This window comes from Pecten maximus, chromosome 7 (assembly GCF_902652985.1).
Source record: "Pecten maximus chromosome 7, xPecMax1.1, whole genome shotgun sequence".
Classification (NCBI taxonomy): Eukaryota; Metazoa; Mollusca; class Bivalvia; order Pectinida; family Pectinidae; genus Pecten; species Pecten maximus.
The window spans coordinates 5669326-5725443 of record NC_047021.1 but is presented as its reverse complement, the minus strand read 5'-3'; the positions used below and the strand labels follow the sequence as shown (position 1 = coordinate 5725443).

General features: G+C 35.2%; 3 protein-coding genes across 5 annotated transcripts; 1 reads left to right on the top strand and 2 right to left on the bottom strand.

Annotated features, from left to right (window-relative positions):
* Positions 1 to 5530: 5530 nt before the first annotated feature.
* LOC117331421 lies at positions 5531 to 12663 on the bottom strand. Of its 2 annotated transcripts, none has more exons than XM_033890125.1 (7): positions 12507 to 12663; positions 12066 to 12296; positions 11224 to 11270; positions 8382 to 8474; positions 8072 to 8252; positions 5848 to 5894; positions 5531 to 5671 (listed from the first exon to the last, which is right to left on the bottom strand). In XM_033890125.1, exons 2-7 carry the CDS (start codon positions 12289 to 12291, stop codon positions 5621 to 5623), a joined length of 645 nt encoding a protein of 214 aa, XP_033746016.1. In that variant the 5' UTR covers positions 12292 to 12296; positions 12507 to 12663; the 3' UTR covers positions 5531 to 5620. The 2 variants fall into 2 exon arrangements, with proteins under 2 accessions (XP_033746016.1, XP_033746018.1); XM_033890127.1 differs by having other exon boundaries at positions 8072 to 8249; positions 12507 to 12633.
* Positions 12664 to 14579: 1916 nt separating this feature from the next.
* Positions 14580 to 18101, top strand: LOC117331420 (meiosis expressed gene 1 protein homolog). 2 transcript variants are annotated; one of them, XR_004533547.1, is made up of 3 exons: positions 14580 to 14708; positions 16389 to 16531; positions 17145 to 18101. XR_004533547.1 is itself a non-coding variant. In XM_033890124.1 (3 exons), the coding sequence occupies exons 1-3, from the start codon at positions 15017 to 15019 to the stop codon at positions 17280 to 17282; spliced, it is 291 nt and encodes a 96-aa protein (XP_033746015.1). In that variant the 5' UTR covers positions 14844 to 15016; the 3' UTR covers positions 17283 to 18101. The 2 variants fall into 2 exon arrangements, 1 of the variants encoding a protein (XP_033746015.1); XM_033890124.1 differs by lacking the exon at positions 14580 to 14708 and adding an exon at positions 14844 to 15026.
* Positions 18102 to 26968: 8867 nt separating this feature from the next.
* On the bottom strand, positions 26969 to 42769 carry LOC117331419 (amidase-like). Its single transcript, XM_033890123.1, has 11 exons — positions 42490 to 42769; positions 40622 to 40729; positions 38612 to 38726; positions 38203 to 38375; positions 37231 to 37370; positions 35544 to 35744; positions 35340 to 35414; positions 34262 to 34418; positions 32853 to 32915; positions 31716 to 32003; positions 26969 to 31421 (listed from the first exon to the last, which is right to left on the bottom strand). The coding sequence occupies exons 1-11, from the start codon at positions 42512 to 42514 to the stop codon at positions 31165 to 31167; spliced, it is 1602 nt and encodes a 533-aa protein (XP_033746014.1). The 5' UTR covers positions 42515 to 42769; the 3' UTR covers positions 26969 to 31164.
* Between the last annotated feature and the right edge of the window lie 13349 nt (positions 42770 to 56118).

Below are 56118 nucleotides of genomic sequence, written 5' to 3'. Positions count from 1 at the left end.
GGAAATAGAACATGACTGACTTTATATTACTTAAGGAAATAGAACATGTCTGACTTTATATTACTTAAGGAAATAGAACATGACTGACTTTATATTACTTAAGGAAATAGAACATGTCTGACTTTATATTACTTAAGGAAATAGAACATGTCTGACTTTATATTACTTAAGGAAATAGAACATGTCTGACTTTATATTACTTAAGGAAATAGAACATGTCTGACTTTATATTACATAAGGAAATAGAACATATCTGACTTTATATTACTTAAGGAAATAGAACATGTCTGACTTTATATTACTTAAGGAAATAGAACATGTCTGACTTGATATTGATTAAGGAAATAGAACATGTCTGACTTGATATTGATTAAGGAAATAGAACATGTCTGACTTTATATTGACTTAAGGAAATAGAACATGTCTGACTTTATATTAAGGAAATAGAACATGTCTGACTTTATATTAAGGAAATAGAACATGTCTGACTTTATATTAAGGAAATAGAACATGTCTGACTTTATATTACTTAAGGAAATAGAACATGTCTGACTTGATATTGATTAAGGAAATAGAACATGTCTGACTTTATATTACTTAAGGAAATAGAACATGTCTGACTTTATATTACTTAAGGAAATAGAACATGTCTGACTTTATATTACTTAAGGAAATAGAACATGTCTGACTTTATATTACTTAAGGAAATAGAACATGTCTGACTTTATGTTAAGGAAATAGAACATGTCTGACTTTATATTACTTAAGGAAATAGAACATGTCTGACTTTATATTACTTAAGGAAATAGAACATGTCTGACTTTATATTACTTAAGGAAATAGAACATGTCTGACTTTATATTACTTAAGGAAATAGAACATGTCTGACTTTATGTTAAGGAAATAGAACATGTCTGACTTTATATTACTTAAGGAAATAGAACATGTCTGACTTTATATTACTTAAGGAAATAGAACATGTCTGACTTTATATTAAGGAAATAGAACATGTCTGACTTTATATTACTTAAGGAAATAGAACATGACTGACTTTATATTACTTAAGGAAATAGAATATGTCTGACTTTATATTACTTAAGGAAATAGAACATGTCTGACTTTATATTACTTAAGGAAATAGAACATGTCTGACTTTATATTACTTAAGGAAATAGAACATGTCTGACTTTATATTAAGGAAATAGAACATGTCTGACTTTATATTACTTAAGGAAATAGAACATGTCTGACTTTATATTACTTAAGGAAATAGAACATGTCTGACTTTATATTGATTAAGGAAATAGAACATGTCTGACTTTATATTGATTAAGGAAATAGAACATGTCTGACTTTATATTACTTAAGGAAATAGAACATGTCTGACTTTATATTACTTAAGGAAATAGAACATGTCTGACTTTATATTACTTAAGGAAATAGAACATGTCTGACTTTATATTACATAAGGAAATAGAACATGTCTGACTTTATATTACTTAAGGAAATAGAACATGTCTGACTTTATATTACTTAAGGAAATAGAACATGTCTGACTTTATATTACTTAAGGAAATAGAACATGTCTGACTTTATATTACTTAAGGAAATAGAACATGACTGACTTTATATTACTTAAGGAAATAGAACATGTCTGACTTTATATTACTTAAGGAAATAGAACATGTCTGACTTGATATTGATTAAGGAAATAGAACATGTCTGACTTGATATTGATTAAGGAAATAGAACATGTCTGACTTTATATTACTTAAGGAAATAGAACATGTCTGACTTTATATTACTTAAGGAAATAGAACATGTCTGACTTTATATTACTTAAGGAAATAGAACATGTCTGACTTTATATTACTTAAGGAAATAGAACATGTCTGACTTTATATTGATTAAGGAAATAGAACATGTCTGACTTTATATTACTTAAGGAAATAGAACATGTCTGACTTTATATTACTTAAGGAAATAGAACATGTCTGACTTTATATTACTTAAGGAAATAGAACATGTCTGACTTTATATTACTTAAGGAAATAGAACATGTCTGACTTTATGTTAAGGAAATAGAACATGTCTGACTTTATATTACTTAAGGAAATAGAACATGTCTGACTTTATATTACTTAAGGAAATAGAACATGTCTGACTTTATATTACTTAAGGAAATAGAACATGTCTGACTTTATATTACTTAAGGAAATAGAACATGTCTGACTTTATATTACTTAAGGAAATAGAACATGTCTGACTTTATATTACTTAAGGAAATAGAACATGTCTGACTTTATATTACTTAAGGAAATAGAACATGTCTGACTTTATATTAAGGAAATAGAACATGTCTGACTTTATATTACTTAAGGAAATAGAACATGTCTGACTTTATATTACTTAAGGAAATAGAACATGTCTGACTTTATATTACTTAAGGAAATAGAACATGTCTGACTTTATATTACTTAAGGAAATAGAACATGTCTGACTTTATATTACTTAAGGAAATAGAACATGTCTGACTTTATATTACTTAAGGAAATAGAACATGTCTGACTTTATATTACTTAAGGAAATAGAACATGTCTGACTTTATATTACTTAAGGAAATAGAACATGTCTGACTTTATATTACTTAAGGAAATAGAACATGTCTGACTTAATATTACTTAAGGAAATAGAACATGTCTGACTTTATATTACTTAAGGAAATAGAACATGTCTGACTTTATATTACTTAAGGAAATAGAACATGTCTGACTTTATATTAAGGAAATAGAACATGTCTGACTTTATATTACTTAAGGAAATAGAACATGTCTGACTTTATATTACTTAAGGAAATAGAACATGTCTGACTTTATATTACTTAAGGAAATAGAACATGTCTGACTTAATATTACTTAAGGAAATAGAACATGTCTGACTTTATATTACTTAAGGAAATAGAACATGTCTGACTTTATATTACTTAAGGACATAGAACATGTCTGACTTTATATTACTTAAGGAAATAGAACATGTCCCAATGAGACGGTGATGTTGACTAAAACAACGTCCTATTATTATTTGTTGGATGTTGTACACATTAGTGAGATTAGGGCACATCAGTGCAGACCATGCGTTCCTGGCATTTTTCACATTCAACACTTGATCATAGTTTGTTTTCAAATTACAACCACTCTCACAGTTATCAACATGTTATCAACTATGTTGATAAGAACAGTGGGGTCGGTATGCTACCATTCCAAAGTAAACGTTTTATCAAAAGCCGATATTGATTCGACTGGCGATAATGTCATGCTGAGGTGAGCAGATCGTTACCTCCTAATTGGAAGCGTTGGGATGTGTTGAATATCTGTGATGGTTCCAAATTCTTCATGTAGATTTATAGCATTTACTCGCCCTGTGTTGCTACATATCTATCAAAAAAACGTCTTTAACACATTCTGATAATGAAGGAATGCAGCGAAAGTAAGTATTTACAAATCGTCTTTCTAAAAGTTTAACGCGCTGACTTCACGAACATGGCACTTAAACACCAGCACTTTAGAAGTAAGCACGAATTTGGACCATATTTCAGTTTAAAGTTTCAATTCATATTTACTGGGGGACATGCTACCGGTAGTTAACGACTAACGATCTTTTACCGAAAAAGTATCAGAGTGCAAGGAGTTAAATGTAATAATGGCGAATCTTCAAATTACTTCACTTTTGTGAAACCTAAAAACAATACTTCTTTCGGTCACTATGTTAATATTTTCACTATCGTAGCCTCATCATCAATTGGACATGAATATTTACATTTGACAGTATTTGCATTTCAGAGTAGATCTACATTAGAAAACACCAGAATATAGATATATTTCTTCTGTTTTCATTGATATGACAAAATAGTCTAAAGTTCTTTATGTAGAGAGGAGCTACCTGCATTACTATCGATATTTTCGTTTGACGATGTCTTAAAATTGCAGAACAAATTATCAAGAATACAATTGAGTTTATCTTGTATAAGCATGATAATTACAATCTAAGGGACAATGTTTACTGTTGTGGAGTGCATTTCATTACCCAATACACTATCTTCTTGGTGGGACAACATGTCAACGTAGCAACAAAATAGACACATGTTACACATGCTGGATGTTTGATCATAAAATCAATTTACTTACTTTTTTTAATCATTAGTTTTTTTTCTTCTGTAAACCAATTGCATATCTAACTTGGCTTCTTTTTGTGTTGAAATTTTGACAAAATATTCGGTAATCTAGAGATCTGTCTCCACTTCAACATGGCGGTAGACGACGACGACGATGATGATGATGATGATGACGACGATGATGATGATGATGATGATGATGATGATGATGATGATGATGATGATGATGATCTAAATTCTAACTCCGTAAGACAACATATGGGGGATTGATTTTTGAGATCAAGAATCTAGATTTTAATGTTTACAGTTATACTCGAGGCAGTGTATGTTCCCCGTCAAATATCCTCTACACTGACGTGTGCTTTTTGTGGAGTAAATAGGAATTTTTATTTGTCAAAATGACTTGGCAGGAACGTTTGAGATAAAAAGATATTTCATCTTTGCTGTAATCATACTTTTAGCCTTGCATAACTTTTCAAGCTTCAGATACACTATTATCTATTACGAAATATTTCTGGGTTTATTGCAAAACAACAAAAAATGTCGATAAAACTCATCTTTCTGTGTGTAATGAACAACTTCTGACATGAGTGTTTTACAGTGCTCGGCGATCTAGTCAGCACGTGCTGTTACATGGACCAGTTGGTTTGTGGGATAGTTGCAGGCATTACAACTAAATTTACTACATAAACAGTAACCCTATAATAGTACTTTTTATATACTTATATAATTACCTGTTTATTTAACACTACAATAAATCATGGATTAATACTATGTCCCCGGGAATTAGCTGTAGACTACTTCCCTGTTACCAAGAACCAATCAAAACATTTACCTAGCTAATCTCCCTTTCCAAATTAGGTCATTATGCGATGTGAAAGAGCCAATCAGGTTGGCGGAGGTAACATCACTGCTGACAGATGATAAGAATCTCGATATAGGGTTTCGAGACATTATTTTAACCAATATCTATTCGGCTTATCATAGTATCAAAAGAATAAAATATCTGCGTAGTTTTTAATAGTGGGTAAAACTGAATTGAAAAAAAAGTATCAAATTGAATAAAATATATTTGTTTACATCTTATTAACGTCAACTGTTTGTATCGACATAAAAGGTACATTTGTACAGATGGGCGCTCATAAAATAGTCATTATGTTGCCCCTATGTTTTCCTTTTAACTTTCAATCTTGGAATATGACTATTAAATATAGTAGAAGACCTCTATCCCAAACTCAAATCATATACCTGTATACTGTGTAGCGTATCAAATGAATGGGATGGCAAGGGATGTGTTGTAGGCCATGACGTCACACCAGTGTAGGCTCCAAATGAAGTTTTACCTTCAACAATATTAAAACAAGCTATGACATTTTTACCAGTTTTGATACATTTTATTGATTTGTTTTATTTTTGATACTGTCCTAGTCAATGTGTGTTTACGATTATCTAATCCTCCTCGTCATCAGCTGCATGTTGTCGTCCCTCTCTCCGTAATTGCTGCAAAGAGAACAATCGTATCATAACGCCAAATGTGTTATGTAAATCTCATTTACTTTTCGATCGTTTGTATTGTGCTAGACGAATATCTAATCTATTCTGAGACTGTTACTTGGTTCTACGCATGTATATTTTGGTAAGTTCCACATGGTGAAGTTACCGCATAGATGATATACCTGTATAAAGTAAGCGTTGAGTCTGCGGGCCAGGCCTGGGTTCATATCTGTAACCAAAAGTAATTAAATATAAGTTACAATTATAAAGATAATGCAGATACTGTGTAAACAACACATCAAGACAGAAAACAACAAATAATATTACATGTTTATATTAACCAGACCTGGATATCCATTATTATTACGATTGGATGCTACAGTTTTTGTGGACGAGTATGTCGAGTATGCGAGCACGTGACTAGATATACGTGCAAACACAAACGGCGTATCTGTTTCAACAGTTAAATCGCATGAAATAGGGTTCCGTTTACTTGACGTGGTCTTTATTATCTCAATTTATTTCATTTAAGAAATTTGGTTTCTGATTACCGCTGATAATTATTTTACCCCTTTTCTTATAGTGCTTGTACATAGGAGAATGACAAAAGCCAGATACATATAATGAGCATGTCTGGTTCTGTGTCGAATTTGATGTATGCTGATTATTACCGTAATTATCCTACCCCCGTCACGACATCAATGGAATATCTTACACTATATATACCGTAAATATCCTACCCCATCACAGAATCCATAAAATATCTAACAAAATATATACCGTAAACATCCTATCGCTGTCAGGGCATCAATAAGATATGTAACAGTTTATGTACCGTAAATGTCCTACCATTATCACGGCATCAATGAAATATCTTACACTATATATACCGTACACATCCTACCCCTGTCACGGCATCTACCGTAAACATCCTACCCCTGTCGTGGGATCAATAAAATATCTTACCGTGAACACCTTACCCTTACCACGACACGTGACCCGTACAATATCTTATGGTTTACAGGATAAAATGATTGCAACGTAAATATTCTTCCCCTGGAACGTAACCCATGGACTATTTAGCAGTAATCTGTAAACGTGGAAATTTACGCGAGGGGGGAATTTACGCTAATTACACCTTTTGATCGCGAAAATTCCCCCATGCGTATTATTTTGATATCAATTTGCATACTCTCGAACTACAAACGAAGGTGGATCGATCGCGAAAATTGCCCCAACGCGTATAGTTTACACATCGAAATCGCGAAATTAACCCCCGCGAAAATAACCACGATTACAACTTTACAGTATGCTGATTGTAACCGAAAATATTCTACCCTGACACGTGACCCATAGACTATTTGACAGTATATGATGATTGTTACCGTAAACATTTTGCCCCTGACGTCATGTGACCAATTGACTATTTAACAGTATATGCTGAGTGTTACCGTAAATAATCTACCCCTGACACGTGACCCATAGACTTTTTAACAGTATCTGCCGATTGTTACCGTTGATATTCTAACCCTGACACCTGATGGACTATTTAACAGTTAATGCTGATTGTTACCGTAAATTTCTACCCCTGACACGTGACCCATAGACTATTTAACAGTATATGCTGATTGTTACCGTAAATATTCTACCCCTGACACCTGATAGACTATTTAACAGTATATGCTGATTGTTACCGTAAATATTCTACCCCTGACACCTGATAGACTATTTAACAGTTAATGCTGATTGTTACCGTTGATATTCTACCCCGACACGTTACCCATAGAATATCTTACAGTATATACTGATTGTTAGCGAGTATTACCCATAGACTACTTATTTTACAATATGTACTGATTAAACCGTAAATATTCTACCCCTGGCACGTGAGCCATATACTATTCAACCATTTACACTTATTATTACCATCTATATAACGTATATTACGATATAAATGCAGACGTTATATAAAAGATACCCTAGATAATGCTCAGTGTGTACCTGTATAAAGACAATAAGGTGTGTATGTGTAATTGTCGACAGTAGAAATTATGGCATAGTGACAAACACGACAATATTTCTTTTCTGAAGGGAAATTTTCCAATGTAGTTTTTAGACGTCTTTATCTCCATGTATTGATGGAACCTGTGGCATGTGTCATTACAAAGCACATCTCTTCTTAGGAATTCACCTTTAGTGATAGTAAATACAATAAAGATAGATTTTTTTTGCACTTAAATTCAAAAGCACGGTTTACCTTATCGAACTTAATGTGTTGACTAAGAATCTACACCTGGTTGAAGATTGAACAACCCAATCAGAAATGTCTGTAATCACATAAAAACCAATGGGAACTTTGATATACACCCAATATATGCATTTTATTAAGTATGAGTAGTTACGTACGGTGAAGTAGTTTGGGGAGGATGTTCACGTCGTTTCTGATGTACTGGGTGAGAGTGTTGGAGTGGGCGGCGGCCAAAAGAGACTTCAACACGCCCCTGTACTGCAGTGGCAGGCTCTGATAGGCGTTACTTGACTCCAGATTATGCAGGTATGAATCGGATGTCGACCTCTTTGACCTCTTCTTAACAAGGAAATAAATGACAATTTTATAATGAAATCTTTTAAAACGTATGTGTGATAATATTTGGTAATTATCATTAAATGAATAAGGCTGGCGTGAGTGAGAGAAGGAGGAATAATATATGCTTACTCGATCATTTGCTCTCTGTGTTTCTGTAGTAGCAGTGACTTCAGCATGTTGTGTTTGTTGTTGTAATGCAGCCAGACCCTCGTTTGTTAAGACCTGTACAATAGATATAAACATATAAGTGAATCTGATAACTGAAAAATGCTAAACATTTTGATAAAAGCGTGAAATTTGACACAGACGTACTTAAAGCCCTAACAAAACAAATTTAGATATGAAGGCAACTTTCAAAAAATCTTCTCCCGGTTACTTTCAAGATCGCTGCCATTTTTACTGGCAAAATTGAGCAGGGGTAACGAGAATGATGTATTCATTTTGCCTATAAAGAAATGGTTATATAAATACAATATTTGGAGTAATAATTGGAGTGTTAATGTTGTATGGGAGTGTTAATGTTGTATTGGAGTGTTAATGTTGTACTGGAGTGTTAATGTTGTACTGGAGTGTTAATGTTGTACTGGAGTGTTAATGTTGTATTGGAGTGTTAATGTTGTATTTGAGTGTTAATGTTGTATAGGAGTGTCAATGTTGTATTGGAGTGTCAATGTTGTATTGGAGTGTTAATGTTGTATAGGAGTGTTAATGTTGTATTGGAGTGTCAATGTTGTAATGGAGTGTTAATGTTGTATTGGAGTGTTAATGTTGTATTGGAGTGTCAATGTTGTGTTGGATTGTTAATGTTGTATTGGAGTGTCAAATGTTGAATTTGGAGGTTAATGTTGTATTGAAGTGTTAATGTTGTATTGGAGTGTCAATGTTGTATTGGAGTGTTTAATGTTGTATGAGTTTTAATTTTGTATTGGAGTGTTAATGTTGTATTGGAGGTTACTGTTGTATTGAGTGTTAATGTTGTATTGGAGTGTTAATGTTGTATTGGGAGTGTTAATGTTGTATTGGAGTGTGTCAATGTTGTATTGGAGTGTAATGTTGTATGAGTGTTAATGTTGTATTGGAGTGTTATGTTGTATGAGTTTATGTTGTATGATGTTGTATGGTGTTAATGTTGTATTGGAGTGTTAATGTTGTATTGGAGTGTCAATGTTGTAATGGAGTGTTAATGTTGTATTGGAGTGTTAATGTTGTATTGGAGTGTCAATGTTGTGTTGGATTGTTAATGTTGTATTGGAGTGTCAATGTTGTATTGGAGTGTTAATGTTGTATTGAAGTGTTAATGTTGTATTGGAGTGTTAATGTTGTATTGGAGTGTTAATGTTGTATTGAAGTGTTAATGTTGTATTGGAGTGTTAATGTTGTATGGGAGTGTTAATGTTGTATGGGAGTGTTAATGTTGTATTGGTGTTAATGTTTGTATTGGAGTGTCAATGTTTATTGGAGTGTTAATGTTGTATTGGAGTGTCAATGTTGTAATGGAGTGTTAATGTTGTATTGGAGTGTTAATGTTGTATTGGAGTGTTAATGTTGTAGTATTGGACTGTTAATGTTGTATTGGAGTGTCAATGTTGTATTGGAGTGTTAATGTTGTAGTATTGGACTGTTAATGTTGTATTGGAGTGTCAATGTTGTATTGGAGTGTTAATGTTGTATTGGAGTGTTAATGTTGTATTGAAGTGTTAATGTTGTATAGGAGTGTTAATGTTGTATAGGAGTGTCAATGTTGTATAGGAGTGTCAATGTTGTATTGGAGTGTTAATGTTGTATTGGAGTGTTAATGTTGTATTGGAATGTTTATGTTGTATGGGAGAGTTAATTTTGTATAATAGTGTTAATGTTGTATTGGAGTGTTAATGTTGTATTGGAGTGTTAATGTTGTATTGGAATGTTAATGTTGTATTGGAGTGTTAATGTTGTATTGAAGTGTTAATGTTGTATGGGAGTGTCAATGTTGTATTGAAGTGTTAATGTTGTATTGGAGTGTTAATGTTGTATTGAAGTGTTAATATTGTATAGGAGTGTCAATGTTGTATTGAAGTGTTAATAGTGTATTGGAGTGTTAATGTTGTATAGGAGTGTAAATGTTGTATTGGAGTGTTAATGTTGTATAGGAGTGTTAATGTTGTATTGGAGTATTAATGTTGTATGGGAGTGTTAATGTTGTATTGGAGTGTCAATGTTGTATTGGAGTGTTAATGTTGTATTGGATTGTTGATGTTGTATTGGAGTGTTAATGTTGCATTGAAGTGTTAATGTTGTATTGGAGTGTTAATGTTGTATTGGAGTGTCAATGTTGTATTGGAGTGTTAATGTTGTATAATAGTGTTAATGCTGTATTGGAGTGTTAATGATGTATTGGAGTGCACATTGAATTGCAAAACGTTGGATTTAAATTTTCTTGGTGAACATGACCATATTATCAAAAGCAAGGGAGGTAACTCGTTGATTATCGGATGAATTCCTAGCCAAGTTTTATAGAATTTCTCCAATAGAGTGGATAGTTAGTTTTATATTGTGTTATTTTTTTCATTATTTTTGTTGTATACTCTAACGAAGGCTCATATATGATAGCCTAAGCATTAAATATTTGTAAAATACATAAATGTATAAGTGATCAAAGGGGAACTTTACGGCTGAGTGGTATGAAAGAAAAGAAAAGAAAAAACTTTCAACAAAACCATTATCACATGAAAGGTCAATGTATCTTCAATACACTTATATAGATTATGCATTGAGATTTTAATAGATGCAATATTTACTGCATTTTCGTCACCCTCACGAATGTTTGCCGTCCAAATGGCCGCCAATTTGAAAAAAAAAATGAAAAAAAAAACACGTAGATTTTCTGACGATGCCTCCATATCTAAATCTAGATATGACCCAAAGTAGATAATTTCGTGCCCTTATTTGGGAATTTTCTAGTATCACCCAAGTAGCGGAGGTTAAATCTCACCTTTAGGAGGTAGTCTTCTAAATCATGCGCGTCAGCAACGGGCAAATCTGTTAAGAATATAGAATTATTCACGTCATTTTACAAAACTGCTATTTCAAAGGCGTTTATTTTACACTTTAACACCGATAAGTACGAAACAACAGCTTACTTTAAACGACAAAGGTTTCAGTCAGATAAGGTCCAATATGCAACAGATTTTCACATGTGTAAGAAAACCAAGCAAAACAACAACAACAACAACAACAACAACAACAACAACAAACAAACAAACAAAAACATTGCTATGACATTTGGACAAGACGCAGATCGCAGGCAAGTGTGGTGAAGCATGAATCGTTCAAAACAAGAATATTACAATTGAAAGAAAATGTGGAAAACAATGAGAAAGCAAAACATTGACCACAGATGACCGATTATAAAAAGGAAACAGAAATATTTCAACTAATTTTTTTTTCGATTTTTAATGTTGCTTTGACATATTTGAAATATACATGTAGTTAGCGGTCCCTTTCACGTTACCGCTACAGGAACAGTTCACCTAGTGCAACACTAGTATATGTTTATAGTGTTCGATTTCTAAGAAGCTATCACTAAATGATGAAAACTTGACACGTATGAAAAATTTAAATGGTGTGTCAAATAATCAAATGATTGAAGTATCACGATAATTTCATTTCATTTTATTGCGTAAATTGCTCTAAAGTTAGGATTTTGGTGACAAACATTACAGTTGTATAATAAAAGTAAAAGGATCTATGTCAGAATTATAAGGTAGTAAATTATGATAGGAGAAATCAGGCCGTAAATTAATGTTTCCTGGTAGGTATGATCTCTAGACTTACGTCTGATGAGGTTGAGGACAGAGGAGAAGCCGATCTTGTCGATGTAACTTGTTAGTTCACCAGTCTTGGCACACGCGGCTAACTCAACCGTCAACACCTGTAGCTCTGGGGGAAGGGCTTGGTAAGCTTCGCTGTCGTGAAGCACGTTCAAGGTCGACAGTAGATCATTGTGTACATCGGCGAAGGTCAAGGTAAAAATTGATATCAGGGCGACAGCATATCTCATGGTTGCTAAATGCAATCAACAAAGTTGTCTGTTATATGAATACATATGTAACAACAATATTTGTGAAATATAACCCAAATCTGTACGAAACATAGGATTTTAAAGTAAGACTTTCCAGCTATTTTTTGATTACTAGTAATTCAATAACATGTTTCTGTTATTTAATTATAGATGGAAACGCTTTGGAAACAAGTATTTCAATGAACAATGTGTACCTGTGTGTGTAGGAAGAAAACGACAATCAGCTTGGCCAATTTTGTAAGAATGTTTGGTCGCCTCTACTTCTCCGTCATATTTCGTCTATTTCGGGCTCGTTTTTCTGTGATGTCATCGACAACCGTGTACTCAACTTTAACTCGTCCTGTGTACGATAACTGATAAGACTTAGCCTTTATCTAGTTCAATAGTCAAAGTAAACAAAGTTGTTTTGGTGGCAGCGCAACATTCGGAGTCACAGTGTAGGAAGGGTCTTTGATATACATGTATCTGAATAGATTAGTTCTTATAAGTTAATAGCTCGAATATATTCTTGAATTCGGGATAAGAAAACAATGATATGGCAAGGATGAAACGACATAGACACTTATGCTACACGAATGTACACATGAGTGTATGTTGTGCCATCCACGTGTTCACGTCAAAGTATATATTGACCTCAAACGCGAAAAGGTATGGATATGAAAAATGTTGTTAAAATCCACTTCATTAAAATAAGAGCTTAGACACACAAAAGAGACAAATCTATGTATATATATATATATATATAAGGAAACTCAGAGATGGGAATCAGCACCTGTTTAATGTGTCGCTTCATTTCACAATTTAACCACTATAGCATTACCTAATCCAGATAGTAAAGTTGGCAAACTCAACTCATTATCATTTGACTATTTATGGAATGGGAAACCAGACAAAGTTAAAAGAGAAATTATTACTAAAAATTATGCAGATGGGGGATTGAAGATGGTAAATCTTACTGCATTTATTAACTTTACTTGGATCATAAGACTCTATCAGAGTAGTGAAAAATGGCAGGCTATACTAGACTTCTATCAAAACGGACCTTCTTTCAAATTGTGGTTCTGAATATATCAAAATATGTGAAAATAAGTGTACAAATAAATTCCGCTGTGATGTTCTTAAGGCATTCTACTTTCTAAGTTCAAAAAACCATGATAACATCCTTCAGGAAAGCATATTGAAATCCTCCATCTGGTATAACAGTAAAATCAAGATAGGTGGAAAAGTTGTGTTTAAAAAAAAAAAAAAAATACTACCAGAAAGGTATTTTATTATACAGGATATAATATAGGATGTTGACACAGATTTGTTTTATACATATGAACAATTTATTGAAAAATACCAGGTAAATACATTTTTTTTTTTAAATATCAAGGTATTGTATTGACAAATGTGTAAAAATGTGTTTTTAATTCAAAGAAAAGTTCTACACCAGGAATTGTCAAGATACATATATCAAGTGTAAATAGTATGTGTAAATAAGTGCATATTATTTCAAGTGTACAAAATGTGCATTACCATATACAAAATGTACATGTATATCTATTTAGTGAAGAAACAACCAATCCGAAGTCGCTGACCTCCTATTTGACAAACCTCATTCTGTAATGACATGGCGATAATACATTACACAAGCCTTTTAAGGCTTACATCGATGTCATACTGTGATTACTGTGATTGTATCTGCTACTTAAGAATTTATTACTTCATCTAATACACACAGAAAAGAACTTGCCTATCCTTACATTCCTTTCAACTTACTTTTTTTCTTAGAGACAGGAAAGGGTCAAAATATTTTTAAACTCTATAACCGAATCAGACACTATAACATCTGGCACTAGAAAATGGAATACCATTTTCAACAACATAGATAACCAAATGTGGGGTAAAATATGTAAAATGCCTTTCTGTGTTACAACAAATACAAAATTGTAGTGGTTTCAGTTCAGTGTAATTCACCATATCCTAACAACAAACTCTTTTTAAAATTGGACTAATTGTACTGAGTTGCATTGTTAAATATGTAAAAAAAAATGATAATGCTATTGGGTGCCTGCTTAGCTAATTGGAAAACTAATACTTGTATATTATTATGTATACGGGAGAATAGAAATAGAAATATATATTCAGCAAGCACTTAAGAAAAAAAAAAAAAAAAAATGATAAAAAATGATGTTGTGCTACCTAAACTAATCTTTATATTTTCAGGGTAAGTTACTTCCCTTTAAAATTTATTTTGACCAATGAGAACAGAATGATATCGTATGTGTTGTCCGTGTTGGCAACGCAACACAACAAAGAATATTCAAAACAAGTCTGCGGTTAGGACTATTGTATGTTAAGCTAAATACGATCTAACAGCCGCACACTCGTGTCATCGGACTGTTAAATATAAGGTAAGCTATCTGAATAATATCAAATAACGCACAGGTAGACAAACAATACACTTAAATGGGCTCATTGTCTTCAATGACTGGTCTGGCAATTTACACTTTGTGGAACACCGAATGTACTTTGTAATAATGCATATCGATACAGCTGACAGCCATTAATTGTTCTGTCGTCTGAAGTGAAGCATAGCACATTGAAAGATATCCGTGTTACTGTGGATACTTCGTTGTTATTTGACAATAACGATCCAAAACAGGACAGTGTGGAATTAGATCTGTTTATCGTTTGACAATATATTGAGGAATTTATAACAATGTCATCAGGTAAGAGTTAACACAAAATGTATCATCTATATATATAGAGGTGTTGTTTTTTTAAATGTTGAGACTATGAATGCGATATTATTTCAAATTCCATTCAAACTTTATTACTTTATGTACAGTGTATAATTTTATAGCTGAACAAAAACATAGAAGTTAATTTTGCTTGAGGGCAATGTGAGAATATAATTAGCTTTATATGCTGCCATTTACCAAATACATGTACATGTATGCTAGACCACAGGTACTTGGGGTAAGAAATTATATTTGTATATATATACTATATAGCCTCGTATTACTATAATCTATTTATATAGTAATACGAGGCTATATAGTATAATATACAAATGTAATTTCTTACCCCAAGTACCTGTGTGCTAGACTCTATAATCCAGAATGAAATATTGAGCCTCAAAGTGTGACCGATTCGTTCAATATGTCATTTTAAAATTTGGGTAACTGATCTGGGGCCACACCCCAGGATTTATTACAGTATATTCTGGTATGCATTTGTATTTTATAATGCACATGGTAACATAACTGTGATAACGAGAAGGCAGGGTATGAATATTCATTTTAATCATGGTAACATACATACATTTGTAGTTCCAACAAAAAACCGATAAGGTAACCCTTGCACATACATACATACATGTACCCCCACCAAACCTCCAGTATCCAGTGTCAACTACTGCAGCTCTGGAACAGGCTACATGCCACAACTATTTTTCAAACAGATTGCTACACGCTGATGTTACAGAAGCCGAAGTTTCCTGTGACCTGACACCATGTCATGGACCGACCATGTCATGGTGTCGGGGGCAGAGGAAACTCAGGCTAGCGTTATAGGAGTGGCATTGTATTAAGCTGAGGTCAGACGAGTTCCACAAGAATGTTGTAATTTATTCATGACACAAAAAATGAAAATTGACTGTATTTAGTAGCAGAGGTATGTCAAAAATATGTGTTGCCTGTCAGTGTATTATAACCAAGTGCAAGTTCCCTAGACTGTTGGCAGCAGTAAGGTATGGTGACATCTGCTGACATAACTGTTTACCATGGATGAAAACAAACATTTATCTTTTTAAGTGTACTACATTTCACCAAACATTTTCTTTTAGATTAGGAGGATTTGTAAATTTTTGCCTGACACAAGGATGCTCAAGTTTACACTCACTAAACACAGAGAGATTAAACTGCAGTATTTATAGTGTGAATTGTTGGAGAATTGAGTCTAATCCTCATTCGACTTCTAGTTATGTTTGGTATGGGAAGAGAATGACCTCATATAAAGTTATGCATTTATGATGTGAATATGATATGTATCTGATTAAAGCAATTAATATGTCTTTTTTTTGTGGACAGGACTGAAAGTCACAGCAATGGCAGCACAACCTACGAAGATGGTTCGACCCAAACATTGGGATGATGCAGTGGAAGAGGCCTATAGGTTCCAAAAGGCTGGCTGGAGGGATGCAATAGAGTATCAGACATTGACAGGCAACAATGTAAATTTGTTTTCAATACATTCAGTTTTTATTGGTTGCTGATACTTTGGTTAGGATAGAAACTGCTAATTATCAATCAGTAGGCATCCAAATCATATTAATTGACAGTGATTATGATAGGTTGTTCTAAAGTAAATGTAGATTATTCTAAAGGAAAATCTACTTTCTTCAAAGTATGGCTAATATAAATTAATACAAATGTAGCTAGTTTTATGTTTCGACAGGTAAAAGTGCCTCTGTAATTATTTCATATATGCATTTTGTTGTACTTTTCATACTTGAAGCTTTGTACCACAAAGACAAAATACTTTTACTTTAACATAACTGCCCTAAGATAACATACACATCAATATATATATACACAGAACCTTTAGTACTAATGTGTCAAATGTGATACATGTAAGATTACAATAGCTTTTAAACACAGTAGAATAATGAAATTTGTTATAAGCCATCCTCACTCTAGTGGGTTCTCAATGATAAAAATTCCAGCCGACTTTAGCACTAATGACTACGTTACGTTTTGAATGTCGATCAGTGCCTTTATAAAGACAGATTTATTTTTGACAGAGTATTTTGGTTTTTGGTTTATAATCAGTCATTTGTGTTACAGGCATCTATAGACAGATGGCCCCACAACGGATACATTAAGAAGCTGTGCAGAAAAGCTGATGGATTTTTCTATTACTACAACAAGGAACGTGAATGCCCGGACAACGACATCCACAGAACAAAACTGTATGAATACTAAACAATATACCAAGGGATCTTGGAAGGTGTTTTATGAAGAGGTTGATCCTCCTGTGTTTGTATGTAGGGAACCTGTGTTAGTGTGTCTGTCCTGATGGTGGTGTCTGGCCTCAAACACAAACATATTCTTTATGCTTGAGTCATGGAGGAACATTCGTCAGTATATGTGAAAAAAATCGCTATTAAATTGTGGTTATTTTAAAGAATTGGGATAATTTTGTGTCCCTATAAGCAGTCCAGTTGTAACTATGGTGCATTGCTTTCATCAGTCAAGATTGGCGAGAATACATTAAACAGTCATTATAATACACATGTGAAGGAATGTTGTTTGCAAACATTATACATTTAAAATATGGAAGTATGGTGATTACGTCTAATAAATCTGTTTTCATTGACTGTTTGTCGCTTGTTACACCGTGATGTTGTTAGCCCAGCTCAAATAGCAAACAGACGCAAGGACCCAACTTTTCTAAATGTATGTAATTTGTTTTACTTGCTTGGGACCCTGCAGTGGCTAACATTATCACATTACACAAGTACCATTGCTTGCCCATCTTGTGTTGTACTGAGGCCAAACGTGGGAGTACTATGACAGTTGTTTGTTATGATTGACCACATTACCAAGGCATTATGATGTCATTTATCATTGTACATAGTATTTATAGTATCACATCATACAACTATTGAATGTGTTCAATTCTAAGTATAGCATATTCATCTTCCTTTACACATAAGTTTGCACTTAAATATATAGGCTACAAAAATGTTGTGATGATTTTAAAACATGTGTTATTTGAGAATAAAATTTGACGAAAGGAAACAAATGTTGTTTGTAACAGCTGGTTAATGTCCACATTAAGAACAAGTCACTAGTTGAGAAATATTCCTTCTGTTTAAGGGCCATTGAGATGTTGTTGTCCTATGATCACCAAGCTTTCACTCCCTCTATCCATTTAATTGATTTTTTTTACATCTATATGATTTTTGTTCATATATATTTAAACCTTGTCCTTGGATCATAGACAAAACTAGACAGAATACAGTTATACAGTTTTATGCATTTGTCCTGTTATGTAAGCAAACGGCTAAAAGCAGCAACTTCATTTCTTTAGCATTTCTCAAAAAAAAAAAAAAAAAAAGAAAAAGAAAAAGGAAAACAAACAGAAAGATAACAGTTTAGATTTTATGAGATATATAATTTTAAACATGAAAGTTGTTTTGTAAAGCATTAAAAATATCTTCAGAAAATTTAGATACCTTTTATAATGTAGATGAAGATATTCAATTCAGAAGATATGAAGATATAACATCGTATTTTCGTTAATTCCATCACATATTGGATCAACATTAGCTATGATTCATTAGAGATGTTGGCTTAAGGTGTTTATACTTTGGAGGCAAGGAGGAACAATATGTAGATAGAAATGTCAAAATCTGAATGGATATGTGCAACGGCGTCATAATTCAACATATTTCATAATTTCCATTATTTAATTTCAAAAGTAAGTCCAGCATGTATATGCGAATATTCTGAATTGTGCCACTGTTCAAATATATTGGAATATGGCATGCATTGCAAGTTAATTACAGCCATGAAATCTCATTTATTTATTCCAAAAAGAGGTAGGCAAGTATAAGAATTGCTGTTAAAATATTCAAATGAACCTGACTTGCGTTCAAATTTAATAGCAGATGCATTACACAAATCTATCCAACCATATCTACCCAAATCATTCTAATAACTGAAATCTTGGAGAGTGAATTTGAAAAGACAAAAAAATAAATGTAGCCCTACTTGTCGTAAACTTCCAGCAGCGGTTATCTCCCCTTAATCATATAATAACTAAGACGTAATCAAATTAAAAGATTTATTAGTATAATATTGAATATTTGACAAATAATGCATGAAGGCGACGCATAAACGATAGGATTACAATAATTAGTTCATAACGAGCTTTCTCTCGTTCTTACATATATGTATATCATGTTAAAATCCAGTTACTACATAAATAAATATTTAAAAAAGAAAAATTGATAAATAAATGATATAAGGTCATATAAACAGAGACCTATATACTAGGGATTCGCAACAAGCTCATTGGCTTACCAAACGTCACCGCCGAGCGGAAGTTCGGGTGATTTATCCCAGAGTGCATTGCTGCTCCTAATGTTTAGACGCCATATTGAAAGTACGCCTGAAACACGGTCAGCTTTATCACAGCTCATAGAGGACTATTGTCCGATAACAAATCACGGGAATCAAACTTAAGTGCAATTTTTTTTATGTAAACTGGCGTTTCAAACGTATTCCGCCGTACTTTATGTTCGGAAGACTGCACATGTGACCGTTCAACTTCTTTTCACGGCGATTACCGCGCTGGTTAGCTTATGTCGGGCCGCTTATGTCTGGTGTTAAGGACAGTGCTACATGGTTTCAGTTTAACTCCTTTTTTATTTATTGACCAATTTCAAAATGGTTTTCAAATAATTCTTGCTCGATAGTTACTCTATCGCGTTTAGTCAAATTTGTTGTGTAATTCATTGTAAATATTTAGTTATTGCCCAGTGAAAATTAGTAAACAAAACAAATTATGGTTATACTGTGAATGGCTGGTGTTAAGGACAGTGCTACATGGTTTCAGTTTAACTCCTTTTTTATTTATTGACCAATTTCAAAATGGTTTTCAAATAATTCTTGCTCGATAGTTACTGTATCGCGTTTAGTCAAATTTGTTGTGTAATTCATTGTGAATATTTAGTTATTGCCCAGTGAAAACTAGTAAAAAAAACAAGAGAAAAAGATGGCTGGTATACTATCGTCTATTTTATTTTTAACTGGAAGGTGTATATAATTTAAACTATCCATTAACTATATTCAATTCAACTTTAATATCATATTTATGATTAGATTAGTGATTTGATAGCTATAATCTGTAGAATTTTATATAGTATAACCATGACTTCTGTTAACATTGATCTCATGAATAATAAAGCCATTATTGAAAGAAATGCATTAATTGAAACTAATTGAAAAAAACATAAATCAGTCTAATGTAAATTAAATTAAATATTATACTTTTTGTAAATTATTTAGTGTTTCAAAACAGATATTTGATACAGAATTGCAGGGATTGATCGAGGAATGAGTGTGTTGGAATATAATAGCTATGATATCTTTTGCACGAGTGTAGGACAAAAGCCCCCCCGGATATTAGCCCCTAGGACAAAAGCCCCTCCGGACGAAAGCCCCCCCCCCCCCCCCCCGGACATTAGCCCCCCCGGACAAAAGCCCCTTCATTATAAATTTAGCTGGTATACTTTATATAAATCTGTACTTTTGAAAAACAAAAACTGTATATATACTGCTGATTTTATCTCTGAAATTTGGAGAATAATTGTGTGGAAAATGAAGGTCCTTGGTTCAATGCCAGAGCTGCATTATATGTCTGTGGTTAAACATCATTTATTTGTTCAAACTTTATATTATTAAGTAAGCTGAAAATTTCAGGAAAGCTTATCATTTAAAACAAAATGTCTTGAAGTTTGTACAATAAATAATGATGTTTTCCCACAAACTTACTCACATTTTCTGTCATATATGTTGCATCCTTCAATTAATGAATACAAAAACATGGTGTAGATTTCATAGTTTTTAATTTGTTATTATTCATTAATATCACACACAGCCATATATCGAAGAAATATGATAAGTACCTAACCAAACATGTTCCTCTGTGTTGTAATCTTAATTTTAGGAATGATTAAAATCAAAGAAACAATATAAAAACAATTTATACCTGTGCAAACATAGACATTTCACTGTTGATACACATGAAGCCATTAATGATATATTTCCTTCGAGGAGAATACAACATCAATGAAAAACCTACCAAACACCTGTGTAACAGCTTATTGTTTATGTAACAGTAAAATCAATGAAAAACCTACCAAACACCTGTGTAACAGCTTATTGTTTATGTAACAGTTCAAGTAGTTGTTTTTCGAACTGGTTGTTTACATTGCAGAAGCCACTGGTGACTGAAGTCACTTACATATATATGTAGCACTTAATATAACCACTGCTAAAACATATATTGTAATTTAAAAAAAAATGAATAAATAAAAACGTAAAAAAAATAAAAAAAATAAATATAATTTGTTTTTTATGAAGGGGCTTTTGTCCACTTTTTGATTAGTGTGAAGGGGCTAATGTCCGGGGGGGCTTTTGTCCTAGGGGCTAATGTCCGGGGGGGCTTTTGTCCGTACCTCCTTTTGCACATAGCAAAACATTAAATACTGTGGTATATATTTTATTGTATTGTGTGGGAAATTAATAAAATCAAAATGTTATATTTTTTTCCCCATTTTTTCCCCCATTATGACCGATATATATACCCCCCCCCCCCCCCCAACCTTTGGGGCATTGATCACACCTTACCTTTGATAAAAACATTTATACCTAGTCATGGGGCATCTCCTAATAAACTCAAAGGGGGTCCATTCAGAATATATGTAGAGTATATACTGTATGTACCTGTACTTCTGGGTCTACAGAAAAAAATATTGTCATGGTGATCACCTGGGCTCCCCCACTCCATCCAAACCATAAGGATATTGGCCACACCTTTATTACCTTTGAGATATACATCAATCAACAGGTGTGTCTCATTGTCAACACCTGTCCTGAGGCTGGCCATGTCCATCTCCCCAAAATACTAGAGTTCACTAAAGGCATGCTGTGCAGTATACAATCTAAATATTTACCTGTACTCTGGAAGACAAAAATCCCTCAGGTGTGTCCTCATTCCCTATAATTAAACTTAAATGAGTCCATTCATATTTAGATATATATGTTTTTAGGTTAATTTTGAATTTACGAATCTGTTTAATCAACATTTGGGGTATATGAATTTACTGCAGGGTATTTGAAATTTGAATGTTTCAAATTTAAATCTTATAGAAGCTTCTCTGCCTATTCTATACCATAATGTATCAATACTTATTAAACTTGACTTTTTTTTTCAGAAAGCCAAAGAAGAAAAGATCTACCATTGGTACATGACCTAAGTACTATCAAAGTTTTCAATACTAAATAATAAAATATTATCAATCATCAAACATAACCGTGTTTTTTTTGTTTTTTTTTTCCATTTTACTTAAGACTTTTGCTATAGCATTTGTCTAATAAACAAGAAATATCTCTAAAAAAAGATAAAAGGCATTGTTTTTAATGCTGGTTTTTATACTGTAAAACTGCTGGTGAAATAAATCAACGAATCACTGGTCTAGTGGTGGGTGCAGATGAGCTCTATAAGGCCTATAGGTATACAAGATATATAACATTAAACAACTACAGATGTGTACAGGAGAGTGTTACATACATGTACATGAAAACTGTTCAATATAAAATTATCTACACTAATAAATTTTGTCTTTTGCAAGCCAAATATAGATATTACATGTAACCTAAATTTGACAACTCTCTAACATTATTAACAGATAATAGTTGGATTAATTTAAAAACAGAATGTCTTTTGTAGTAATATTGTTTTATACATTTTACCCTCAGACCTGTATACAATGGACATATAAAAAAAAATGAAACTCGCCCTCGATGTCGCCCAAATCACAATTGTTACAGGTTCTATTTCTTTGAGTAATATTATTATGTCTACCTATTTCTATATTTAATTTGTGTGAGGATGCTCCACATACATTTATATTTAGTTTCTATAGGTTTAAAGCTGTACACAGTGGCTATCTATCAGATATCGATATATAATATACCTTTCGAAGAACTAGATATCTGTTAACATGTTTTGTTTTGTAACATCGGTCAATCTCTGCTCAATGCTTTTAAAAACATAGTCTACTGGTGAATTAGAATAAAAAATGTACTCAATACCTAAAGCGGCTAATTCATTCTTAATGTCACATATCCACACGTCATTCTCATTTACCATTTCATCAAGACATGTTTTCAATACCAGGTTACCGACTGTTTCACCAATATTTGAACACTCTTAATTTTCTCATAATAGTTAATGGTAATCTACCCAATTCACAGTAAACAGTCATTGCAAGTTGATTTAGGCACTTTATTAAGTTAAGTATTTTTTTTTTACAGAATTTCTAATGTAGGCTTTCGACATCTGGTGCTTTATGAAATCCCCATATTTCCGATGCATAACGTAAAATACTATTTACATACGAATCAAAAATAGAACAATAAGTTTCTACATTCAAGCAATGATTTCTAAGAGAAGTTGTCAGAGAAAATAAAGCTTTTCTGCCTTGTTCTGCAAAATCTTCTGGGCAGTTAACAAATATATCCAAACATAATTTGTAAATCTTCTGGGCAGTTAACAAATAAAGCCATGTCGTCGGTATGTATACATTAGCAAGAAAAGATTAAGCATCTGCAATTCAATACTTGGACAGTTGTCATTAATAAAGTGTATTTAGATACAAAGAAAATAACACAGGTGATTATATGTCCCCTTGTAAGAGTCCGGTATAATTAGGGAAGCACTGACTGAGGTCAGTATCACTATCGAAAATATAAGAATCGTCGTCAGTATATTTCTCTATAACATCTAAATTTAGATCATCGTCTAATGGCAGAAAATCGGACGACATTTTCCATGTGTTTCTATATGAATCTTTAACGGAAAAATGGTGCTTTTTTCGGTTAGACACTTCTTAAATATCGTTGTTTACATCTTCCGATATACATTACAGTGCATAGGTATAACTATCGCCAGTGTGAAGTTATCTCGGCCAAACGCGGTGACACATGTGCACAGACAGTCGTCGCCATCTCTTGGCACGGCACATGTCACTAATATAAACAACTCCGATATCCACCTATTGCGCAGCCGCAGCGCTTGGTCTCGCTAGATCTCGTGCTAAATATACCTCCGGTTATGAGAACAATAGGTGAGGTCGTGACTATGCGAGAAAAGCGGTTGTTGCGAGTCCCTAGTATATAGGTCTCTGATATAAAGAAGTGTTATGAAGAATCACTTTACATACACTATTAACATTAATATCTAAAAACACATAAATAATTCTTCACATGATCACATGGGCTCGGGTTCGGGATTTTGAGCCAACACTATAAATTAAGTTTTTATATAATTATATTCTAAAACCTTATAAAAATCGGGGTTATCGACATAACCGATGTCATAGCACAGGTGCCTGACTCGTTTTTATAAAATAATAACATATAGAGTACATATAAATGAGAAAGGTTCTGAACTCCCCCAGGCTTGAAATCTGATGTATTTATTTCTAAGTACCGTAGCTTCGGTTGTATTGGGTGGATTTTTTCGAAGTAGGACTTAAATTGAAGAGAAATGGTCAATCTTTAAAATAAGCCATAACATGTTGTCGATTTCTCGATATTAATTTACCAAATCGGGCGTGAAACTTCAAAATCCCCTCGATTTTGTTTAGTCGGACAAGTTGACGTAACGGGGTCACCACACTTTGACTCTATTGGACATAGCTTTAAATACGAAGTCCACGGGTTAATCACGAGGTACGCTTCATCAGATCACCGAATACAACTATTACATACACTTACTTTATGTATACGAGCACCCTATCGACGGCCCCGGGACTTTTTATGCATACTGATAGCAGATTTTCCACTTGAGTAGCCATGTTGTGTCAGCCGCGGTAAATTTGAACAAGCATTCTGATTGGTTCAACACATTTTCTATAACCAATCAGAATGCTTGTTCAAATTTACCGCGGCTGACACAACATGGCTACTCAAGTGGAAAATCTGCTATCAGTATGCATAAAAAGTCCCGGGGCCGTCGATAGGGTGCTCGTATACATAAAGTAAGTGTATGTAATAGTTGTATTCGGTGATCTGATGAAGCGTACCTCGTGATTAACCCGTGGACTTCGTATTTAAAGCTATGTCCAATAGAGTCAAAGTGTGGTGACCCCGTTACGTCAACTTGTCCGACTAAACAAAATCGAGGGGATTTTGAAGTTTCACGCCCGATTTGGTAAACTAATATCGAGAAATCGACAACATGTTATGGCTTATTTTAAAGATTGACCATTTCTCTTTAATTTAAGTCCTACTTCGAAAAAATCCACCCAATACAACCGAAGCTACGGTACTTAGAAATAAATACATCAGATTTCAAGCCTGGGGGAGTTCAGAACCTTTCTCATTTATATGTACTCTATATGTTATTATTTTATAAAAACGAGTCAGGCACCTGTGGTCATAGGTTACTCAAAATCCCGAAACCGTGGCGAGACATTGTACTCATGATAATGTTAAATTCTTATGTAACATAAAGAGTGAGAGCTATCTTCCCTATATATTTCATATGACAGCCCCACACAGCGCGCGCAGGGGGATTACTAGAACGAATATTCATACTCTGCCTACACTGCTCTCCGGCAGGGTATGAAGTCCCTCCCATTGCCGATAGTGTAGCAAGCCCCGATGTGATTCACATCGGGCAGTATTAGCAGTGGTAAAATTTTTCTCGGATAAAAATACACATGTAAATTGATGATTCTGGTATCTATTATGAATATTCAAGCAACAAACCTGCACATTACTTCAAATGTTTGACAATAAATAGTAAAATCCAAAACGAGCAAGACACACGGAGATATCAGTTCAAACATACCGCCATCTTTGATACAAGTGTAAAGGTCAATTTCCTTATAAGGAAATCAAAATAAATTGATGCTAATGAGGTTTCCCGCGAGATTTCAACAGAAAAACAGATTCGGAGTAATATATCTCGGTAAGGAAGGTCAATTCATTCTGAAATTATTTAATTACGCAAAGTAAGATTCGCTTTCTTCACAAGAGTTACAAAAGAGTGGTTAAATATCTCTGATTATGTATTTATTTATCGTAGTAGCTTCATCCATATATGGATCACGGGTTCCATATTTGGGTTAGAATCCTCGCGAGAGTTCTTCGAGAAGTATCATGGCGGATCACGGAGACAAGTCCGAGCAGTATGATATCAGAATATGCGAATTAAAGATTTCTAGATTAGACGGTAGGCTAATACATTGCAAAATTGTATTAGAAATGTTTAATTATACGAACTATTACTCCAAAGTTAAACGATATCCGCTATTTGTAGCATTTTCGAGGTTCACTGTTTTGCTACATTACGAGCAATGGGAGGGAATCGTAGCTCTGACGACGACCATCTGTCAGAAATTGTCCGTCCGTCGTCCAGAGCTACGTTATCGCAGCTAGGGGATTACGAAAGCCTATTAGTGTCAATAAGATAAAATATAGTTAATTGAAACACGCTATAACGGAAATTTAGCCGCTAATTTGCGTTATAACGCAGAAAAAAGGCGTAATAACGCGATAAAACACGAAATAACGCACATCAGACCACGTAATAACGCGAAAAAACCCCATTGTAACATGAAAAAAAAACGTGATAACGTAAATCGAAACACGTAATAACGTGAAAAAAATCCAAATTGTTACGTATTTCAAGCCTAAATTAACTCATGGAAAAGACGCATTTACACATTTTGTCGATGGATGAGATTGACCGAAACATAAAAGTGTACTTACGATTGGGATTTAGCAAACCTTTGATCTTGGACTCTGTCCAGATTAGCTTCCGTATAAATAACCATGTCTACAAATGATAATGCATGTGAGTGGACTCATCTGTTTATCATTTTATTTTCTGTTCATCAGCATGTGACTATTTTTTTCAATAACAAACACACAAGTTTGTTTTAATTAATTCATAGTCGAAAAAGTTGATAACATTTGATATATCAAAACCTCAACAACTAAAGCACTTTTAAGTTAGTTTTCTGAGTGTAACTTACCCGGCAGCTTCTAAATTAATTCTAAAAAAAAAAAAAAAACCAACCAACCAACTCGTTGATCATCATAGATCAAACAGATCATCTTGAAATATTCTGGGTGTCCTTGGACATTGTATCAAACAAATGACAAGAGGATTTACATTAAGTGATTTTATTTTTTGAAAATGTGAGTTTAAGAAGAGTAGAAATGGGGTGATAATTAGAGGAAAGCGTAGGGAGAGAATGTAGAAGTCTCCTTCATTTACAATTTATTTTACAGTTTTTGAAGAATAATTAGAAAATTTTTGACAAGAAAGATTTAAAGTATTGTTTTTAGACAGTGAGTGATCTTACTCGACTCAGCTGACATTTCTTAAGATTGTGCTATTCCATACTTTCAGCTGTTCTATGTTCATCATATCTCATGCCATGTTTTGCTTTTACCGTTGTCTTTCCATTCCTTCCGATATATCCGTTTCCAGGACTTCTGTGTAATATTAGTTGCAGGTCTAGTGGGATGAACTCATTTAACTCGCGATACTCTCTGATCTACACACTTGTTACAATTAAAGAAAAATGGTAAGCATTTTCTATATGCTCAATAGTGTCCACATTGACAAAGTTGGAAATCAATAAAATTAGCATGAAATAAGTCGTCATTTAGAGTACACTATCTACATCTTAATCTGGCATGCAAACTATTAGTTTTCCTGTCACCAGTCAAATAATAAATAGGATTATTTATGTCTTTAAGCTTACGGAGAGTGTCTTTAAATACTGAGACTGACATGCTCTGTCTTATGTGAGGTTCTAAGTTGTTCCAAAGCCGAATAGTAGAGGGGAAACAGAAGTGTTGATAAGATGAAGTCTAAATTAGGTTAACAGTAGTTGTTAGCATTACGGAGGTTATATTGTATATTTTGCGAAACTAAAGCTGTAAGATAGTCCGGCATTAGATTAGCGTAAATTTTGTAGAAAAGTTGTAATTTTCTTCTTTTCCTTCTATTTGTTAATGGTTCTAGTGCACTCTCAGAATATAATGATTCCCTACATGTTTAAGAAGGTAATCCAGTAATTAAACGAATATACTCTAACTGGAGTTTTTCTAAATTGTCCGCATCATCGAGAGTACATCCGTCCCATACTCTAATGGTGTCATCCTGTTTCTCCCAAAACTGAAAAATATGTATCCTTGTTCTCCCAAAAACTTACATTTGTATGTAGGAGGAGTTTTAACAATGAAGTTAACTGCTACCTGTACAGGTAAATCAACGTTCTTGTTACCTTTACAGGTAAATCAAGGTGTCTATTACTGAATGTATCAGTCGACAAATAAATAAAGATAATATATTTATCCATATATCCACAGATGGATTGAATTTAAAAATAAAACGTGCATTTTAATAAGATGATAAATTATTTTAAGTTATTTATATTTTAATATTTTTGATTTAATTGACTTTTTTTTTATATGCATTCCTCATATTACAAATTATCATCTTCAGGAGAGGTGTCACTAATTAGGCTATGTTCATCTTCAGGAGAGATGTTGTCTGTACCAATTAAGCTATTCGTTCAACCTCAGAAGAGATGTAACTAATTAAAGCTAATGAAGAAAATTGAACACCCAAGCTACATGCCATGCACTGAACACCCAAGCTTAAAAATAAGTATATAAAACAGTCTATCACCAGAAAATTCATCATTCTCAGTATGGCTAACTACCAAGTACGTCCAGTTTACTGCAAACAAACATGGTGTTAGGACTCTACTCCAGGCTGGATACCGGTACATGGTGAAGAACAACTACAGAGACACTACCTACTGGAGATGCTGTGATAAAGACTGTCCTGCAACCATCAATACTACCAATGATATTCCTGTAAAATTCAGTCAACACAACCACCCACCCAACCATTTCCAGGGGGAAGTTAAGAAGATAATGAACAGCATCAAGGACAGGTGTAGGAAGGAACTCAAACCCATACCCGCCATCTACGACGAAGAAGTATCCAAATTACAGACACAGGCCTGGGCAGCTGACAGACCACTACTTGAGCAGATTCCCACCTACGCAGCCTGTAAGACATCCCTTGACCACTCCAGAAGCAAACTACTACCAAAGCTACCGACATCCTTGGCAGACATCATTTTGGAAGATGAATGGACTCGAACCAATAACGGTGACCAATTCCTCCTTTTTGATGACAACACAGTCAACCAACGCATGCTAGTCTTTGCCACTACCAGCAACCAAGAGGATCCCACACGCACATCCAAACATTTACATCTTCATCCGTGTACTCAAAGAAATCCAGGCTACAAACGACATCACCCGACTTCAGCTTTGCTGCCAGAGGACTGCAAATGCCCAAGAGACGCAGATACCGACAACTAAACAACCGTTTGACCCAACTGAAAACCCTTCTACGCAACGACTACATCAACTATTGCGACCGAGCAACATATTTATTACAAATGGAGTGAAAAAAAACATACTACATATATGTAGTTACATACAGTTCTGTTAACAATGTGTCATCCTTAGTATAAATTCATATTTTGTTATACAGTACAAATATTATACAACTGTACAAAGAAAGTAAACTATTGGTTTATTTATGATATAAATATCGTTCATTTGTAATGTATGTATGGATGTATATGTGGTGCTTATTAAATTCTATTTTGAAGATAATAGTGCATATTAGTTATCCATTGTACAAGTATCATATCATCAGTAAAAAGTACATATATATGCATTATTTTTAACTTTTTAAAGTGTAGAATATGTTTGAAACATATATTCACATATATATGATTATGTATGAAATTTAATATCATAATTTCACATATCAAAGTATAACATTAAATTGACATTTTTGTAGTTCTTTCACCTATCTACCTGTATTTACCTCGATTTTGCAATAAATGAATGAGAGAGATAATGACCTTCTATGTTTACTTAATAATTAGACCTCTGTGTAAACAAATCCCGATTCTCCCAAAACAATTTTGCCTTGATTTTCAGTTTTGGGAGAAACAGGATTAGACCACTCTAGTAAAGGAAGAATGTATGATCTGTATATTTTATCTAAAGTTCGTCCGTTCAACACATACATTATTGAATTTCAGTTTTCGTAAAACACTTACTAGTACCTGTTTTGACACATTTTTACAAATATTTTCAATATGGCAGCTCAATTTACAATTTTCATCTAATATTACTCCTAGGTGCTTATGCATCTCTACAAAGTCAAGATTTACATGATCAAACTTTATTTTTAATTACATGGTCAAGCTCAAAGTTGGAAACAAGTAATGCCTCTGTCTTAGCAGGATTAAAATTTACTAACCACTTATCTGCCCAGTGTTGATCAATGGTTTGAGGAGAGTTTTAGATATCATTAATGAAGAAATCTCTGTTCTTTCATAGTCTTTCGATTTGCGTTTTTACGTGTTTTATTTGCGATAGAACGTGTTTTTTCCGCGTTATAATGTGTTCTGATTTGCCTTATTTCGTGTTTTAATTGACGTTTTGACGTGTTTCTATTTCCGTTATTACGTGTTTTATTCGCGATATTATGTGTATTAATTTACGTTATTTTGTGTTTTTGTTTCGTTATCACGTGTATTAATTTACGTCATTGCGTGTTCTTCTTGCGTTATTTCGTGATTTTTTCGCGTTATTACTTTTTTTTGCGTTGTTACTGCGTTTTTGTTCGCGTTGTTACGCCTTTTTCTGCATTATAACGCAAATAAGCGGCTTTATTTCCGTAATTACGTGTTTATCGCGTTATCACGTGTATCAATTAACTATATTTTATCTTATTGACACTAAAAGGCTTTCGTAGATATCCGGGTGCATGTGCTCCCGGTGGCAAGCTTGAGAGGGAAAGGATTTAATACCGTTTTTTCGTCCCATTTCTGACTAATTTCTCTTTTGGACATTTTCAAGAGTGACGGTATTATCTAACTTGAGTAAGAATCACGGTATCATTATTATGTTGGTTTCTCTGTTGTTTCTTTAAATGATACAGTCCAAGTCATAAGTTGAATTTTATCGTGCATATATACATATATATACAGAGGAAATCTAGATACAATGATAGGCTTTTATCTCTGATTTTTTCAAAAGCGTGTGCCATTTGCAGGACTGTTAAGTCATCAAAGTGTCGACCCACAAGCATCATCCCGACCGGAAGTCCCTCCAATAGTCCCGCATTTATTGTCAGGGCCGGATGTCCAGTTGAGTCAAAAGGTGCAGTGTTCTTTATCATTGCAAATGTGAGGTGGAGAATTTCTGAAAATACAAATTTTGAAACGTTGTATGCAGCAGATAACGTGCTTCAACACGCAAACCTTACATCTATATAGGTTTATAATGTACAGAAGAAGGAATAAATGTTTATACAGGTCCGTGTTTTTATTGTACACGACCTATTTACGGTTTATTACTAAATTTGAAATCAGTATCTGACCGTCAGAACAAGTAGTGACCTTGTTACCAAGACATGCATATATACAGGTTGAAGGCAGATATAATTACTTACCCGAGATACACAGTTAAATACTGTACACCTTTCCTCTTACTTACCCGATATAGATGTTTCAGTTGTAGGCAGAGCCATTGCTGTAGAAGGGAGCGTGGGCATTATCAGGACATCATAAGTCCTCAGCGCATGGTCATACGCCTGGGTGAGTAGACGGGTAAGATTCTGTGCTTTGGCGTAGAATTTGTTCTGATAGTTCCTGGCCATGTACTCTGAGAAAACCGCCAGCAATTTACACGGCATACTGAAGTCATGTGGACGCAGGTTGTAACCACGTGCTAGAGCCTCTTGCATTGACAAACAGTAATGTCCCTTCCAATTCTGACCATTCCCTATTTAAAGGAACCAAACTTTAAAGAATAAAAGTAACTTTAAAATTCCGGGTTATATATTTCTAGCAACCATCACAAATCTGGAGTTGATTCTTTAAATTATCTATATTAAAAAAACTGGGTGGGGGATTTAACAGTCTGATATGATCTGTTTATTTTGAATAATTGCGGTTATATTTTTGAAACTTACATATTGTAGCTTGTCATGTAAGTCGAGCTAAGAAAGGATGACCGCAAAAATTATAAGAGACCTTCAATTAGTTTAAGATTTTCAATCTACTACACAGACGAGGACAGCTGTTAACAAGTGATCAAATGAAACGTTGACGGTCTCTTAACACGACCATTACTGACATTCAAATGTATTACACATACTGCAAGATCTCGATTTGTATATTTAGACAACTGTACAAAATCATAATTTCCATTCTTATATAAGCTGATAACTACAATAATATAAAGTTCCGCTCGAAAATAGAATTTGATCACAAGACACTGTAATCCTGTTCCTGTTACACGGGTTATAAATGGAAGATTATGTTATCATATCTGTGGTTAATGATGTTATCATATCTGTGGTTAATGATGTTATCATATCTGTGGTTAATGATGTTATCATATCTGTGGTTAATCATGTTATCATATCTGTGGTTAATCATGTTATCATATCTGTGGTTAATCATGTTATCATATCTGTGGTTAATCATGTTATCATATCTGTGGTTAATCATGTTATCATATCTGTGGTTAATCATGTTATCATATCTGTGGTTAATCATGGTTCCTGATAGACACACCTGGAAGTATACTACTCCTATGTAGGGTTTGCTGTATAATAACAAGACTTACCATTTCCTTTTATCATCATGTTATAGGCTCCTTCGAAACAAACTGGAGTCCATATGTCAAGACCTAAAGCAGTTATTAAACATCATATTAACCAGTAAAATGGGAAAAAATGTGGTACATCAAGCTAAAATATCAATAGGACCCTGCTTCCACAACATAAAACAAAGCACGAATATCACAGAGACAAACGACACCCCAAGCTGTAGAAGAAGCCAAAACATATGAACAAACGGTAAATCCGCGGTGTCATTTTGATATCATAAAAGCTGATTTCTCTCTATATGTAGTATAGAATTGAAATCCGAACAGTAGTGAACTTTTGTGTACAGACCTACCAACATTTTATTTCCCTTTCTATTCATAACTTCCCGTATCTGAGAGTATGGTAGTGTCCTAGTACATGTACAACAAAATCAAAGGGACATGTAAGTCATGATCTCTAATCAAAGTATATTAGACTCCCCCGAAAAACAGTTCCATAATCAAGATTCTATTGATACCTGTGTAAGAGTTTAATTTTACTGAGCTTTAACTTGGAACTATGGAACTTTTTTTTCTAAGAAACTCGTCCAATAGTAATATTGATAAGCCCCATGTTAAAGTTGACACTCATACCTTTCCTAGTTCAGAAAATAAGTTCTGGTTTAATGACCGAATTACAGCTCTACGTAAGCGATATCTCAGAAAATCAATATCAACAAATGCTACTTGACGCATACGGTCCTTATCCGTAAAACGAAGAGTACAAAATCCCGGAAAGTAAGTAAAAGTACAGAGTAAAATACATAAAACCATATTACTGGTGAAGTCCTTCCATCTAAAAACTAATCCAGTTACCAAGTATGATAATATGTATTAGTGATCTTCGTAAACATGTTAGATATATATTTGAGGCTAATAAGGCACGAGTGACGTAAAACATATACATTTGTTTATCGATATACTTTATGTAAATATTCATCATGTATTATTGGCATTAAGACCATGTTGGTTGAAAATATAAAGGATGATGTAACCTATAGTAGATGATGGTGGTGGTGGTGATGGTGATGATGATGATGATGATGATGGGTCTGTGTGTGCATCCGAGGCTTGTGTGTGTATGTATGGTCGGTGTGTTTATGCGAGGTCTGTGTGTGTATGTGAGGTGTGTGTGTGTGTGTGTGTGTGTGTGTGTGTGAGAGAGAGAGGTCGGTGTGTGTGTGTGTGTGTGTGAGGTCTGTGTGTGTGTGTGTGTGTGTGTGTGTGTGTGTGAGGTCTGTGTGTGTATGTGAGGTCTGTGTGTGTTTGTACTGATAACCCGTAAGGTTTTAGGTAATAAACCATCGAACACAACATGAGCACTATTGTATTGTATGATCTCTTTTGTTTTGTACGAATCCCTTAACTCCTCCACACACCAGACCTACCGTCGGCATGAAGTGGGATGGACACCTCCTCCACCACGACCCCCGCCTCCTGTAGTAAATGTGCTGCCTCCCTGACACAAGTACAAACACCTTTGTCTATTCCTTCAAATCCCTCTGTCACGAGTCCAACTCGTTTACCAGCCACACCTTGAGTAAGCTGTCCGAGACGGGAGACATTGATCAGACATATTCAGGTTTCAAGGTTTTATTGGTATCACTGACACAATAACGTGCGTAACAGGTCACATATACATATATAACAACAATGATACATGGCGTACAGTTATACATTTGTACAATAATTTATGCAATACATATTTGTGATTATTGCTAAGAAGATTAAAGAAAGGAGCATGATACAAAAATTGATTTCGGATCAATTTACTTAGTTTCTCAAAAAATCTATAGATTTTTGTGTAGACTTTGACATTAAATATATTGAACATCTCTTGCATTTTGTCTGATAAGTAATAATTTGAAATATATTTTTTTCTCAAACATGTAAGAGATTCATGTTCACATTTAAAAAATGTAATGAAATTCAATACCAAATACATGATTTACACAAATTACAAATTCTCTCCTGACGAGGTATACCAAATAATCTTCGTGGTTCTATTGGTAGTTTGATATTAGAGGATCGAAATTTTCACACAATTTTTCCATTTAAAAAAAAAAAAAAATTCATAAATCCCTAAGAAATACTTTTCTATGCCAAATTGTGTCTTGAATATGGACTATGTTTATCCTCTTGAAGAATTATCAATATAATGAAACCATTTATGTATAAATTGATCCTTCAATCTAGACTCAGAACACAACTCATTTCTTATACGTCCGAGCATAGTTAAGTGACTACTAACTTACAGTTGTAAAAATTATGAAAACGGTGCGGTATTGACATGTATCGAAATGCACAAGAAACAACTTATCGGTGGTAAACCGATTGTACAAAGACATGCTTGTATAGGTCCAACTGAAATTGAGATACAGTCATAAGCCAGTTACCGAATCACTTTAAAACCTTAATTACCCTTTACAGAAGGTAAATCACCAGTAAGGGTACGTGTGAACTTACCAGGCTGGAGTAGGGAGGTACTTCGATGCACGGATGTTGTCGAGGGTCCGTTCCATTATCATACCCAGCCAACACCTGTATAAATAAAACATTTACAATTCTAATAGAAGAGATATGAAAGATGACATGCCTGAACTGAGATTAAATGATTTTAAAAGATGTGATCCACTTGCATTGGAATCCACGAGCTGATACCTTACCCACCTCCAGTAAGAGAGCACAATCCGCCACTGTGCGCGTGATGGGCCCCAGGTGGTCAACGGTCATCTCTATAGGGACTGCCCCTGTATACGGAACTAGTCCAAACGTTGGCTTGTGTCCGACAGTTCCAGACCAGCTCGACGGAATTCGGATAGACCCGCCCTGGTCACCACCGATCGCCATGTCTATTTCTCCTCGGGCAACCTTGAATCGAAATGAAATCAAGCCTCTGAGCATCTATCGAGTTAATGTGTTATTTGATAACTACAGAGCAACTGTGAGGTGAATTTTAATGGTGAGACAGGTCTATGGTGCAATGCTGTCCATCTTATATGTGACGTTAATAACGCGAACTGTAGATATATCTACACGGTATACCTAGTAACCTGTTTACATGGACCATATACTGACGACGACGGATTACTGACCAGATATCTAAACGGTATACCTAGTAACCTGTTTACATGGACCATATACTGACGACGACGGATTACTGACCAGATATCTACACGGTATACCTAGTAACGTGTTTACATAGACCATATACTGACGACAAGGGATTACTGACCAGATATCTACACGGTATACCTAGTAACCTGTTTACATAGACCATATACTGACGACGAGGGATTACTGACCAGATATCTACACGGTATACCTAGTAACCTGTTTACCAGATATCTACACGGTATACCTAGTAACCTGTTTACCAGATATCTATACGGTATACCTAGTAACCTGTTTACATAGACCATATACTGACGACGACGGATTACTGACCAGATATCTACACGGTATACCTAGTAACCTGTTTACATAGACCATATACTGACGATGAGGGATTACTGACCAGATATCTACACGGTATACCTAGTAACCTGTTTACACAGACCATATACTGACGACGAGGGATTACTGACCAGATATCTACACGGTATACCTAGTAACCTGTTTACATAGACCATATACTGACGACGACGGATTACTGACCAGATATCTACACGGTATACCTAGTAACCTGTTTACATAGACCATATACTGACGACGAGGGATTACTGACCAGATATCTACACGGTATACCTAGTAACCTGTTTACATAGACCATATACTGACGACGAGGGATTACTGACCAGATATCTACACGGTATACCTAGTAACCTGTTTACATATACCATATACTGACGACGAGGGATTACTTACCTGATATCTACACGGTATACCTAGTAACCTGTTTACATAGACCATATACTGACGACAAGGGATTACTTACCAGATATCTACACGGTATACCTAGTAACCTATTTACATAGACCATATACTGACGACGAGGGATTACTGACCAGATATCTACACGGTATACCTAGTAACGTGTTTACATAGACCATATACTGACGATGAGGGATTACTGACCAGATATCTACACGGTATACCTAGTAACCTGTTTACACAGACCATATACTGACGACGAGGGATTACTGACCAGATATCTACACGGTATACCTAGTAACCTGTTTACATAGACCATATACTGACGATGAGGGATTACTGACCAGATATCTACACGGTATACCTAGTAACCTGTTTACACAGACCATATACTGACGACGAGGGATTACTGACCAGATATCTACACGGTATACCTAGTAACCTGTTTACATAGACCATATACTGACGATGAGGGGTTACTGACCAGTGAGGCGGAGCCGCCACTAGACCCCCCGGCACTCCGTGTAGAACAGTGGGGGTTAGGGATAGGTCCTGTAGAAGGTGTCCACGAATTCCCCGACAAACTGAGGTCCTCACATGCCGTCTTACCCAAAATACGCCCACCTGTCGGGATAAAACGTGATATTCCTGCACATCCAGTAAAATAGAATACAAACATTGAAGTATCATTTTGGAATTATCAGTAAAAATCAGTAGTAGCATCAATGACAAGACAATTTGTATATTCTCGTAAACAGTACAGTGTAGATAATAACAATGCAGACAAATGGATAACAATGAAACATGGTAAAACAGGATGGACATCAGTATTGTGAATTAATTATTATAATTATATCAATAATAAATTTAGCCAATGAAATAAGTTCATTTTTAGTTACGTAATTGAATAATGTATGAAATTTAAATGTATTTGGTCTTTCATAATAATATCTAGACATATATTTCCGTCTACTATTGAGTATAAGTTGCTGATCACAGTTAAATAAATTACATAAAGTACATATTCTATGTTCCCGTGGTATATTAGTCCATATACTACTTTCAATTGGTATTTTTGCATTGCCTACTCTAAATTTACAGTACGCTTTGGCTAATTTGGGAGGGGGGTTCTAATAAATAATTCTCTAAACGAAGATCAGTCTTGTAAATTCTATAATTGATTCCTTTCGTGGAAGTAAAAATTTCATTTCTCCAGTTTGCTAAAGAAATTGTCTTAAGTTAATAAAATAGTGTACTCTTCAGCCAATTAATACTTGAAAACTCTTGGCTGTTAAATATGTCTAATAATCTACATTGTTCAAATATATTTTTCACAGAAGAGCCTGATTGAGATGATCACTTAGAAATCATAACTTTTAGTGATGAAAGTAAATGTGTTTGAAAGGTCTAAACAAAACTGCATGCTGTTGAATGGTGATCTCTGATACCACATTACCAGCATCCAGGATCCTTGTGACGATTGTCGCATCGAATTCCGGGGTGTATCCCTCCAACTGTTTGTTACCATCCATCATTGGAACTCCTGCCACAGCCACATTGTCTTTGACTCCCACGGTTTTACCAACCAACTTCCCAGTGTCAGCACCTTTGATGTCACATCTCCAATACCTAAATCACAATTAACAGCGATTTAGAAAAAAAAAAAAAAAAAAAGTGTTGGAGCCTTTGATGACATATCTCATCACATAAAATCCTTCATTCCTTTAAAGTCCCCACACATGTCGGTTTGTATTCCTGAGAAGCTGAGAAACGGGCCGGTCTGTGCTTTCGTGGTTGTACCATCACTACAGAAAAAGTAATACCATGACACATTACGACTTTTTTTCCTTTATTGATATACACACCACGCACTGTCTTTCGCTTCTCTGTGGCCCGGTGTCCTCGGGTACTTGACTGGGAGTTGCGGTTCAGGAATTTCATTGACCCTCTGGTAAGTCTTCATAGTACCTTTAAAGTGTTCTGTAAGAGAGATATACACGAATCATACCGGTGATGCTACATACGTCTGAGACACCCTCGTAATATCAATCATTACCTACGATCACAATGAAATATTCGTATTATACAATGCCAATGTGTTACATATCTCGGACATCGATCACAATAAAATATTTGTTCTGTAAAATGCCAATTTGTAACATATGACGGCGATTAACTACCGGTGGCTGTATGATCGCATGACATATATTCGTATTGTATATTGTCAATATTGAGCAGTCCACTAGAAGTTCGTGTTTTGAACATTTACACTCGTCGTGTGATGATAGCGTGCAAATTTTCAAACAGAAAGACGTATACATGTATATATATATACAGCTTATTTAATACCGAGGGTTGTTTAATAATATATGTCCGTCAGAAACACGTATATATATAACTTATATAATACCGAGGGTTGTTTGATAATATATGTCCGTCAGAAACACGTATATATATAACTTATATAATACCGAGAGTTGTTTAATAATATATGTCATTTTTTGGCCTTTCAATGATTTGACTTCTTGTTTTCTCATTTAATTCATACACATGTTTTAATTGAGTATTTTAGTATCCATATCAATTTAACAAATTACTCCCCTTTGATTGTTCAATTAAAATTTCCCGAAATATTGCTACCCGTTAACCTTTATAAGATATCTCCAAAAATGACTATACCGTTATGAATATTATAGACATATAATTTATATTATTTGCAAGTACAGTAGGATAGCCCTCCTGCGTGAGGACAACACTATTGTTTGGGGAGATGAACTCAGGGCTCCTCAACCCTTGCAACTCCTAACAAATACAGAAGTGTGAATACAATTACTGCTTAGGCATAAGTGTATACACACATCTAGGATATTTCCAGCTGGGGGAATAAAATTTTTGTACCGAAATTTTTTTTTATATATATATGTCCGTCAGAAACACGTATATATATAACTTATATAGTACCGTGGGTTGTTTAAAAATATATATGTCCGTCAGAAACACGTATTAAGAGGCTGTACTTGTGTTATAATGGTCATTGACATCCATCAAAATACCTAAGAAGAAAAAAAGAAAGATAAAGAGGGAGTAAGAACTTGAACAAATGAGTTGGGGTTGCGAAGAGGTATTCCAGAGGCAAAATCAGAACATTCAAGATGTTACGTACGTGGTAACATATGCAGTTGAAGCTAAATTGAAACTAAATAGCTTTAACTGCATATATAACACTGTTTAAATCTAGATTAAACATCAAATTTACATTAGGCCTTGATTTTTATCAAGATAATTTTATTTACATCCTGTTTATTACAGGCTTACTGTCAGAAGTGGTGTTCCCTGTAAATCGTATGTGGCCTTAAACTTGGCTACATTCCAGATTAAACGTTTTTATCAATGTTGAGTGAATCATGTGGAAGCCACATACGCTTTTTTTTTTTTTTTTAAATTTCTGTTTGTTTGTTATGTTCAAGGTCGTATACATGAATAAGCGTTGGTTATCATGTTTAATGTGTGTGACTGGATACATTCGAGTGTTTGACTTAGTTTACAAGGCATACGGAAAATACAAAGATCATACGATAGGTCCAGCTTTTAACCAGTCGAACTGTACCGATTAAAATACACCGATATAGTTTCTTTCTTATTTTACATTTCTAAAACGGGGGTTGAACAGACCATACCACTTAGCTAAAATTCGGGAAACATAGTTTTTATGAAACCATCCCGATAGTTTAGAGCACCGTGTAAACAGGGAATACCCTAATACCATGTGTTCGAAAAACTAAGCTTATAAAAACTTGGGACCATCTAATCCACTCCAGTGGCTTACTCTTGGCTCTCATCACAATTGCATACTTTAATGTTCGATCTGTCTTTACCGTGGAAAGCATTTATCTCCTCCTCAGTGCATTTCAGGCGGAGATCCTCCGAGATCTTCGTCAATTCTGATTTGGACGGCAGCAGTACTGCGGGACTTTTCAGGAGTTCTGTGAAAAAATATATAATCATACATGATAGTGTAGCCGGAAAAAGGCTATGGAATAATAACCTCTTCTGTCAATTCTGACCTCTTCCGTCAAATACTGAGCTCTTTTATGGAAAACTGACCTCTTCTGTCAACTATAACCTCTCTTGTCTTATACCGACCTCTTCTGTCAAATCCACATACTGTTATGCATTCATATTTGAATATATTTATAAAAAAGAAATGCCAACAGGCGAATCGTCTGACGCACAATTCCCTTAAATCCATATCTATCTTGAGAAGAGGTGTCCCCATGACATAAATTTATCATTGGTATGTACGATCTCAAAAACTACAAAAAGTGGGAAGTATGTATCGCAGGACAGGAGCTCAACAAACCTGACTTATTATTGATCGAACCCATTACATGAAGTCATCGGTGCTTAGCACCCTATTCATTCAAAGATCGATAATGATATACATGTATTACAGTCTGTATGTCATAATCGATTCAGAATATTTGTATGTAAACTTACATGCATGTCCGTTACGCTTATTTAAAAAAAACAAAAACAAAAAACAAAAAAAGCAAATAACAAAACCACACAAATATGCTATCAAATCATTTATTTGAACAATATTTATAGTATATAGCGGGCCTTCATCCAAACATTCTATGGGCCCAATATCGGGTATCTAGGCCTCTTTGTTACTGAGAAGTCGTTTACAGATTTTAACCTATTTTACCTCCATGACTTTGAATGAAGGTGAAGGTCATTCATTTGGACATTCTTGATAGCCCATCACTCCTGCATACTATCTGCCCTATATCAGGTATCTGGGCCTCTTTGTTAATGAAAAGTTGTTTCAATATTTTAGTATATTTGACTCCTGGAACCTTGAATGTAGGTCAAGGTTATTCATTCGAACAATCTTAATGACCCTTTACCCAAACATCTTACAGGCCTAACATATGGTATCTGGGGCTTTTGGTTAATGAGAAGAAGTAGCTTTAAGATTTTAGCATATTTGACCCATGTGACCTTAAATAAAGGCCATTCATTTGATTAATCTTGATAGCCGTTCACCACAGCATGTTATAGACCCAATATTCAGGCCTCTTGGTTATTGAAAAGAATTCGAAAATGTAAATTGTACGTACGACAACGGACAAATGGCGACTAGAACAGGTCACTTGAGACTTAAAACAAAAACACCTATTTACTTTGATACTGTTACCCAAACAAAATCTTTACTGGAAGGCAATCGTTTTTAACCCCGATAATGTTGCATGAATAGGCGAACGACGCTATAATCCTTGTCACTGCTTATAATGCTTCGTGAGTGTTGTTTACCACGAAAGACAACCACAGCTAATCTAGGTCAACGCCCGAGGTTACACACATATGTGCCCAACGCGTACTATCATCTGAACTGCTGCATGCGATATCAAATTAAAACATTGTTACCTATTTTAGAGTGAAAATGTCACCCTAAAGAGTAAATACTTCCCAGTAGGGAAGCCATGTACACATAAGATAGATTTATAGCTGTAAACACCAATATACTTGATTATAACCTAGTGAGGGGCGACGTAGTGAACGTTTGCATGCATAGCGCATATGTGTACGACATGATATGTGTCCTGTACATAGCCACACACACACACACACACACACACACACACACACACACACACGTGTGTGTGCGCGCGCTCCCACACTTAACTATGTGTCAAACACACACACATACTTTCATTATTTCAATAGATGAGGTACTCACCGGGAGACTGTCTGTGGTCGGCCATTGTTAACTTGCAGCTTGTGTCCGATATCACTCTAGAGCAGTGATACCATTTGTGTACTGTTCGGTGGGCGGTAACGAGTTCACGTCGCAAACGAGTTAACGCCGACCGAAATATCGAGAGTGAATGACTTGTATAACTTGTATCCGTCGATCAACCAAACTTCGAAAGCAAACGTTTCAGAGAAGCATTATCCACCCAGGACATTATAGCGCTTATTGGTCAGCAGGAATCTGTCAACACTAACAAATACATCATGGGCGAGGGGAAGCCGTCGAGAGGGAAAATGCAACGGGAACGAGCTTCAAAGTGTGCAAACTGGAAATCAGCCGTCCAAAATCCGTTACAGGACATAACAAAGCGTTCCTCACCAACCGTTAGATTTCTTACAGTTGGAATAAATGACCGAAAACGGTTATGAAGTTTCCATCATAAACTTTTTTCGTGAAAGTGTTACGTCATTCGTTGTGTAAGGAAATCTGTTATATTTTCAGATCGGATTAAAAAATGATTAGAACTAACCTTGGCATTTTTCGAAGAGTTTGTTTCATCAAAATTAAAAATTACGGAAACAAAAAAAACGGTTCAGTAACTTCTGTTATTTTTTTTCATGATTACTACTTACCTTGCTGTATACATTTGGTATTCAATAACATCTAAATTCAGGAAGTCAGTGTACATATTTGTGTACAATTTCCGAGTATGGGAAATTATTGGACAGCTATATTTATAAGCTCCACCTCTTAACTGGATATTGGGATTAATGCCAATAATGGTACATGCAACTTGAAAGAAAAAAACTAGACCGACCATAATACAAGTAATGATACTTGGAGCTCGTAAAAAGAAAGATAAATGTCACACAACGTCACACTGATAAAGCGTGAATTGGTTGGATAATGATTGAACGCAAGGCTTGTCTCCTTAGGCAGTTGTAACACTATTGTGGTGCTACATGATGACAGAGGCGGTCATTAGGATTGGAACTCTTTAATTCATGATGTGACGCAGACAACACAGTGACACACGAAACTCCTCGAGTCACCTCGGACGTGATACGAAAACTTCCATCATTATTGGAACTTAAGGAACTGCTTTCATCAACACCATGGTAGGCAATACTCCTCGAAAACAGTTAATTAATCAATGCTGCCTCTTTTGTAGTTCTTCGAGTAAACGGTTTCATTCTCTGTCTCAGAATAAGGCTATTCAAGATAACTACCGTTCAGATTTTGAAAAGTATCTGGATATAAAGCTCGAGGGGCACCTCATTCTTTTTGTTTTCATGTGCGACTCGTGTGCTAAAAATGCTCATCATCTGTTAGCTTCAAGGCAGAAGCTATAGAATATCTTAAAACACATATTGCGTCTGTGTGTAGATTTAAAAGACAAGCAAAAAAAAGCCTCCACAGTTAAAGCAAAAAAAAAACCAAATCAGTTGCAGAACAAATACAGAGATCAGCCGAGAAAGAGGTATGGCGCATATTGGCCTGTTTCGACCTAACGGTGACCGTTTTCCAAATCAAAAAAATAAATGTTAAAAACAGAGTTTTTGAATACAAACTTTAAATCTATAACATATAAAAATTCTTATTTGTGAAAAATTTGTTTGTTCATTACAATGGATATTTCATTAAATGACCGTAAAGTTGCATCATGGGGCAATTTGCAACTTTTGAGGGGGGTTTTCCCGCATTCATATCATTTTTTGACATAGAGCGCATCGGAAGACCAACTTTTACAATGTCTTATTTTATTCTATGTACCAAAAGACAACTAAAATCCTATTCTTAAAAAGTGGTCCGCCGTAGCGCTGGTATCGAAAAATTGAAAAAACGTAGTTGATAAAATATTTTAATTTCAGCATTAACTAGACTGACTCTAAATGATAACATAAACTTGACGTTTCCGTAAATCCGCATAGCTCATATGGTAGAACCATCGCTTTGCAACCCAAAGGTTCGGAGTTCGAATCACCAAGATTTATCTTATTCTTTTGTTGTTTCTAAGAATAGTACCATTTATTTTTTTTTTGTCGTTTTTGAAAGGTATTTTAAGCATTAAATGCATATTTAATATAAAATAGTTAGTATAAAGATAGAAATTTTGAGATAGAAAATTTCCACTTCGATAAAAAAAAAGAGTGAAATCATCACCGATTAACTCCGTATCATTCAATGTAAAATGTAAATGAACTGAAACGTCGACAACAGGCATACATGGATAGGTAGTGTAAAATTCATATTTAACCTTTCAATTTAACTATATGGTATTGATTGACTACATACATGTAATCCGTTCACAACACACAGCGCGTCAATGGACAATGACGATCTATTTTGGTACTGAGGGAATCACTGGGGTCACGTGATATTTTACCTGTATTTTTAGCCCAGACTATCGCTGTACGTGGCCTAGGTCAGGATAAGCGGAAAACGACCATACCTCTTTCAAAAGTTGAACATTGCCGACAACGTAGTAGGAACCCACAAAGCATGTAGATGGTATCGTCATCGGTTAGCTTCAAGGCAGAAGCTATAGAACATCTTACAAAAATATGTTGCGTCTGTGTGTAGATTTAAAAGACAGGGAAACATCACAGTTAAAGCAAAAAAAAAAAAAAAAAAAAAAAAATTTGTTGCAGAACAAATACGAAGATCAATGGTAATTTATTCTGCACCGGATACAAAATCAGTATCATCTTCGCCAGAGATACCAAGTGCTACTACGAGTTTAACTTAAAAAGTTACGTCAGCTTGGCGCCAGTGTTCTGTGACACAGAGAGTCAAATGTTCTGATGTCCGACCACATATTCGTAATAGGTCGACGGTTTTTATTAATATGTTAATAGAGTATCATAGTATTTTTTATCAATTAAAACACAAATAGACTCGTATGAATTTTCCTTCAGGAATAAAAGTTACACACTTGACATTATTACCATCCTCGGAAAGTTTCATCTTCTTATTAATCTTTAAAATTAAAATAAATAATTGCGTCCCGAAGAAATCCGCCTCCATATTGAATAAAATACTGATTGTGCATGCGCCGAAAACAGAAACACAAACGAATAGGAACTACATGTGCTAGCCTAACGTCTCAAAAAAGAAAGAACCATAAAATCGATTATGAAAGAGAACGAAGAAAGGGAATGATTTCAATCGGAGACTGCACAGACCGGTGGAATTATAAACGACAATGGAATCGGAACTCTTGCGAAAATGACACAGTTGAGTTTTTGTTGGAGAGGTAAGTGTGTAACGTACACATGTACGTAGTGTAACGTTCGGTCTGTTGTCATCTTTATTTGAACTGTAGTTATTACATCACTATTTATAGTTCACCAGCCTAAACCTGTTGATAAATCACACACGTATCAATCCATCGTAATGGGGCCGAAGGGGGTAACGCTCAGAAAACGTTTCGGTTCGTGGGCGACAACAGGCACAGGATCGTGATCTTTCGCAACGGATACTATTGAAATGTTTATTCAGTTTTTATTTTCTGTTTGCATTAAAACCTCGCAATTAAAAGTTGTAGTTATGTTACACAACATGCAATATATTTATGTATATAAAAATAAGTCCATCATATTTGTTTTCTTCTCTATGTAAATATCTCCCAGAATGCACTGCGATCAAGGTCATGTGTTTGCAAAGTAGATTGTAATGTTCAAAAGTTCGAATCTTCTTGGCTTCATTCCGACAATTTTTGACGTTATATTTTTTTTTATTTGTAGGTCGAAAAAGGCATATACATATGGACTAAATGTCATATATTGTCAAAATGATAACAATTTATTACACTCTGTCGGAGATGTAGCATTTTGTATGTTTTTTACCTTGTGTCGCGCCATCGTTTTACTGTTGCGTACGCAGTAATCGCGTCCGTATAGTGTTCAGTGGTGTGATAGTGTATTCTGTAGTCATAGGTATTTTGGAGTTTGTGTTGTTCGTATCATGTGCAGTGTAACGTCTTATTGTGCCAAGTTACGTCTCGTTCTGATTGGTCAGATGGTTGTGGTCTTTGCCTTTGTGTGGTCAAGTGGCGCTAATACGTTCGTTCGGGTGGACAGGCATATTTACAGAGAGATGACAAAGAAATGGCAAAGCCATGTAATTAAATAATATGTCTATTAATTAACATCACCCGAAGTCTTTTCTTTATACTTGTTCATCATAAGTTTAATGATGTGATATTTATTTAGAATATGTCATTACGTAGAATATACATTGAGCGATATGCCAAATGTGGACAGGCAAACTTGGCATTTCATTTAGAGTATTTGTGTATATATACGTACTTTGCAAAGATGTTTAAGTACTATTCAGAATATCAAAAACAATTTAAACGTTTTTGCCATCACGTATTCTGTCAAATGTTAAATAGTAAGTGTGATTATTATTCTTAAGATATGCGAGCTGTGTGCAATATTATGAACTGTGTATACTAACCTGCATACGTATATAAGCTAGGGACTTGCAACGAAACGGGACAATATTATAACATCTGTACTGTAAGAGTTATGTCTTCCCGAATACCACATGTAAAAAAATTATCCCGAGATGGTCACCACCAAGTGTTGTTACTTTTCACAAGCTGTCCTGAAATCCAAGGTGACTGCCATCTTTGTGGGAAACTCTTTAGCCACCTGAGACGAAGTCTCAAGTGATCTGATCGTCCATTGCCGATCGTGCGTACAGTAATGTACTTAATTTACATTTTCGACTTCGACAAAGTCGTTGACCTTTATTCGAGGCCATAGTGGTTAAATAGGCTAAACATCTTAAGCGTCTTCTTCTAACAGCCAAGAGAATCAGAGAACTGATTGGGCCTGTAGCATGCTGGGATGATCACCTTGATTTTGACATCATACTTTAACCCTGATAAGAAATAATTTCTCAACAGCTCAAAACGAGAATCCATGACAAAACAGGTAGATTTCAAGACAAAATAGCATTTTGTAAAAAAAACCCACTATTTACAAAAAAATGTATACCATTTCAATATAACGAAATAATATTAAATAAGTGTGTGGCATGTCAGTCAAGGTGCTCCGTGCAGATGCACATATATGCAGTAAACTTTATTCTGGTTCATTTTGTTCCTTACTTCTTTTTATTTGTTTCGAAGGTTTTCTTCCACAGACTTAGCCTAGCATTTCTAAACACCACCACATCTACAAATACAAAGAGGATAATCCTGTTCCTCACCGTGTATTCAGGAGGCATCTTGTAGCCCAGCTTGCTGGAGACTCCTGAGTGACTGGCCCAGAAGCAACAGGACGACGAAGAGCAGCCCCTGGAATCATTCGGCGTCGTTGTGCCAGACATTTCCCTTGTCACCTTCCATCAACAGAGAAAAAGATCCATATCCTACGTCGATGCATCGTTTTTGGTCCTGCTGAGGCAGAAATGTTCAAGACACAGAACTCTGGTGTGAAAGTTCCAAACAGAACTGGACACAAGTTTTCAATGTACTTTGGCATACAGAAGACAACATAAAACTGCAGTAAGGAACCTTGGACAGGAGGAGTATGCATGTATACAAAAAACACAAAACAACATTGTTAGATATTGATGGCATTTGACCTTGAAAGTAAACTTTTTCATCAGTACTGCTAGTATATATTACATAGTGTAGCGTTATCTAAGTGGTGTAAAGATCTTGAATGATTCATTTATAGCTATTATGTAAGAATGAGATTTAAAACAAACTAGAACACTGACACGTCAGAAAGGGCCCCGCTATGTGTCTGACCCTTCAGGGTAAATGTAATAATTATTGTCAGTGTTTTTCCTGCCTATATAACTGGGTGCGCCAAACGACCCCATTCTCAATGCGTTTTAGCCTGATTTTTTCCCAAAATCAACTCGAAAATTCCAAATAACATTTGTATGACGACTTTTCACAATCAATGAAAAAATTCCCAGTTTCGTTTTTAGGAATACACTGTGCACTGTAAAATTGGTTAGCATAGAAAATTCAATGTGTGTGTTTGGGTGTAATTTACAGTTTGCGCTCAAATTTTCCCAATTTGGCATATTGAAGTTTTCCCAAAATACCCAGGAAAAACACTGATTGTAATATATTGACATGAAACTATTAGATATATGTTTTTGATTAACCTTTGCTATTGTTTCATTAATGTTAGCATTAATAGGGCCACTGACAATACTGCTTATTATTATTGTATGGAAAAGCTAGCTAAAAGAATTCTACAAGCATTACACTTTTCAAATTTGTTTCAAATCTAATATCAAGGAGCACACAAACTGATATAAACTCAATGCAGTTATTCTAATAAGGTAAACTTGAGAGGGTTTTCTGAAAAACAAAACATACCAAATGTGAAGAAAAGGGGAGAAAAAAAGGATTTTTTGAAATATTTTAATAATGTCCTTTTTTTGTCATTTGAGGTATAAGAAATCCAAACCAGTACTTTTTTCACCTTTTTTTGTTTTAAAACTTTTTATATTTAGACCCAATCAACTTCAAAATTTGGTCGCTTGACACCAACTTACCTTCATAATGTCATAACAAAATCTTTAATACCATTTAAAAAATGTCAATCCGACCTTAACATATGACCCATTGACTTTGAACTTTGGTCAGTTGATACCTTGTTTGATTGTGACCAACTTAAGATTTACCATTTAAAAAATGTCAATCCGACCTTAACATATGACCCATTGACTTTGAACTTTGGTCAGTTGATATCTTGTTTGATTGTGACCAACTTTGCATAAGTCATAAATTATGCTAATGGAAGACTGTAATAGTATTGTATATGTATGTGTGTATTGTGGTTTTATGTCAATATGTAAAATGTTACATCATCGAAAATCGGCTTCCCTCAATACCTGTATGTACCAATTTTCGCCGCAATCAAATAATATCAAAATTTCTACCAATCAGAAGCCTCTGTTTCATTCCCATGACAACACAGGTTTTGGAAAGGTGAACCATTGTTCCCTCAAAACCCCTATATACCAATTCTCTCACCAAAATCGAACAATAACTAAATTTTGACCAATCAAAAACCTCCATTTGTTACCATGGCAACAGACGGTTTCGTAAGTGGTACCATTGTGTTTGGCTTCCCTAAATACCACTATGTACCAATTTTCACCGAAATCGAACAATATCGAAATTTCAACCAATCAGAAACCTCCATTTGTTACCATGGTAACAGACGGTTTCATAAGTGGTACCATTGTGTTTGGCTTCCCTAAATACCACTATGTACCAATTTTCACCGAAATCGAACAATATCGAAATTTCAACCAATCAGAAACCTCCATTTCTTACCATGGCAACAGACGATTTTGTAAGTGGCACCATTGTGTTTGGCTTCCCTAAGTACCACTATGTACCAATTTTCACCGAAATCCTCCAACTCTTGTCAATAATTTGGCGCAAAAGAAAAAAACGGACAGACGGACAGACGGACAACTTGATTACTATAGGGCACCGCATCTTTGATGCGGGGCCCTAATAAACAATTCTGCAATCTGCTATAACTAATGTTTCAAATTTATATAAAAGCATATCAAAAACAAGATCATTCATTGATAAGAATATGTCAAAATTGTTTTGACTGCTAAAATCCAAAAGGGTCGATTACCTGGCATTTTGAAGCCGACCCAGGATGACCTTGACCGTTGACCTTTGAACTTGTGACCTTGAACTATGAGTTTGATCATTCTGTCAGTTAACTCTTGGTTTATTTCTTGACAACTTTGCATAATCGAATAGTGAACAGTTAAAAACAACAAAGATCCAGTATTTTCATGTTAATGTTAAAATCCAATATGGCCGCCTAACAGCCATTTTGAATCCGATTTGCATGAAATACTACACATCTCATCTAGGATGCATGAGGAATCATCAGTTCCAATTTGATACAAATCCTTCATCTCCTTCAATCATTTTTGTGCAGAAGAAAAAAAACGGACAGACGGACGGACAGACAGACAGACAGACAGACAGACAGACAGACAGACAGACAGACGGACGGACGGACGGACGGACGGACGGACAACCTGATTACTATAGGGCACCCGCATCTCTCGATGCGGGGCCCTAATAATTCATAAGTATGAGAGTGCATCTATGTACCTCAGTATCCTACATCTTGTGACAGGAACAACTTTTCAACATATATAAGAAATAATTATATTGATTTATCCATTTATTTCAGAGGTTATATACTTTAGGGGAAATTTCAAGGAATATGACGTTATGTTAAAGGGGACTTAAGGGTTACTGTTAATGTCAAGACTTTCATTTATGGAGGTACTTCAGGTTTGTCATCAATTAGCTCCATCAGGAGCGCAGATAGCATCAATTTCCATACTCCCGTGCATTAAATTCATTTCCTCTTTCAGATAGAATTGGTACTGATTCCGTAATGACGAACTTTCGCTTATTACTACTTTCAAAACACAACTCTTAACTAGGACATGGGACTCATCACAATTGTTGGAGTTTCCTTCCAGGTACAACATGAAATACTGCATTGTATCCTGTTGTTTATACACAACACAACAAGCAGTATGAAAGTTCAAAAATTTATTGAATGGAACCAAAACTTGTTCAGGCTCATATTGATGATCTAAAATGTTTGGCTTTCTCAGGGGCTGCTCATTCTTACAACTAAATTATACAATTAAATTTGACTCACTACTAAAAAGATACACCTAAATAATTAAAAACTAATGATACTAGTGGGGCAAGCAACCCCCGAGCTAGAGCGATCACAAGCTTAGATAGATATGACTGAATAAAGAAAGGAGAGACCCCTAGCTTGAGCGATCTCAAGCCACCGAGTAAGCAGCTGTGCACAATAGCAGGCGAATCTGCTAAGACTGTATAAGATGGAGTGACACCGAAGCTTGAGCGATCACAAGCTTATCATCTACAGAAGAAATAAATACATAAAACAATAATATAATGAATTGGGGGCAAGGAATTCCCCGAATTACAAATCCTACACAGAGAGGAAAGTATTCTAATAAGCTATTTAAGAGCAGGTTGCAAAGAGATCTGGATTCTTGAGCGATTCAAGATAGGAAAGTGTTCTTATCAAGCTATTTAAGAGCAAGTTGCAGAGAGATCAGGTATCTTGAGCGATTCAAAAGAGGAAAGTATTCTAATTTAGCTGTTTATTTTAAACAATATTTTATATTAACATTCAAGTACACACATCACAATACAAATTATACATACATATAGGAATGGAAAACAAGCTAATAGAGCATATTGCAGAGAGATCTGGACTCTTGGGCGATTCAAGAGAGCAAAGCATTCTAATTAAGCTATTCTAAGAGCAGGTTGCAGAGGTATCTGGACTCTTTAGCGATTCAAGAGAGGAAAGTTTTCTAATTGAGCTATTTAAGAGCAGCTACAGAGAGATCTGGACTATATATATACATGAACGATTCAAGAGAGAAAGTATTCTAATTAAGCTGTCTAAGAGCAGGTTGCAGAGAGTTCTGGACTCTTGAATGATTCAAGAGAGGAAAGTACTCTTAAGCAATTTAAGGGTAGGATAGGAAAGGCTTCTGAGCAATTCAAGAGAGGAAAGTACTCTTAAGCGATTTAAGAGCAGGTTGCAGAGAGATCTGGACTCCTGAACGATTCAAGAGAGGAAAGTACTATTAAGTGATTTAAGAACAGGCTGCATAGAGATCCTGGACTCTTGTGCGTTTCAAGAGAAGATAACTCTAGTGATAAAAGTGTAGGCGAAAAACTCTTGAGCTATTCAAGAGACACCAATAAATGATCAAGACACCCAAACTCTAGAGAGAATCAAGATGGAATGATACAAATTATTACAATTAAAACAAGAGGCCCATGGGGCCTGCATCGCTCACCTGGTTGGATTAGGCCAAATGTCAAAATAATGTTCATATTCAATTTGTTTTATTTGTAAATCTCTAACAATGCTATATATGGTTATAGTGTGGTAATCCGAACTGCTTTAAAGTTTAATGAAGTCCAGACTCTCTAAGGTCTGAAAGACCTCAAGAATTGCTTTTAGAACATGCATTCATCACTTTATGACTAGTAGCGATTCAAAGGAATTACCTCTATTTCCCCTATTGGGCCCCGCCCTTTTGGCCCCTCGGGGGTCAGAGTCACCATTTATGCAAAATCTGTTCCCCTTCCCCCAAGGATGTTTCTGACCAAATTGGGTTCAAATCCATTCATAATTTTATGACTAGTAGTGATTTAAAGGAATTACCTCTATTTCCCCTATTGGGCCCCGCCCCTTTGGCCCCTTTGAAGTCAGAGTCACCATTTATGCAAAATCTGTTCCCCTTCCCCCAAAGATGTTTCTGAAAAAATTGGGTTCAAATCCATTCATAACTTTATGACTAGTAGCGATTTAAAGGAATAACCTCTATTTTCCCTATTGGGCCCCGCCCTTTTGGCCCCTCGGGGGTCTGAGTCACCATTTATGCAAAATCTGTTCCCCTTCCCCCAAGGATGTTTCTGACCAAATTGGGTTCAAATCCATTAATAACTTTATGTCTAGTAGCGATTTAAAGGAGTTACCTCTATTTCCCCTATTGGGCCCCGCTTCTTTGGCCCCTTTGGGGTCAGAGTCACCATTTATGCAAAATCTGTTCCCCTTCCCCCAAGTATGTTTCTGACCAAATTGGGTTCAAATCCCTTCATAACTTAATAACTAGTAGCGATTTAAAGGAATTACCTCTATTTCCCCTATTGGGCTCCGCCCCTTTGGCCCCTCGGGGGTCAGAGTCACCATTTATGCAAAATCTGTTCCCCTTCCCCCAAGGATGTTTCTGACCAAATTGGGTTCAAATCCATTCATAACTTTATGACTAGTAGCGATTTAAAGGAATTACCTCTATTTCCCCTATTCGGCCCCGCCCCTTTGGCCCCTTTGGGGTCAGAGTCACCATTTATGCAAAATCTGTTCCCCTTCCCCCAAGGATGTTTCCGACCAAATTGGGTTCAAATCCCTTCACAACTCAATAACTAGTAGCAATTTAAAGGAATGACCTATATTTCCCCTATTGGGCCCCGCCCTTTTGGCCCCTTTGGGGTCAGAGTCACCATTTATGCAAAATCTGTTCCTCTTCCCCCAAGGATGTTTCTGACCAAATTGGGTTCAAATCCATTCATAACTTTATGCCTAGTAGCGATTTAAAGGAATTACCTCTATTTCCCCTATTGGGCCCCGCCCCTTTGGCCCCTCGGGGGTCAGAGTCACCATTTATTCAAAATCTGTTCCCCTTCTGCCAAGGATGTTTCTGGCCTTTTTGACTAGTAGCGATTTGAAGCAAATGTTGACGGACGACGGACGCTGCGCCATGACATAAGCTCACCGGACCTTCGGTCCAGGTGAGCTAAAAAACTACATTCTAAACTTAGTGATTAAGTATACGGTATAATTTGTAGAATTCCTCTAGGAATAAGCCTAAAATTGAACTTAATATATATAAAGTGACAACAATTTCGGAGTGACATACATTTATTACTGTGAGTGAGAGCCTCCATAACTAGTTTGTACTAAGAAGAGCAGCCCAAAAACAGTGTGACGACAAATGTAAAAGAATAAATTTTAAAAGACACCGGATGTATAATGAGGCGCTGCGAGCCGGCTGCCCCAACCTGAATCAGGGAGGTAGGTTTATCCAATGCTCAGACCAGCTGGCCAGGTGTTGTCTCACCATGAGGCCTAATTACCCCTAGCAAAAGAGCCCGAAACAAGTTAAATATATATATGTATATATAATAAACATAATAAAAGTAAACACATATTATAAAAACAACATATACACATGAGAAGTACATACATGTATTATACAAACAAATAACAAGATATAAATATTAAAAAGGTATTAGGCACATTTATATACAAACATCAGTAAAGAAACTGCAAATTCTTAAAGGTGGAGGTGGGGCGGATGGCGGATGATGAAAAAAACACTGCTGCTACGAATGACCACGCTACCCAAGACTGAATACAGGGGCGCTACCCCTATAATGTAATTTCATTGGTCAACCAGGTCACGTGATCGATATGCGCGAGGTTAGAAATAGGTACTTATTTGCATAAAGACTGCGACAAGGTTTTTCAATGTTGTGTATAAACAAATATTTAGTAAACCAAATCTTCATTTTAAGGTGTCTAGCTGAAACTTAAAAATACAGTTACACAACATCGTATAGCGTAGGCTGTGTACTAGGATACTATATGATCAACAAGAGGCCCAGAGGGCCTGTATCGCTCACCTGGTTTTCATGAGATATAAAACAAGAATGATACTTAAGTATATTTGTCACTGGTATTGCTATGTCAATATATCATTGGCATTTTATATGGGTACATGAGGTTTTTTTATGCCAAAAAATGCATTTATCTATGAAATAAAATTGACTTTTGGCGCAACCCCATTTGGATGCTACCACACAAATGTGAGTGATATCCATTGCTTAGTTTCAGAAAAGAAGTTATTTAAACCACCACCCCCCCCCCCCCCCCCCGCCCCCCTTCGGACCAGGTGAGCTTACAAATTAATTCCTGGTATTAATTTACATGTATGAGATAGACATATGTGTACATAGATACATTTCCAAAGGCCACAGTGTTTCTCAATATATTCCTATGTTGAAAATAAAATATTGACACTGTTTTAAGCATTTTACCTTTTCTTTACACTAAATACAATTCCAGGATAATGACCCCGTCCCGGTACTTTACTGCCTTTATGAGTCATTATAATAAAGAAAGTATCTTACTTATTCATTTGAAATATTGTATTTTGCTAAAAATTTGAATGGTCAAGTTCAGAAACAAAATGAAAAGAAAGAATTAATTTTGCTACTGGAACGCATAAAATCGCAACAGAAAGAATCCACATTCGCTTTTTCCCCCCGGGAGAACATGCCCACGGACCCTCCTCGTAAAGCGACCCTGGGACGCTATACCTTGCTGACCGGGAAACATTGTTTCTACCTTGGATACGCCCGTCCCTTGAATAATTACAATATCATTTAAGTATACTAGTGGAAAGAAGAAACGCAAGTTCGGTTTTTCTAATATAACTTTTAGACACGTGATCAAAATTCAATAAAATTTCAAACTCGATTCACTGTTAAAATGTTCTTCAGTTAAAATTCAGTCGACCGTGTTTTCAGCAGATTTGCTTTTTCAAGAAAGCGTGTCTCCGGAATACTCCTGACCATATGTGCTGGCAAATAATTACAAATCGAACATTAGAATAGAACAGATAAGTTACATATTTATTTTCGAAGCTATTTCACAGCGAAATGCCGCGTTTGAGTGAAGTCGATAGAGGTAGGACCATTACTCTCATAATGCAGGGGCATTCGCAACGTCATGTAACCCAGCAAAATGGTGTACACGAGACAGCAATATCTCGTTTAGTTTTGTGTCTCATAGTCACAGTGAGATTGAATGACCGCCCCAAGAGCGGACATCGGTGCATTACGTCGCGACGTCAAGATAGAGGCATACGTCTCTCGCACCTCCGTGACCGATTTCAGACGGCAATTTTGGGGTACAAAACATGTTGAATCTTAAAACAATTCAGTACTGAAAGGTACCA

Excerpts from the sequence above, each read along its gene's own strand:
- LOC117331421 (XM_033890125.1), bottom strand. The coding sequence starts at position 12,291 with ATGAGATATGCTGTCGCCCTGATATCAATTTTTACCTTGACCTTCGCC. Across the intron at positions 8,253-8,381 it reads CACAGAGAGCAAATGATCGA|AAGAGGTCAAAGAGGTCGAC; the intron begins GTAAGCATATAT and ends TTCCTTGTTAAG. Across the intron at positions 5,672-5,847 it reads TCAACGCTTACTTTATACAG|CAATTACGGAGAGAGGGACG; the intron begins GTATATCATCTA and ends TTCTCTTTGCAG.
- LOC117331420 (XM_033890124.1), top strand. Across the intron at positions 16,532-17,144 it reads AGACATTGACAGGCAACAAT|GCATCTATAGACAGATGGCC; the intron begins GTAAATTTGTTT and ends TTTGTGTTACAG.
- LOC117331419 (XM_033890123.1), bottom strand. The coding sequence starts at position 42,514 with ATGGCCGACCACAGACAGTCTCCCG. Across the intron at positions 38,376-38,611 it reads GAAGCGAAAGACAGTGCGTG|GTATTGGAGATGTGACATCA; the intron begins GTGTGTATATCA and ends ATTGTGATTTAG. Across the intron at positions 32,916-34,261 it reads CATCCCACTTCATGCCGACG|GTCTTGACATATGGACTCCA; the intron begins GTAGGTCTGGTG and ends TAACTGCTTTAG.